Source organism: Pongo pygmaeus, chromosome 6 (genome assembly GCF_028885625.2).
Source record: "Pongo pygmaeus isolate AG05252 chromosome 6, NHGRI_mPonPyg2-v2.0_pri, whole genome shotgun sequence".
NCBI lineage: Eukaryota > Metazoa > Chordata > Mammalia > Primates > Hominidae > Pongo > Pongo pygmaeus.
Window position 1 is genome coordinate 142,783,455 of NC_072379.2, and position 72,089 is coordinate 142,855,543.

General features: G+C 39.8%; 1 protein-coding gene, 1 non-coding gene and 2 pseudogenes across 2 annotated transcripts; 3 read left to right on the top strand and 1 right to left on the bottom strand.

Moving 5' to 3' along the window:
• The first annotated feature begins 24,540 nt into the window (after window positions 1–24,540).
• On the top strand, window positions 24,541–27,609 carry LOC129040521 (cTAGE family member 15-like). The gene has a single exon (XM_054495161.1). The coding sequence runs from the start codon at window positions 24,589–24,591 to the stop codon at window positions 26,914–26,916; it is 2,328 nt and encodes a 775-aa protein (XP_054351136.1). The 5' UTR covers window positions 24,541–24,588; the 3' UTR covers window positions 26,917–27,609.
• On the top strand, window positions 27,514–27,616 carry LOC129041782 (U6 spliceosomal RNA). Its single transcript, XR_008503932.1, has one exon. It is a non-coding gene; the product is annotated as a U6 spliceosomal RNA (small nuclear RNA).
• Window positions 27,617–36,066: 8,450 nt separating this feature from the next.
• Window positions 36,067–40,738, top strand: LOC129041645 (TRPM8 channel-associated factor 2-like; annotated as a pseudogene).
• Window positions 40,739–65,549: 24,811 nt separating this feature from the next.
• Window positions 65,550–70,221, bottom strand: LOC129041646 (TRPM8 channel-associated factor 2-like; annotated as a pseudogene).
• Between the last annotated feature and the right edge of the window lie 1,868 nt (window positions 70,222–72,089).

The window sequence follows — 72,089 nt, forward strand, 5'->3', positions numbered from 1 at the left end:
TTGCCCCTTCCCCAGAAAAGCGGGACTTGCCGCTAAGGATGAAGGACAAAGGCAGGCATCCCTGTGTGGTCTGACACTTTTGAAACATGGGTGAATAATCAGAGAGGCATCCCTGCAATGATTAAACACCAAGGGAAGCCTGCCTTCCCAGTCCGTGACCAGCGCCAGAGTTTTGGGTCCATGGATAAAATGTGTCTCCTTTGTCTCTACCAGAAAATGAAAGGAATTGAAATTAAGAGAAGGGACAGATTGAAGTGTGGCACCAAGATTGAAAGGAGAAAGAGGTTGAGGGATAGTGAGGGAAGCTGGAGAAGAGAGTAAAAAGAGGCCACTTACCAGATTTGAAATTGGTGAGATGATTCTTGGGCTGGTCGGTCTGAGGACCTGAGGTCGTAGGTGGATCTTTCTCATGGAGCAAAGAGCAGGAGGATGGGGGATTGATCTCCCAAGGGAGGTCCCCCGATCCGAGTCACGGCACCAAATTTCATGCACGTCTGTGTGAAGAGACCACCAAACAGGCTTTGTGTGAGCAATAAAGCTGTTTATTTCACCTGGATCCAGGTGGGCTGAGTCCAAAAAGAGTCAGCGAAGGGAGATAAGGTGGGGGGGCCGTTTTATAGGATTTGGGTAGGTAAAGGAAAATTACAGTCAAAGGGGGTTTGTTCTCTGGCGGGCAGGAGTGGGGGTTGCAAGGTGCTCAGTGGGGGTGCTTTTTGAGCCAGGATGAGCCAGGAAAAGGACTTTCACAAGATAATGTCATCACTTAAGGCAAGGACCAGCCATTTACACTTCTTTTGTGGTGGAATGTCATCAGTTAAGGTGGGGCAGGGCATATTCACTTCTTTTGTGATTCTTCAGTTACTTCAGACCATCTGGGCATATACGTGCAAATCACAGGGGATGTGATGGCTTGGCTTCGGCTCAGAGGCCTGACAGTGTGAGGCATGGGTCAAGATTGAAAAAATTTTGCAAATGGATGTTCAATTTTTTCAGACCATTTGTTGAAAAAATTCCCTTTTCTGCACTGAGTTTTCTTTGTACCTTTATCAAATATTAATTGATAATTTATATGTGAGTCTTTATCTGGACTTTGTTTTGTCACAGTGATTTATGTGTCTGTCCTTTCACCAATATGACATTGTTTTGATTAATGTAGCTTTATACTTTAATCTTGATCTATACATCTTGATTAACGTGGCTTGAAATGAAATAATTAAGTCCTTGGGCTTTGTTCTTTTAAAAATTATATCAGCTCTTGACTTTTTTCCATATAAATTTTAGAATTAGCTTGTCAATTTCTCCAAAAAGAATATTGCTGGGACTTTTTTGTAAGACTGCATGGAATCTATGGAAGGTTAATTTATGATTAACATTAATAAATTAATATAACAATATTGAGACTTGCAAATCTTGAATAATGAACATCTCATATTTGTTTAGGCCTTTGATTTCTTTCACTGGCATTTTGGAGTTTTTGATATGCAGATTGTACACTTGTATAAACATATTTTGTTAAATTTATATCAAAGTGTTTCTTATTTTTGTTATTATTATAATAGCACTGCTTGAAAACTTTCAGTTTCTATTGGTAGTATATAGAATGTAGACAGAAATGTGATTTTGTGTATTAAATTTACATTGGCCTTCTAACTATTGACCTTGCTAAATTTACTAATTAGTTCTAATACCTTTCTTGTAGATTCTTACAATTTTCTAAATATACAATAATGTCATCTGCAAATAAACATTTTTACTTCTTCCATTCTAATCTGTAGGTCTTTTTTTAAAAAATTTCTTCCCTTATTGCACTTAGAATTTTCAGTGTGTCTAAAAAAAGTGGTTAGAATGGACTTCTCAGACTTATTCCTGGTATTAGGGGCAAAGCATTTGGTCTTTTAGCATTAACTCTGATGTTAGCAGCCCATTTTGTGGATACTCTCCCTCAGTTTGAGGAAGCTCCTTTCTATTATTAATTGCTGAGAATTTTTGTTATGGTTGGATTTCAAATTTTGTCCAATGATTTTCTGCATCTCTTGAGATGAGCAATGTTTTTCTTCTTTTGTCTACTGATGTGGTGAACTAATTTAATTAACTTTTGAATGCTTAACTATCTTTTCAAGATGAAATATACCTCACTTGGCAAAGATATATTATCTTTTTTTACATATTGTTGGATTGTAAGTGCTAGCATTCGATTGAATATTTTCATATCTATGCTGTGAGGGATATTTCATCTGTAGTTTTCTTATAATGTCTTTGTTTTTAATATCAGGTAATGCTGAGTTTATAAAATGAACTGGATGTCATTCCCTCCCCTTTTATCTTATGGAAAAAATTGTGTATAATTATATTACATTTTTCTGAAATGTTAGGAAAAATGTGTTAGTACAGCCATCTGGACGAAGATTTTTCTTTGAGAATTTTAAACCACAAATTCAATTTCTTTAATATACAGTAGCTTATTCAAGATACGTATTTCTTCTTCAGTGAGTTTTGCTGCTGTGTCATGTATGACACATGTATGATTTATTTTTACATTTATAAATGACTAGGAAGGATCTGAAATAATTTTCTAACCTTCATTCCTAAAATTGATAATTTGTGTCTTCTCTCTTTTTATCTTGGCTGATGTGGCTAGTCACTATTAATTTATGGACTTTTTTCAGGGGAACACCTCTTTGGTCATTGGTTCTCTCTTTGCTTCTCTTTCATTGTTTTTCTAGTTCATTGTTTTCTTCTGGTATTTTTATTTCCTGGAAATTTTGGGTGGATTCCCAAGAATCAATATTGTAGGCCATTGTTTTTTTAAAAAACACTGTGACCTATAATAACAAATAATTTTTATATCATACTTCATTATGTGCCCAAAAAGCCCATTTACATATAGTTAAAACAAACTTTCACAAAACAACACTTAGCCATATTACATGTGATAAAGTATTTTTTTTTTTTTCAATTCAATTCTATTTTGTTCCAGCCTGGATGAATTCTCTTTTGTTAACAAGAAGCTGTTCACAACCTGCTAAACTACCTTCACAGACTACTAATTGTTAGTGACCTGCGGTTTGAAAAGCATTGCTGAACATAATTCTGATAACAAATCATGTATACAATGCTTGTGAGACCCTCTACTATTTCTTTTTTCTTTTTATTGATACATAGTGTTTTACACATTTATGGGGGTACATGCGAGCATTTTTAATGTGCATCAAACGTGTAAGATCAAGTCAGGGTATTTGGGGTATCCATCATATTGAGTATTTGTCATTTCTGCATGTTGGTAACATTTCAAGTTCTTTCTTCTAGCTACTTTGAAATATACAATATATTGTTGTTAACTATAGTCACCCTAGTCTGCTATTGAAAATTAGAACTTATTTCCTCTATCTAACTGTTAGTTTATGCTTCTTCATGAACCTCTTTTCCTTTCTCCCTCTGCCCACTCTCACACCCTCCCAAACTCTGGTATCATATCTACCCTTCTATTGTCTATCTCCAGGAGATCAAGGTTTTTCGTTCCTACATATGAGTAAGAATATGTGGTATTTGACTTTCTGTGCCTGGATTTTCTATTGTCTATCTCCAGGAGATCAAGGTTTTTAGTTCCTACATATAAGTAAGAATATGTGGTATTTGTCTTTCTGTGCCTGGATTATTTCACCTGACATAATGACCTTTATTTCCATCCATGTTGCTGCAGATGACATGATTTCATTCTTTCTTATGAACAAACAGTATTTCATTGTGTATATATACCACATTTTCTTTATCCATTCACCCACTGATGAACACTTAGATTGAGTCCATACCTTTGCTATTGTTAAGTATTCCCTTTTCTATACATCCTTGACAGCATCTGTTTTTATTTTTTTTGTGTCTTTTTAGGAATAACCATTCTAATTAGGATGAGATAATATCTCATCATGGTTTTGATTTGCATTTCTCTGATGATTAGAGATGTTGAGCATTTTTTAATATGCTTGTTGGCTTTTGTGTGTCTTCCTTTGAAAATTGTATATTCATGTCATTTGCCCACTTTTTAATTGAATTATTTGTTTTTTTTTAATTGTTGAGTTGTTTGTATTCCTTGCATATTCTGGATATTCGTCCCTGGTTGGATGAATAGTTTGCAACTACTTCCTCCCATTCAACAGTTTGTCTCTTCACTTTGTTAATTGTTTCTTTCACTGTGCAAAAACTTTTTTAGTTTACTATGGTCCCATTTGTCTATTTTTGTTTTAGTTTTCTCTGCTTTTGAGGTCTCAGCCATAAAATCTTTGCCTAAACAAATATCCTGGAGTGTTTTCCCTTTGTTTTCTTCTAGTGGTTTTATAGTTTCAGGTCTTACTTTTATCCATTTTGATCCATTTTGAATTGATTTTTATATAAGGTGGAAGATAGGGGTCCAGTTTCATTCTTCTGCATGTGACTATCCCATTTTTTTCAGCACTATTTATTGAAGAAGATATCCTTTCCTTAGTGTATGTTCTGGGCACCTTTGTTGAAAGTCTGTTGGCTGTAATTATGTAGATTTATTTTTGGGTTTTCTATTCTCTTCCATTGGTTTCTGTGTCTATTTCTATATCAATACCATGCTTTTTGGTTACTATAACCTTGTACTATATTTTGAAGTCAAGTAGTGTGATGCCTCCTGCTTTGTACTTTTTGCTCAGGATTGTTTTGGTTATACTGGCTCTTTTTTTATTCCATATGAATTTTAGAATTTTGTTTTCTATTTCTGTAAAAAATGACATTGGTATTTTGATAAGGATTTTATTGGATCTGGATATTTCTTTGGTCATTTTGACAATATTGATTCTTCTGATCCATGGGCATGGGATGTCATTCTATTTGTTTATGTCTTCTTTAATTCATTTTATCAGTGTTTTATAGTTTTTCTTGTAGAGATCTTTTACCTCCTTGGTTAAATTTATTCCTAGGTTTTTTTTTTTGGTAGCAATTGTCAATGGGATTGTCTTCTTGATTTCTCTTTTGGCTGTTTTATTATTGGTTATAGAAATGCTACTTATTTTTATATGTTAATTTTATATTTTTCAACTTTATTGAATTTGCTTATCATTTTTAGGTGGAATCTTTTTTTCTAAATATAAGATTATTTCATGTGCAAAGAGAGACAATTTGACTCCCTCTTTTCCAATTTGAATGCCTTTTATTTTTTACTCTTGTCTGATTGCTCTGTCCAGGGAGAATAGTATTTTTAGCATTATGTTGAATAGGAGTAGTGAAAGTGAGCATCCTTGTCTTGTTCTAGTTCTTAGAGAAAAGGTTTTCAACTTTTCCCCATTCAGTATGATATTGGCTGTGGATTTGTCATATATGGCCTTTATTATTTTGAGGTACGTTCCCTCTATGCCTAGTTTATTGAGAGTTTTTATGATGAAGTGATGTTGAATTTTATCAAATGCCTTTTCTGCATCTATTGAAATGATCATGTAGTTTTTGCCCTTCATTCTGTTCATGTGATGTGTCACATTTATTCATTTGCATATGTTTTTTTTTTTTTTTTTATTATTATTATTATTATTATACTTTAGGTTTTATGGTACATGTGTGCAATGTGCAGGTAAGTTACATATGTATACATGTGCCATGCTGGTGCGCTGCACCCACCAACTCGTCATCTAGCATTAGGTATATCTCCCAATGCTATCCCTCCCCCCTCCCCCCACCCCACAACAGTCCCCAGAGTGTGATGTTCCCCTTCCTGTGTCCATGTGTTCTCATTGTTCAATTCCCACCTATGAGTGAGAATATGCGGTGTTTGGTTTTTTGTTCTTGCGATAGTTTACTGAGAATGATGAATTGGAAATCATCATTTGCATATGTTAAACCATCCTTGTATCCCTGGGATGAAACCCTCTTGCTCATGGGGTACTATCTTTTTGACGTGCTGTTAAATTCATTTTACTAGTATTTTGTGGAGAATTTATGTGTCTGTGTTCATCAGGGGTATTGGTCTGTAGTTTTCTTTTTGTGTGTGTGTACTTGTCTGGTTTTGGTATCAGGGCAATGCTGACCTCCTAGAGTAAGTTAGGGAGAATTCCCTGTTGTTTGATTTTTTGGAATAGTTTGAGGAGGATTGATCTTAGTTCTTTATAGAATTTGAAAGTCAGTCTATCTGGTCCTGCGCTTTTCTTTTTTGGGAGTGTTTTTATTGCTGATTTAATGTCACTACTCATTATTGGTTTGTTCAAGTTTTCTATCTTTTCCTTATTCAATCTTGGTAGTTTGTATGTTTCCAGGAATGTATCCATTTTATCTAGGCTTTCCAGTTTATTAGTGTATAGTTATTCATAATAATCTCTGTCTCTGATGATCTTTTATGTTTCTTTGGCATCAGCTGTAATGTCTCCTTTTTTATTTTTAATTTTGTTATTTAGTCCTTCTCTCTTATTTTCTTGGTTAGTCTAGCTACAGGTTTGTCAGTTGTGTTTATGTTTCTGAAGAACTAACTTTTTGTTTTAATGATCCTTGTCTTTTAGTCTCTATTTTATTTAGTTCTCATCTTATCTTTATTGCTTCTTTTCTTCTGCTAATGTTGGGTTTGGTTTCTTCTTCCTTTTCTATAATAATTCTTTGAGGTGCATCATTACATTGTTTATTTGATAACTTTCTACTTCTTTTGATGCAGATGTTTATTGGTATAAATTTCCCTCTTAGTACTGCTTTAGTTGTATTCCAGATTTTGGCATCATGTGTTTCCATTTTTATTTGTTTCAATAAATGTTTTTATTTCCATTTTTATTTCTTCAGTCAGGACCATGTTGTTTTATTTTTATGTATTTGTATAGCTTCCAAAGTTGTTCTTTGTATTAATTTTTTGTTTTATTCCACTGTTGTATGGGAAAATACTTACTATAATGTCAAGTTTTAAGAATTTGTTGAGACTTCTTTCATGGCTGAAAATATGATCTATCCTGAAAAATGTTCCACATGCTGAGTAGAAAAAAAAGAGTATTCTGCAGTTGTTGAATAATATGTTCTGTAGGTGTCTGTTGGATCCATTTGGTCTATAGTCCAGTTAAATTCAATATTTTTTAGTTGATTTTACATCTAGATGATCTGTCTAATGCTTAGAGTGGGGTGTTGAAGTCTCTCACTGTTGTTGTATTGGAATTTATCTCTCTCTTTAGTATCGGGGGAACCAGCCCCCGATAATTCATGGTAGGTTCTTTTCTATTTTCACTAAGTGTCAGCCAGTCTGAGAAATAAAGGGAAAGAGTACAAAAGGGAGAAATTTTAAAACTGGGTGTCTGGGGGAGACATCACATGTCGGCACGTTCTGTGATGACCCCTGAGCCATAAAACCACCAAGTTTTCATTAGCAATTTTCAAAGGGGAAGGAGTGTACAAATAGAGTGTGGGTCACAGAGAGCACATGCTTTAAGGGCAACAAAAGATCACAAGGCAGATGAGCAGGGTAAGATCACAAGTTCAGGGCAAAACTAGAATCACTAATGAACTTCCGTGTCCCGCTGTGCACACATTGTCATTGATAAACATCTTAACAGGGTTCAAGAGCAGAGAACTGGTCTGAATATAATTCGCCAGACTGGAATTTCCTAATCCTAGCAAGCCTGGGGGCGTTGTAGGAAGCTAGGGCGTGTTTCATCCCTATCTACATCTGCATAAGGCAGACACCCCCAGAACGGCCATTTTAGAGGCCCCCCCAGAAATGCATTCTTTTCCCAGGGCTATTAATTATTAATATTCCTTACTAGGGAAAGAATTCAGTGATATTTCTCTTACCCATTTTTGGTAATAAAAAAAATACGGCTCTGTACTGCCCGGCCCACAGGCAGCCAGACTTTAAGGTTATCTCCCTTGTTCCCTGAAAATCGCTATTATCCTGTTCTTAAGGTGCCCAGATTGCATATTGTTCAAACACAAGTGCTCTACAAACAATTCTGCAGTTAATGCAATCATCACAGGGTCCTGAGGTGACATACATCCTCAGCTTAGGAAGATGACGGGATTAAGAGGTTAAAGTAAACACAGGTATAGGAAATCACAAGAGTATAGATTGGGGAAGTGATAAATGTCCATGAAATCTTCACAATTTATGTTAAGAGATGGCAGTAAAAACAGGCATAAGAAATTATAAAAGTATTAATTTGGGGAACTAATAAATGTCCACGAAATCTTCACAATTTATGTTCTTCTGCCATGGCTTCAGCCAGTCCCTCTCTTCAGAGTCCCTGACTTCTCACAATACTTTAGATCTAGTAATATTTTCTTTATGAATCTGGGTACTGCAGTACTAGGTGCATGTATATTTACAATTATTATATCTTCTTGCTGAATTGATTCATTTATCATTATCATCGCATAATGACCTTCTTTGCCTTTTCTTACTATTTTTGACTTAAAGTCTCTTTTACCTAATGTAAGTAAATCAACTTCTGCTCATATTTGGTTTATGTGTGCATGGTATATCTTTTTTAATCCTTTTTCTTTCAGTCTATGTGTGTCTTTACAAGTAAAATGTGTTTCTTGTAGGCAGCACATAGTTGGATCATATATACTTCTTTTAATCAATTAAGCCAGTCTATATCTTTTAAGTGGAGAATTTAATCAATTTACATTTAAGGTTATTATTATGTGAAGTTTTTTTGTTTTGTTTTGTTTTTTGTTTGTTTGTTTTTTTGTTTTTTTGACAAGAGTCTCACTCTGTTGCCCAGCCTGGAGTGAAGTAGCATGATATCAGCTCACTGCAACGTTCGCCTCCCAGGTTCAAGTGATTCTCCTGCCTCAGCCACCCAAGTAGCTGGGATTACAGGCATGTGCTACCACACCTGGCTAATTTTTGTATTTTTCTTTACTAGAGGTAGGGTTTCACCATGTTGGCCAGACTGGTCTCAGACTCCTGACCTCAGGTGATCTGCCCACCTCGGCCTCCCAAAGTGCTGGGATTACAGGCGTGAGCCACCACGCCTGGCCATATGTGAAGTTTTGTTTCTGTCACATTGTTCATTGTTTTCTTGTTGTTTTGTATATTCTTCATTCCTTTCTTTTTCTTTTATTGTTTGTCATTGTGGTTTGGTAGTTTTCTATAGTGGTACTGTTTGAGTTCTTTCTCTTCCTCATTTGTGTGTTTGTTTTACCAGTCAGTTTTATACTTTGTTGTGTTGTTGTGATGGTAAATGCTGTCTTTTTCTTTCAGGTTTAGGACTGGCTTGAGCATTTCTTGGAGGACCAGTTGAGTGGTGATGAATTTTCTCAGCTTTTGCTTCTTTTGGAAAGACTTTTTTATTTTTCCTTCATTTATGAAGAATAATTTGCTGGAAATAGATCTTTTGCTGGCAATATTTTTTTTTTTCTTAGCCCTTCGAATATATCATCTTATTCTTTCCTGGCAGAAAAGCTTCTACTGAGAAATTCACTGTTAGTCTGATGGGGGTTCCTTTAAAGGTGACTATATGTTTTCTCTCGCTCTTTTTGGAATTCTTTCTGTGTATTTTACTGTAGACATTTTGACTGTAATGTTTCATGAAAACTTTTTTGCATTGTATCTGTTTGGGGATCTTAGAGCCTGTCGTATCTAGATGCCTTAATCTTTTGCTAGATTTGGGAAGTTGTTATGTATTGTTATGTTGAATACGTTTTCTAATCCTTTTGTCCTCTCTCTGCCATCTGAGACCCCAGTAATTCAAATATTTGGCCACTTTATGGTGTTTCATATACTATGAAGAATTTGCTTATTCTTTTTTCTTTATTTTTGTTGGGCTGTGTTATTTCAACAGACTTGTTTTCAAGTTCTGGGATTCTTTCTTCTGCTTGATCTAGTCTATTTTTGTTGAAGCTTTTGAATATATTTTGTATTTCATTAAATGAATTCTTCAGTTTATGAACTTCTGGTTGGCTATTTTTTTAATTATCTCTATCTTTGGCAAATTACTCATTCATATCCTGAATTGTTTTTCTAATTTCTTTGTAATTTTTCAGAAATTTCTTGTATTCCACTGAGCTTCTTTGATATTCAAATTTTGAATTCTTTTCCCATGATTTCATTCATTTGTTTTTTATTGTAGTTTGTCACTCGAGAGTTATTGTGTTCCTTTGGAGGTGTATATTTCCTTGATTTTTCATGTTTCTTGTGTTCTTACATTGATATTGACATATCTGAAATAATATTAGTTTCTTCCAACTTGTTGAATTTGCTTTTATAAAGGAAAACTTTCTTGAAGATGTATCTATGGTTTTTGTTGGGTAGAATGTTTTGGCTTTGATTCTGGGTGCATGCAGTAGTGTAGCTTTCAACAGCATCAGTGGTATCTGTGATCTCCTAGGTGGCTTAGGGTACAGCTGGAAACTAGTGAAGTTCTGCTGGGGACTGGGAAGCCAAGTAGGCTAGTTTTCCAGCACCATTAGTACCAGTGTTGGGCTGAGCATGCCTGTTCTTGGGCACCGGGGAGGCAGTGTAAACTGGCACTAGTATTAGTGGGTCCAGGCAGGCTAACCCTTGGGCCTTCTGGAAGCTTATTCATATGCTGGTAGTGGCAACTTTGGGCAAGGTGGGTGGCAGGTTCTTGGACCTCTAGGCAACCAGCATGGGCAACGGTAGAGTCAGTGGCAGAACAATCCTCTGGGTCTTGAGAAGTATGTGCTGGTGTTGGTGGTGGCTGCAATGGGCTGTGTGGGCCAGTCTTTAGGCTTGCAGGCAGCACATGCAGATAAGTGCCTGTTGTGGTATTCTCATTTTGGTGAGTAGGCCCCTGGGAGGAGTGTTTAGGTTCCGATGGTGGTGAACCGAGTTGGGAAATCCCCTGGCCCCTAGACTATGTGCTCTCGTATGGAAAGTGGGTAAATCTGGGTCAGGTGAGCTTGTCCTCAGGCCTCCAATGGTGTATGGAGGAGCCACCCATGGTACAAAGGGGTTGGGTGATCCGCAGGCCACTGGTGGAATGCTTGCATGGGGGAAGCAACAACTGTGCTGTTATCCTGCCACTGGGGAGGGTAGTGCTGCCTTCATTGGCAACAGCATAGGCCAATGGATGGGGAATGTGTGCACCACTTGCACCTCAGTCCCAGTAGCACTGCACCTTATCCCCAGGTGTGATAGCCCAGGGTCACTCAAGCCTAGATCTTGGGGACGCAGCCTGCACTTCTCTTGAGCCCCAGCTCCAGCACTGCTGGACTCCAAGACAGCATATAGTTTGTTGGGCCTCTACTATTTCTTGATCCATGACATTGATAAAAATTAAAAACAAGTTGAATAGGACACATGGTCTAGACTCACAGCATATTCCAAGAAATCTCTCACCAGGTTCAAACAAAGTCATTAATTTCTTCATTAATTCAACAAATATTGAGCCATTACCTATGTGCCAGGTATCAATTTAGATACTGGGGATATAGCAGTGAACAACACAGATAAAGTATTTGATCTATGAAATTTCTATTCTAGTGGGTAAAAACAGTCAATAAACAAAATATACAAATAAATATGTCAAGTGACGATAAGTGCCATGAAGAGAAAGAAAGTAGGATAAAGAGAGACATGGGAATGCCATACTATTTTATTTGGGATGGTTAGTGACTATTTCTATGAAAAGGTAATATTTGAGCAAAGAACTGAAGGAGTGAGATATATATGGGGAAACTATATTCCAAACAGAGGGTACAGCAAGTGCAAAGTCACTGAGGAAGGGTCATGCTTGAAATTTGAAAGGATTGCAGCCAGGGAGGGGAGTGGTAGAGATGGGTTTAGAGAAGTAGCAGTGTCCAGGCTGCAGATTCTTCTACGAGCCATGGAAATGACAGATTTTACACTGAGAGAGAAGGGAGCTATTGGAAGTGTTCTGCAGCTGAGTTATATGACTTGACTTACACTTTAAAAGAATTATTCTGACTGCTGTGGGGAGAACAGACTATAGGGAAGTAATATGATAGCAGGAAGATCAATTAGGAAACTCTTGCAAAAGTCCAGGCAAAGGATGATGGTGACCTGGATTAGGGAGATAACAATACAGATGTAGAGAAGATATTAAGTTATCTACGTACTTAGAAGGAAAAGCTGACCCATTTTCCTGATAAATTGTATGGACTACAAAAGGACAGAAGACAACCCCTATTCTCTATCATTCCATTTTATATGTTTTTATAGCTTTCGTTACCATTTATAATTATATTATATATTTTTTGCCCACTTATTGATTGTCTTCCTTAACCAGTAGAGTAGGTATTCCACGATATCAGAAACCTCACCTATCTCGTTCACAACCAAAGTTCAGCACCTAGAAGAGTACCTGGTACACAGCAGGTGCTCAATAAATATTTGTTTGTATGGAGGAGTGAAAAGAAAGGGATTTGGCTTCTATGATGAGCCTTTAATATATTTCTACCCTTCCCACTCCAATCCTACTTCTGGGAATCTATTTTGAAGAAATTTCACAAAGGCAAAAACTTATCCCGATAGATACTCATCAAAGCAACCTATTCTTACAGTGGAAAATTAAGCACATTCTAACAGTTTGTTAGGAGGAGAATTTGGGACACTTCCCAAAAGGTTCAAAGAAGACATTGCCCACTTTTGGGACAGGATGGTCAATGGTTAGAAACAGTCTGCTCTGCCAGGGCTTAAGCACCCAGAGATCAGCAGACCCATGAGCACTGGGTTATGCCAGCTAGATGGCAGGGTTATGTTAGTTCATTTCAAACCACGCATTCTAATTACAAACTCTTAAAATCTCAAGGGTTTAATTTAAAAAGTTTTACAGCAGGCTTTGAACCAGTTCCTGGGGCCTCATTATTGTCAACTCTCCTCACCACAGGCCTATGTGGCGGGAGTTTAGGGAAAAGAGAGAGAAGACTATGGGGAAAAGAGGGGAAAGAGAAGTGTATATGATTGAAAAGCCCAAACGAAAGAAAGTGGGAGTAGAAGTTTAATTAAAACCCAGCTGGGCAATTTGCATCAGTGAGTTTAACCCTGAGAAGGAAAACAGGCTTAGGAAATGCCATATGAATGTGGGTATGCTTGCCCCCCAAAGAGCTAACATTTACAATAGACATTGCAGTACAGCCATGGCAGGTACTCAGCACCTTTCTGTGTGCAAACATGAACATATTGAAATGTACAATTTTACTAATTAAAGACCCCCTTTAGTCTACTGACAGAGTATAAAAAGTAAATAAAACATAACCCCATTTTTTTCTCCCCAAAGATAGAATTATTTTTTAAATTGCACAGCAAAATTCTGAATTCTAGTACTCAATCTTAAGTATATTTACTCTCAAAGCTAAGAATTTCTGAACTGAAAGGTACTTAAGGCATTTTGACTCTTCATTTTTCAAATAAGGAAAATAATGCTCAGAGAGTATCTCAACATAGTAAAGAAAGGAAGAAGATGCTGTATCTTTCCTGATCTATATTTAAGCTCTCTCTTCACTGTTCTGCACTATTTTCTAGTTATTTCTGGGATTATTTATTCAACAAACACTGAGCCTTCTAGTGCAATGCACTGGTTAACCACGGGGAAAAGTGCACACAAAGATGAAACAGGAATAAATTCTATCTTCTGGAGTTGTATACTCTGGATGTAAATGTTCTTATATTCATTCTTTCTCTCTTTTCCTCAGCCTGCTTCTAAAAAGAACTTGAGGTGGTCAAGGTTTAGACCATTATATATTTAAGATGTTGAAAAGATTTCATTCAACAATGCTTTTTGCATCAATAATAATTTTATTCACTATTAGTCAGACATATTTTTTCTTCACTTTAAGCCCTCTCCTTGACTTTCTGTAAGTACCTTAGAAATTTCCAAGTAAGTGTCATTTGCTTTGCCTATTGAAGTCAAATTATTTTATGTGTTTGAATTACAACTTGAAGGGGGCTATGCTTTTAGTAACTCATTTTTTGTGTTCAAATGCAAAAATTATTGAAATTATTCTATGCTTGTAGTCTATGATTGCTTATTCTGAGTTCCATTTGCCTCTTCTTAAGAAATCATTGTTGTCTAGAGAATGAAAAAAGACAGGTCATATTAATAAATCAATATTTATATTCAAAAAAAGATTTAAAATATTTTTTGAAAGAACTATTCTCATATAAAAACAAATCATCTCTGATAATATGTTTTCTAAAAGAGTTTGGCTTTTATGTTTATGCAAGACTGACTTCCTGCCAAGCCTTCACTCCAAGATATTTCACAGTGGAGGGTCCCAGTGTTTCCCCTTGTCACTTTATAGGATTAATTCGGTCCACTGTCATTCAGCTAAAATGCCTTGTATCTCTGGTTAGTGTGAAGTCCATAACTAAGCCCAAGTATTTGTTCTTTAAACTTTATAAAGTGGCTCTTCCATTCACTCTCAGGATGTGCCATTCATCATACCTTCAATGGCTGGGGAAAACGTACTGTCTCTTTATGGTCTTTTTAACGCTCTGCAAAATGATTTGTTAAAGGAAGGGTTTTGAAAGAAGTATTGTCCTTTTGGCTTAAAGTTTATAGTTTTTCAGCACTTACTATAAAAGGAACACATCCACAACCACATTTTTTTTTCTACAGGTAAAGGAATGGAATGTTTAGTCTGAAAGCTTAGAAGGAAGATGAGGTGCAGCATAAAGACAAAAGCAAAATTGGAAAGTTAAAACAGTAAGAAAGGAGAGAAAAATCCGAGATGAATTGTAGCAAAGTGATATATTTATCATTATCCCAGAATATATAAATCTCTTTTTTTGCCAGAATATTAAGTCTTTTGAAATGTTCCAAAAACACGAGAATCTAAAACTGATTCTCACTCTTGATTTCAACAATTAGTATTTCATGAGTTTCTGCCTCCTCTTGGTGAATTTTTTCATACTAACATTAGTTCCACATGGCACTTTTTCATCGCATGCAGGGATCACAACACAGGCACCTTTATCTTCACAATAAATGGATACTGAACTTTGAAAAATAATTTAGACCATTGTGAGCCAAGTAGGACCCAATACAAAGGGGAAAATGTAGGTACTATTTGGGCTTCCAGAAATTTCAAGAATTGAGTGGCATTCTTGGAGAAAAAGGCTCTCAGGTTGTCCTGAGGATAACGCAGGTGTATTTTATCTGGTGTATCACTCAGGGATCTTGTTGGCAATCAACAAAAAAGAAAGCCTCGGTTAACTCTGCAAGGTAGGAATTTATTAGATGTGATTTGGATTGCTCTCATAATTGGTAGAGTATGTGGAGAAACAATCCTGACTCCACCAGGAACTAGGATCTGGATGTTCAGAAATACAGTCAAAATTATGCCACCAGAATTGGTTATAATGCTATTGCTGTGGCCACTGGCCACTGAATGCCACTAACACAGTTAATTCCATACACTCACACCTTCCTAGTGTCATCTGCGGAAGATTCAATGACCTCATGGACTTGAACTGACTACAGTCTAGCTACACAGGTTGAGGGGAAGGAATATATGTATTTGGCATTTTTAGCTAGTGCACTGGCTAAAAATAGGAAGGGCCTATCTTCCATTAAGAATCTGACTGTTTTAGGAGGCCCCCAAGCAGAATTAGGATCCAAATGCTGAGCAGCCAAAAAAGAAAAAGAAAACTAAAAATGCCCCCTTTTCTGGTTAAAATTAAACTGAATCAAGTGAGTCGAGAGCAGATTGGCAGTCTGTATTATTTTAGTCAAATCTGCACTTTTTCGTCCTTAGAAAGTTTTGAACTATGAATTATTAATAATAAGCCTTTTGTTAATATAGGTGCATCCCAGATACCAAAGATATATTCCGAAGTAAGGTGCCATTACTGGGGGAAAATCCCAGATATTTTGCTACTTAAAAACAACCTCGGGCTGGGTGTGGTGTTTCATGCCTGTAAACCCAGCATTTTGGGAGGCCAAGGCAGGTTCATTGCTTGAGTTCAGGAGTTTGAGACCAGCTTGGGCAACATGGTGAAACCCTGTCTCTACCAAAAACAGGAAAATTAGCCGGGCATGGTGGCACGTGCCTGTGGTCCTAGCTACTCAGGAGGCTGAGGTAGGAGGGGCACTGAAGCCTGGGAAGTCAAGGCTGCTGTGATCTGTGGTCACACCACTGCACTCCAGCCTTGGTGACAGAGTAAGACCCTGTCTCAAACAAAACAAAAACACCAAAATACTCCGAGCTAATCAAATTTCTTTGAAAGAAAAATATGCATTTTTTTACACATAAGTTTGTTAAAAGTCAAGCGTAGAACAAACTTCAAATCCAAATGAGTTGATAGAAAATTAGTTTGTCAGGCTGACTTATGGATCATGTTCTATCCAACTGGTTTCCCTTGTAAACTACTTTATAATTTTATATAATATTAAATTTAGTTTACTTCCCCCCCTTTCCAACACATAAGTCATAATCTGTCTCCCCATACTACATTATTTACATCGATGTAAAAATACTCTCTACTATCTCATCACCTTTAAAAATAAGCTCTTCTCTGGGTCCTTTATCCTTCCAGTTATCCCTTGATTTCTCTGCTTCCTTATCAAGAACAATGTATCAAAAGCATTTTGAATATGAGATTTCTCAAGTTCCTCATTTCCCTGATCTCCTCAGCCCACCCTAGCTGGCTTTCCAACTCATCTGCCACGTTACCTTGTCAAGGTTACCAGTAGTTCCCATGTGGATAGATCTCAAGGTTACTTTTTCATCTTTATTTATATGATTTTCCTATCAGCATTAAATAACATATGAATGTTGACATCTCGCGCCTTCCTGCCCCCTCCAAAAAAAAACTTCTCTCCCACAGCTATGTGATGCTGTAATAAGCTTGAGCTTTCCTCTTATTTCATGGGGCTAGTCTTTCCAAATCTCTCTCTCTCTTTTTTTTTTTTTTTTTTTTTTGCCTCAAAATGTTGGTTTGCAGCATTCTCAATGTTCTTTTCCTGAGATTTCAATTTGGTCTAAAGCTTTGAATACCATCTATTTTCTGATGACTTCTAAATTTATATTTGCAGACCTGACTCTGCTCTGAAGTCTAGACTCATCTATTAAACTGCCTATCTAATATCTTCTCTTCATTCTGTACCCCAAACCTCTAAAGTCTAGACTCATGTCTCAAACTGTCTAGCTATTTTCTCTTCATCCCATACCCTCATTTTCCATTATCTCAGTTAAAGTTCTGAAAAACACTGATGGCTCAAGCCAAAAGCCTAGGTATCATCCTTGATCTTTGTTTACCTGTCTCTATCACATCCAATTCATTAGATCCACCCTCAAATTATAAAGGATCTATTAGATCCACCCTCAAATTATAAAGGATCACATTTTCCAAATATTATGACTTTTATTTATTTCTGTCCAGTTTATTTTTCTTGTCTTAATGCACTGATAAGGACCTCTATGAGTATGTTGAAGGTAGCACTAGAGTGAACATTCTTCTTTTGTTTGTGAATTTAATGTGAATGCATCTGACTTTTTACAACTGAGTATAATGCTTGCCGAAGGTTTCTGGTAGATATACTACTTCTTATAGGAAGTTTCTTTCTATTTTACTGTGCTGCTAATGTTTAATCATCATCGGGACTTGGATTTTTTCAATTTATTTTTTGGCATGAGCATAATTTTTTTTTCTTGTAATCTGTGAATTCAGAGAACGAATAGATGTATTAGGAATACATTATCCTTGCATTCCTGAGACTTATCTGTTTCCTCCATCTGCTCCCTCTGGACTTGCAAGACCTCTTGTGGCCATTCTTGTTTTTTGCAGCACTTTGTTCTGGGCGAGTTCTTGGTTTTCTTTTACCATGTGATACCATCTCTCTGGATCTTTTAGGGGGAGGCTGCCTTCTGTTTTTTTAATGCTGTGTTAGAGTTTTAGAAAAGATCTATCTTTCTAGTAATGGACGGCGAAGTTGAAGAGGCTGGAGCCTGTGCTTAGGGTGCCATCTTGAGGACAGTCAGGAAAAGACTCGAGTTATATAAAGACACTTGGGGATCTTCCAATTTAGAGGAATGCCCTTGATCCAGAGTGTAGTGACACAAAGCAGGACAAGGTGAGATGATAATTCAGAGAAGAGTGTCTCCAAAATTAATATTGGCTGAGTTCAAGTGAGGAGAGAGAAGAAACAGGCATGGTAAGAGGTGAAGACAAGGACCGTACAATGTCAAGGGCCAAGAAATTTAATTGAAAGCTAATTATTTCCTTTGAAAGTTTTCATCATCATCCCCCACAAAAATATTGCTAAAAATATTCCCATAAGTTCTGATTCTTGCATGTATAAAAGGGGAAAAGGGGTCCATTGCAGAGTTTCCTCTTATTCAATCTGATGACCAGTATTACCCAAAGTTTTATAGCCGGTTACAAGACAGAAAAAAAATTGGGGAGATATTAAAGTCATATTGCAACTTCTTTCTAGAATAATAAAAGGATTTCTTTGATTTCAGTAAATATCATAGGCCTCTGTAGGATATTAAACAGGGACAGGAGCTAGAAATCCTTGATCAGTCTTGCAAAATTTTATTCAGTCCATGAATACCTATGGAAAGCTTTTGATGTGTCGGGTACTGTGACAGGTATTGGGGATACATCTCTGAGAAATATAGACATCAGCCAACATGAAACATATTGCCTGGTGGGGTAAGAGAATACCAAATAAACGTTAACCGTAAATGTGATGAGAAGTATTAAATGAAGCATGGGTGGTCTGACTGCAGGTAAACAGTGTGCATAGTCACGATACAGTGGGTTATAGAGTTTTCTTGAAGAAATTATCTTTCACGATACAGTGGGTTATAGAGTTTTCTTGAAGAAATTATCTTTAAATTGAGGAGGCAAAGAACCATTAGTCAGTCTTTCCAACCAAGCTCCTGTCTTCTGAAAGCTGGAAATAAAACCTGGATTTTTTTGGTCTAACTTACGTTTCCAAAGACACCTTTAAAATGAAGAGAGTGCGTGGTTTCTCAATCATTGAATTCTAGGGCCCCGGGCTTTTGTAACCATTGGCCATCTTTACCATCAGCAGTAAACTGGCAACTGGGTTGCATCATCACTGTCCTGACTCCTGTTGAGCTGTGGACACCCATCATGAGTAGATGAAAGAGATATAAAACCAGGAGGGTCTGTTCCAGGGCAAATCCTCTGTGAGAAAAGACAGGTGTCACACTGCTCCAACAGCAAGCTGGAAAGGACTTGAGGAAGGGAAAATGTTTTAGTTGGAATTTCCTGATGACAGGTAATAGAAACTAAACTGAAACAAGTAGAAGCCAAAAAAAAAAAAAAAAAAGCAGTTTATTGATTAAGGAAACAAAAATGTCTAGGTGTTGACCTGGAGCTTTAATCAGTACCATATCTAGATTCTTTAACAATATCCCTAGGGGTATCGCTCTTTGCCTTTGATTTGTCGTTTATGTGCGTGTGTATGGTGGGGGTGGGGGTGGGTGGCGATGGTGCTTATTGTCCATCAAGCTGTCTTTGTGTGAAGATAATATTACAAGGCAATTCCAGGCTTAAATTGTTTGTAGAAATCATTATCTCAGAAATAAAAAAATTATTTCTCCATTAATGCCTTTATCACTCATCTGGACACTGACTGGCTATACTTAGGTCGTTTGAACATTCATAGTCAAGTCACGAGGTCCAGGGCATGGAATGCTAAGACTGGCTATCTGTAGTCACACCTACTCTGATGATGAGAATGCTGGGGTCCCTTGGTTGTCAGCCCCATTTCAATCAGAGAGAAAGTAAAGGCAGCTCTCAGAATAAAGATTCATAGAACAGATGAAAAAGCAAAAAAGGCCACTAAAGAAAAGTGAATTTATATATATATATTTTCACTTTAAGCATATCTTGGGCTCTTGCAATTAGGAAAAGAATAGCTATGATGCTATGTTCTCTCAGTTAAGGACACTGGTTCTGGAATTCAGTGATCTGTTTCACATTCTTGCTCTACCACTTATTCGTTTTTCATTTTGAAATTTAGTTTTCTTCACGTGTCGCTGAGGATTAATTATGAGTATGTGGTTTAGTAATGCGCATTCATCATGGATTTGCAGTGGCATTGATCCTTCAGCACAGAATATCCTAGCACAAGTTCCTGACCAAAAAGCAGCCATTTGTGGGGCACAAGCTAATATTCATTGTATTTTCTTGCCTTGGTCTATCTTTCTGATATTAACACCAAATTTTCTAGGATAGAAGACTTCTTACTCTCAGGAAGTAGTTTGTTTCTCAAAGAGAAAACATGGGATGTTCAGTTGGCTGTGTGGCTGCTCCCATCTGTAGAGGTGAGGTGGATGTACGTAGTCTTCTATGCTGACAGAATAATTCAAAAGAATGCTTTGAAGGTAAATATATAAATCAGTACACTCCCCCAACTCAATACCTTCATGAAATGTATCTCCATGAAGTCTGCCTATTACATTAAAGCTTTTTTTTCTTTGACAGAGTTTCACTCTTGTTGCCCAGGCTGGAGTGCAATGGTGCGATCCTGGCTCACTGCAGCCTCTGCCTCCTGGGTTCAAGCGATTCTCCTGTCTCAGCCTTCCGAGTAGCTGGGATTACAGGTACCTGCCACCACATCTGGCTAATTTTGAATTTTTAGTAGAGACACGGTTTCTCCAAGTTGGTAAGGCTGATCTCGAACTCCCGACCTCAGGTGATCTGCCCGCTTCGCCCTCCAAAGTGCTGGGATTACAGGTGTGAGCCACCACGCCCGGCCTACATTAAAGCTTTAATTTCCAGGAAGACACTCCGACTTGAAGCAGAGTAATATAGTTTGGATATGTCCCCACCAAATCTAATGTTAAATTATAATCTCCAATGTTGGAAGTAGGGCCTGATGGTAGGTGTTTGGGTCATGGAGGTGGATTGCTCATGGCTTGGTGCTATCCTCACCATAGTGAGTGAGTTCTCAGAGATCTGGTCATTTATAAATACATGTAGCACTTCCCCCTAACTCTCTCTTTCTTGCTTTTTCTCTGCCTTGTGAGATGTCTGTCTGCTCCCACTTTGACTTCTGCCATGAGTAAAACCTTCCTGAGGCCTCATCAGAGGCTGAGGAGATGCTCCCTGTACAGTCTGCAGAACCATAAGCCAATCAAACTTCTTTTCATTGTAAATTACCAGTATCAGGTATTTCCTTCTTCCTTTCTTTTCTTTTTTTTTTTTGTGGGCCGAGTGGGGAGGTGGGACAAGGTGCTGATTTTAAAAGATAAACAGGAGTTTTCCTGTTATAGAAAGAAGGCAAAACCATTTCAGGAAACCCTGTTATAGAAAGAAGGCAAAACCATTTCAGGAGGAAAGAGTAGTATTTGTAAATGCACAGAAATATGAACTGTGGTGAAATGTTCTGAAAACAATCATCAGTTTGGACTTGTGGGAGAAGGGGTACAAAGATGGGAACCTGGAACTTGAGGCAGGAGGTGAAGGCAGACCCAGATGATGAGAAGGTTGGCAACAGGAATTTACTGAAGGATTCTACCTGAAGGCAACAGGAATTTACTGAAAGGTTTTAAGCTGAAATTTATGGTTAATTTGGCAGCGTTCTGGGAGACTGCTCAGTTGGGATTGTGGCTAGAGGTAGGGAAACTACTGAGGAGGCTTCTGGAACAGTCCAGGTGAGAGGTGCTGAGGACTTGAACTTTGACCATGGGGATAAGAATGGAGGCTGAGGAGTTAGGGAGGTGTTTGCCTGGTGTGGACTCAAGTCTCAGACTGCAGAGCAATGGACGTCCACACAGAAGGCAGTGAAGATAATCTATTTCCCGGGGCTTTGAAATGAGCTTGAATGTCAGACTTCTGGCTGACACTATGACTGTCTCATGCAGACCTTCAGACAGATTACTTACTAATAAGGAAAATGGTTTAGTCTGAAAGTAATCTCAGGCTCTTTGGAATTATGAAGACAGGGCAAAAGTCAAGAGACGGTATGTTTTTGTGCCAAAGACACGGAGGTTTAATGCTGAACCTGAGTTTCAGGTCTGTCCCTTTCTAATTAATTATAAGGTGAACTTCAAACTGTTTGTGTTTTTAACCTCAAGGTTCTGAATCTGCCAAATGGGGGACCAGATAATACTTCCTGCAATCTATTTCACAGCTAGCAAGAAAATACTTGTAAGCCATACTTTATATTCCTGACTGAGTCTCTTTCCTCATGAAAGAAAATCATTAAGAAATTTTTAGAAACATTTTAATTATCATATTTTAATTAAAAATTTAAGTATAGAAAGAAGATTGTATAGCTCTACATTAAAAATAAATTAGTACATGACTTGGCTACTTGACACCAAAGTAGGTGGTGTCAGATTCACCCTCCCACGATAAAAAAACTATACAATCTGGACAAAACATAGAAAAAAAATTCTTGGCAGTTGTATTAGTTTGTTCTTATGCTGCTAATAAAGACATACCCAAGACTAGGTAATTTATAAAAGAAAGAGGTTTAGTGGACTCACAGTTCCACATGGCTGGGGAGAACTCACAATCATGATAGAAGGCAAAGGAAAAGCAAAGGCACATCTTACATGGCAGACAAGAGAGAGGGCATGTGCTGGGGAGCTCCCCTTTGTAAAACCATAAGATCTTGTGAGACTTATTCACTATCACAAGAACAGCACGGGAAAGACCCACCCCCATGATTCAATTACCTCTCACCAGGTCCTGAGCATGGTTCAGGTGGGCAAGGCTACATGTGGGAATTATGGGAGCTACAATTCAAGATGGGATCTGGGTAAGGACACAGCCAAACCATGTCAGCAGGTGTTGGAGAACATTGTTGTACCAAGTCAGGTATGAGATCTTTAAGGAAGGTGAGGCACATGGGGTTAGTACCACATTTGCCAGGGTTTTCCAGAAAGGCATCTTCCTGACCTTGGTACAGGAAAATGGGACCAAAGCAAGGGTTAGTGGTCTTGGGAACCAAAAGAAGCAATAAATAGAATTCAAAGCTGCTAAGTTGGTGGGGAATTGGGGGTTAATGTACCATATGGGAGAGAGAAAGAACCCTAGAAATCGGTGTGTAAATGCCATTTTGGTCCTTCTGTGACTCTTTAACTATGTGACAGTTGGCTAAGAAGAAGAGAGACCTAGTAGAAAGCAACTGCTGGGAAAGCAGAAGAGATCATCAGGGACTGAAAATTTCCTGGAAAGCTACTGGGGTTCAGATCCAGCCAGATGGGGAAATGTTAATAAACAATGAGAAACCCAGCTGGGACCCTAAAGATTCTGTCTAAGGAGAGGCACAGTATCCTGGGAGTAAGGCATATGTCCTAAGAGGAAAATAAAATATCATTACCATAGCACAGCTTAAAACTAGGTCTTGAGAGCAGCAAGGTGATCTACAAGTAATATAACATCTGTCCAGAAAAAAAATTCAAAATTTTTGGGTATTTCTATATCATATTATCCAGAAACTCAGCATACTTTAAAAAATTACCACATATACAAAAAAGCAAGAAATACAGACTGATAAAAAATAAATCAATTATTAAAAACAAATTCACAGATAATCCAGATATTGGAGTTAATAGATAGTGCATCACAATATCTATGATCAATATAAAGGAAAGAAAGAAAAAATGAAAGACAAAACAGGTTGTGTCCGATTTCTTCTGACAGCTCTAAAATGCTCACTTTATTTATTTGCATAGATTTCGATTTCCTAAATTATGTTTGATGTTTCAAGCAAAAATCGTAGCATTGTCTAGTGTTATTCTAAATGGATATAAGACAATTATACTATAAATTTGAGAGAGTAAAGAGACATAAAATGACATAGGGTTGCTATACTTCACTCAAACTGGAATACAGATGACATCAATTGACTGTGATAATGTATGTATAAAGGAATATCTAGAACAACCACTAAGCGATAAAAAGCAACCAGAAAACTATAAAAAAGAAGATACACCATAAACATTATGAATAACAAAATGGAATTCTAAAATAAATGTTCAAATAACCCACAGGAAGTCATGAAAAACAAGCAGAGAAATAAGAGTTGATAGAGAAAACAAAAAATGTCAGGCTTATGCACTAAAGTATCAATAATTCATTTAATTATGAATGGTCTACCAATTAAGAGACAGATAATAGAAGAGTGTATTTAAAAGTATGACCCTTTCTTATATGTTTCTTGCACGCTGTGTACAGGAGACTCACTTGAAATGTACCAATACAGGGCAGGCCAAATTAACAGGATGAAAAAAGATATATTACACAAACATTAATGAAAGGAAAGCAAGAGTGCCTGTATGTATATCAGATACAGCAAAGAAAATTACCAGAAACAGAGAGATTATATAATGATCAAAGATTTAATCGATGAAGAAGACAGCAATTTTAAAAGTGTATTCACCAAACAACAGAGCTTCAAAATACGTGATGTGAAAACTGCCAGAACTGAGGCGGGTCGGGCTCAGACCAGCGCTGCCTCAGGATGTAAAGTGTAACAAGGGGGCCGGGGGAGGTGGTGGGGGGCAGCATGGGCCTGTGAGGCCTGTGGGTGCCCGCGTTCCCCAGCTCCCCCCCGCAGCCGGCTCCGCAGTGGTCTGCTCCGGTTGGTTGCCGCGTGCAGATTCGGGTTCCAGACCCAAGGCTGCGTGTTCTCCACCGCTTGTTGTGGCCAGTGTTACTGCGGTGACCGCCAGAGCAGCCTCGGCGCTATGGAGGAGCCCGGTGCTACCCCTCAGCCCTACCTGGGGCTGGTCCTAGAGGAGCTACGCAGAGTTGTGGCAGCACTACCTGAGAGTATGAGACCAGATTCGAATCCTTATGGTTTCCCGTCGGAACTGGTGGTATGTGCAGCTGTTATTGGATTTTTTGTTGTTCTCCTTTTTCTGTGGAGAAGTTTTAGATCGGTTAGGAGTCGGCTTTACGTGGGAAGAGAGCAAAAACTTGGTGCAACGCTTTCTGGACTAATTGAAGAAAAATGTAAACTACTTGAAAAGTTTAGCCTTATTCAAAAAGAGTATGAAGGCTATGAAGTAGAGTCATCTTTAGAGGATGCCAGCTTTGAGAAGGCGGCAGCAGAAGCACGAAGTTTGGAGGCAACCTGTGAAAAGCTGAACAGGTCCAATTCTGAACTTGAGGATGAAATCCTCTGTCTAGAAAAAGACTTAAAAGAAGAGAAATCGAAACATTCTCAACAAGATGAATTGATGGCGGATATTTCAAAAAGGATACAGTCTCTAGAAGATGAGTCAAAATCCCTCAAATCACAAATAGCTGAAGCCAAAATCATCTGCAAGATGTTTAAAATGAGCGAAGAACGACGGGCGATAGCAATAAAAGATGCTTTGAATGAAAATTCTCAACTTCAGGAAAGCCAGAAACAGCTTTTGCAAGAAGCTGAGGTATGGAAAGAACAAGTGAGTGAACTTAATAAACAGAAAATAACATTTGAAGACTCCAAAGTACACGCAGAACAAGTTCTAAATGATAAAGAGAATCACATCAAGACTCTGACTGGACACTTGCTAATGATGAAAGATCAGGCTGCTGTGCTTGAAGAAGACACAACGGATGATGATAACTTGGAATTAGAAGTGAACAGTCAATCGGAAAATGGTGCTTACTTAGATGATCCTACAAAAGGAGCTTTGAAGAAACTGATTCATGCTGCTAAGTTATATGTTTCTTTAAAAACCTTAGAAGGAGAAAGAAACCACATTATTATTCAGTTATCTGAAGTTGATAAAACAAACGAAGAGCTTACAGAGTATATGAAAAATCTTCAGACTCAACAAGCATCTTTGCAGTCAGAAAACATACATTTTGAAAGTGAGAATCAGAAGCTTCAAGAGAAACTTAAAATAATGACTGAATTATATCAAGAAAATGAAATGACACTCCACAGGAAATTGACAATAGAGGAAAATTACCGGATAGAGGAAAAAGAGAAACTTTCTAAAGTGGAAGAAAAGATCAGCCATGCCACTGAAGAGCTGGACACCTATAGAAAGCTAGCCAAAGATCTTGAAGAAGAATTGAAGAGAACTGTTCATTTTTATCAAAAGCAGGTTATTTCCTACGAGAAAAAAGGACATGATAATTGGTTGGCAGCTCGGACTGCTGAAAGAAACCTCAATGATTTAAGGAAAGAAAATGCTCACAACAAACAAAAATTAACTGAAACAGAGTTGAAATTTGAACTTTTAGAAAAAGATCCTAACGCACTTGATGTTTCAAACACAGCATTTGGCGGAGAACATTCCCCATATGGTCCCGCACCATTGGATCGGCCTTCATCTGAAACGAGAGCTTTTCTCTCTCCTCAAACTTTGTTGGAGGATCCACTCGGACTCTCACCTGTGCTTCCGGAGGGAGGAGGAAGAGGCTCAAGAGGCCCAGGGAATCTGCCGGACCATCAGATTACCAATGAAAGAGAAGAACCAAGCTGTGACAGGTTAATCGATCCTCACAGGGTTCCTTCTGACACTGGGTCCCTGTCATCTCCATCGGTACAGGACTGTAAGATGATGTTTCCTCCACCAGGACAATCATATCCTGATTCAGCTCTTCCTCCACAAACGGAAGACAGATTTTCTTCTAATTCTGATAGACGGTCTGGACCAGCAGAACCCAGAAGTTTTAAAATGCCTTCTTTGGATAAAATGGATGGGTCAATGCCTTCAGAAATGGAATCCAGTAGAAATGATGCCAAAGATGATCTTGGTAATTTAAATGTGCCTGATTCATCGCTCCCTGCTGAAAATGAAGCAACTGGCCCCGGCTTTATTCCTCCACCTCTTGCTCCAATCAGCGGTCCGTTGTTTCCAGTGGACAAAAGGGGCCCGTTCATGAGAAGAGGACCTCCTTTCCCCCCACCTCCTCCAGGAACCGTGTTTGGAGCTTCTCAAGGTTATTTTCCACCAAGGGATTTCCCATGTCCACCACATGCTCCATTTGCAATGAGAAACATCTATCCACCGAGGGGTTTACCTCCTTACCTTCATCCGAGACCTGGATTTTACCCCAACCCAACATTCTGAAGGTAGAAGGGAGTTCCCTTCAGGATTGATTCCGCCTTCAATGCTACTGTACATCCAGAACCACAGCAAGGAACCTGACAACAGTTTTGCTTTCTCCAAAAGTAATTTTGACTGATCTCATTTTCAGTTTAAGTAACTGCTATTACTTAAGTGATTGCACTTTTGCTCAAATTGAAGTTTAATATAATTATAATTCTCAGGATAGTATTTTGTAAATAAAGATGTTTTAAAAATGAATCTTAGGAGTAAATCATTCCATTTTATTATATTCTAGATAGGATAACTATTTGAATTTGGTGAACTAATCCACTCTTAGAGAAACAATAGTGGGAGTTTTATATATGTAATCTTGCAGGTGGGGAGGCTTTAAATTCTAAAGGTTGTGGTGTCTTCATGCCAAGAACTGTATTCACTGTGGTTGCAGATAAATGTGAAAGTAACTTCATGCTTAATTAAATATACTTTGGTTGATTTTTTTTAAAAAAAGAAAACTGCCAGAACTGAAAGGAGGTATAGATGAATCCACAATTATAGTAGGAAATTTTCCCATGCCTTTTTCAATAATTGATAGAACTAGACAGAAAATCAGCAAGGAGTGTTGGCTTTGGCAGCACTTTCTAAAATTAGAATGATGCAGACAAGATTAACACGGCTCCTGCATATAGATTACACAAAATTTTGTGAAGCATTTCACATTTTAAAAAGAGGAAAAAAAAAGAAAATCAACAAGAATAGAAAACAACTCAAAATGCCATTAACCAAAAGAATCTATTTGGCATTTACAGAACATTCCACACAACAACAGCAGAATACACACATTTTTTTGAGTGCTGATGAAACACATGGCAAGATAGAGCTGTCCTAGGCCCTAAAACTCACCAGAACAAATTTAAAAGAGATAGTAATCATCCAGAGCAGGTGAAAACCAGAAACCATTGTAGGGAATCCAATTAGAAATCAGCATAAGAAAGATATGAAAATTCCCAAACACTTGGAAATTTAAAAACACACTTCTAAATAATCTATCGGTCAAAGAAGAAGTCTCAAGGAAAAATTTTAAAAATACATTGAACTGGATAAACATGAAACTGTGACATATCAAAGTACTGAGAAGGAAACCTATAGCAATAAATGCATGCATTAGTAAAGAGGAAAAGTCTCGAGTGAGCAATAGATTTCCACCTCAGGAACCTAGAAAAAGAAGAGCAGAATAAACTCAAAGCAAGTAGAGGGTGGACATTAATGAAGATAAGAAAAGAAAACACTTAAATTTAAAAGAGAAAAAATAGTTAAAACAATAAAACAAAGAGATAGTTCTGTTAAAAGATTGATACAATTTAGCAAACTCAAGCAGAAATTAAAAGGAAAAGAAAAGACATAAATTTTAAATACCATAATGAAACAGGTGATATCACTACAGACACCACATATAACAAAGGACAATCAAGGAATATTACAAACCATTCCACACACATAAATCAGACAACTTAGACAAAATGGACAAAATGCAGTGTTCCTCCTGCAACACAAACAAACTCAACTCACCATGCATGAATAGATAATTTGAATAACTCTATAACCATTAAGAAAATTGAAATCATGATTTTAAAACTACCAAAAAAGGAATCTCTAGGTTTAGATGGTTTCACTGGAGAATTCTACCATGTTTTTTAAAAAATAACACCAATTCTACACAATCTTTTCCAGAAAACAGAAAAGGAGAGAACGTTCCCCAGCTTCAATTTTTGAAGCTACTATTACACTGATACCAAAACCAGGAGAGAGAGTGGGGGTGTGTGTGTGTATATGTAAAGATATGTATAACTTAATATTAACAAATAGAGTTCTACAGTATATTAAAAAATATGTACCCCATGTCCAAGGGGGGTTGTTTCCAGAAATACAAGCTTGACTAAATCTCAAAAAGTCAATCAAAATAATCCACTATGTTAACAAACAAAAGAAGAAAAGTTACATTGTATCGGTGGATGCATAATAAACACTTAACAAATTTAACACATTTCAATATCCATTCATGATAAAAGCTCTCTATAAAGCAGGAATAGAGGAAACTTTATCCACTTGATAAAAAGCATCTACAAAAAGCTAACATTATACAGTCATGTGTTGTTTAATGATGCGTTAAACGATACGTTCTGAGAAATGTGCTGTCAAGTGAATTTGTCATTGTGCAAATGTCGTAGAGTGTACTTACAGAAACCTAGGTGGTATATACAGTAGCCACTATACACCTAGGCTATATGGAAGAGCTCATAGCTCCTACGGGACAAACCTGTGCAGCATATTAGTGTGCTGAATACTATAGGCAATTGTAACACAGTAAGTGTCACATTTATGGTAACAATTTGTAATAGTCACCAACTATGGTATTTATGTACCTAAGTATATCTAACTACATGAAATGTACAGTAAAAAATATAAAAGATTTTTAAGATGGTACACCTGTATAGGGAACTTACAATAAATGGAGCTTGCAGGACCGGAAGTTGCCTGGGTGAGTTAGTGAGTGAGTGGTGAGTGAATATGAAGGCCTAGGACATTACTGGCTGTGGGTTTGTCATACATAGCTCTTATTATTTTAAGATGTGTTCCATCAATACCTCGTTCATTGAGAGTTTTTAGCATGAAAGGCTGTTGAATTTTGTCAAAGACCTTTTTTGCATCTATTGAGATAACTGTGTGGGTTTTGTCATTGGTTGTGCTTATGTTACGGATTACACTTATTGATTTGCATATGTTGAACCTGCCTTGCATCCCAGGGATAAAGCCAACTTGATGGTGGTGGATAAGCTTTTTGATGTGCTGCTGGATTCTGTTTGCCAGTATTTTATCGAGGATTTTTGCATCAATGTTCATCAGGGATATTGGCCTGAAATTTTCTTTTTTTGTTTTGTCTCTGCCAGGTTTTGGTATCAGGATGATGCTGGCCTCATAAAATGAGTTAGGGAGGAGTCCTGTTTTTCTATTGATTGGAACAGTTTCTGAAGGAATGGTATCAGCTCCTCTTTGTACCTCTCTGGTAGAATTCAGCTGTGAATCTGTCTGGTCCTGGGTTTTTTTTTTTGGTTGCTAGGCTATTAATTACTGCCTCAATTTCAGAACTTGTGATTGGTCTATCCAGGGATTCGAGTTCTTCCTGGCTTGGTCTTGGGAGGGTGTATGTGTCTGATAATGTATCCATTTCTTCTAGATTTTCTAGTTTATTTGCGTAGAGGTGTTTATACTATTCTCTGATGGTAGTTTGCATTTCTGTGGCATCAGTAGTGATATCCCCTTTATCATTTTTATTGTGTCTGTTTGATTCTTCTCTCTTTTCTTCTTTATTAGTCCAGCTAGCAGTCTATTTTGTTCATCTTTTCAACAAGCAAACAAACAAAAAACAGCTCCTGGATTCGTTTTTTTTTTTTTTAATGGTTTTTCTTGTCTCTATCTCCTTCAGTTCTGCTCTGATCTTAGTTATTTCTTGTCTTCTGCTAGCTTTTGAATTTGTTTGCTCCTGCTTCTCTAGTTCTTTGAATTGTGATGTTAGGGTGTCAGTTTTAGATCTTTCCCACTTTCTCCTGTGGGCTTTTATTGCTATAAATTTCCCTCGAAACGCTGCTTTAGCTGTGTCCCAGAGATTCTGGTACGTTGTATCTTTGTTCTCACTGGTTTCAAAGAACTTATTTGTTTCTGCTTTAATTTTGTTATTTACTCAGTGGTCATTCAGGAGGACATTGTTCAGTTTCCATACAGTTGTGCAGTTTTGAGTGAGTTTCTTAATCCTGAGTTCTAATTTGATTGCACTGTGGTCTGAGAGACTGTTCGTTATGATTTCCATTCTTTTGCATTTGCTGAGGAGTGTTTTACTTCCAATTATGTGGTCAATTTTAGAATAAGTGTGATGTGGTACTGAGAAGAATGTGTATTCTGCTGATTTGGGGTGCGGAGTTCTGTAGATGTCTATTAGGTCCACTTGGTCCAGAGCTGAGTTCAAGTCCTAAATATCCTTGTTAATTTTCTGTCTTGTTGATCTGTTTAGTATCAACAGTAGGGTGTTAAAGTCTCCCACTATTATTGTTTGGGAGTCTAAGTCTCTTTGTAGGTCTCTGAGAACTTGCTTTATGAATCTGGGTGCTCCTGTATTGGATGCATGTATATCTAGCATAGGTAGCTCTTCTTGTTGCATTGATCCTTCTACCATTTTGTAATGCCTTCTTTGTCTTTTTTGATCTTTGTTGGTTTACAGTCTGTTTTATCAGAGACTAGAATTGCAACCCCTGCTATTTTTTTTTTTTTTTTTTTTTTTTTTTGCTTTCCATTTTCTTGGTAAATCTTCTCCCATCCCTTCATTTTGAGCTTCTATATGTCTTTGCACATGAGATGGGTCTCCTGAATACAGCACACCGATGGGTCTGGACTCTTTATCCAATTTGCCAGTCTGTCTTTTAATTGGGACATTTAGCTCATTTACATTTAAGGTTAATATTGTTATGTGTGAATTTGATCGTGTCATTATGATGTTATTTGGTTATTTTGCCTATTAGTTGATGCAGTTTCTTCATAGTGTTGATGGTCTTTACAATTTGGTACATTTTTGCAGTGGCTGGTACCGGTTGTTCCTTTCCACATTTAGTACTTCCTTCAGGAGCTTTTGTAAGGCAGGCCTGGTGGTGACAAAGTCACTCAGCATTTGCTTGTCTGTGAAGGATTTTACTTCTCCTTCACTTATGAAGTTCAGTTTGGCTGGATATGAAATTTTGGGTTGAAAATTCTTTTCTTTAAGAATGTGAGGGCAGGGATGGAGCTGAAAGCCTGGCAGCCCAGACAGAGGTCTGTCTCAAGCAGCCTGAGCCCTCAGGCACCCCCCAGCTCCCTGGCAGCTCCCCTCTACCTGCCAACGTCAGTGCCACACTGGTGTCTGAAAGGAATAATGAGAACAGGACAGACTAACCTTTTAAATGATGTGAAAAAAATCAGAGGTGAAAATTGTACATTAGGAATGTATTTATGCAAATTTTATTGAAATTTAGTGTCAACAAAGATTTTCTCAGTGGTCTAGAAAATCAAAAAAAAAAAAAAAAAAAAAGAATGCAGAATATTGGCCCCCACTCTCTTCTTGCTTGTAGGGTCCTGCCAAGATCTGCTGTTAGTCTGATGGGCTTCCCTTTCTGAATAACCTGACCTTTCTCTCTGGCTGTCCTGAACAGTTTTTCCTTCATTTCAGCCTTGGTGAATCTGACAATTATGTGTCTTGGGGTTTTTCTTCTCAAGGAGTATCTTTGTGGTGTTCTCTGTATTTCCTGAATTTGAATGTTGGCCTGTCTTGCTAGGTTGGGGAAGTTCTCCTGGATAATATCCTGAAGTGTGTTTTCCAACTTGGTTCCATTCTCCTCGTCACTTTCAGGTACACCAATCAAACGTAGGTTTGGTCTTTTCATGTAGTCCCACATTTCTTGGAGGCTTTGTTCGTTCCTTTTCATTCCTTTTTCTCTAATCTTGTCTTCATGCTCTATTTCATTAAGTTGATCTTCAATCTCTGATATCCTTTCTTCCGTTTGATTGATTCAGCTATTGATACTTGTGTATGCTTCACAAAGTCATTGTGTTGTGTTTTTCAGCTCCATCAGGTCATTTATATTCTTCTTTAAACTGGTTATTCTAGTTGGCAATTCCTGTAATGTGTTTTCAAGGTTCTTAGCTTCCTTGCATTGGGTTACAACATGCACCTTTAGCTCGGAGGAGTTTGTTATTACCCACCTTCTGAAGCCTACTTCTGCCAGTTCATCACTCATTCTCCATGCAGTTTTGTTCCCTTGCTGGTGAGGAGTTGTGATCCTTTGGAGGAGAAGAGGCATTCTGGTTTTTGGCATTTTCAGCATTTTTGCACTGCTTTTCCCCTCATCTTTGTGGATTTATCTACCTTTGGTCTTTGATGTTGGTGACCTACAGATGGGGTTTCAGTGTGGATGGGCTTTATGTTGATGTTGATGCTATTCCTTTCTGTCTGTTAGTTTTTCTTCTAACAGTCAGGTCCCTCTGCTGCAGGTCTGCTGGAGTTTGCTGGAGGTCCACTCCAGACCTTGTTTGTCTGGGTATCACCAGCAAGGGCTGAAGAACAACAAAGATTGCTGCCTGTTCCTTCCTCTAGAAGGTTCGTCCCAGAGGGGCACCCATCAGATGTCAGCCTGAGCTCTCCTGTAGGAGGTGTCTGTCAACCCCTAATGGGAGGTGTCTCCTAGTCAGGATGCACTGGGGTCAGGGACCCACTTGAGGAAGCAGTCTGTCCCTTAGCAGAGCTTGAGCGCTGTGCTGGGAGATCCACTACTCTATTCAGAGCTGGCAGACAGGGACGTTTAAGTCTGCTGAAGCTGTGCACACAGATGCCCTTTCCCCCAGCTGCTCTGTCCCAGGGAGATGGGCGTTTTATCTGTAAGCCCCTGACTGGGCTGCTGCCTTTCTTTCAGAGATGCCCTGCCCAGAAAGGAGGAATCCAGAGAGGCAGTCTGGCTACAGTGGCTTTGCTGAGCTGCTAGCTGCAGTGGGCTCTACCCTGTTTGAACTTCCCAGCAGCTTTGTTTACACTGTGAGGGGAAAACCACCTATTCAAGCCTCAGTAATGGCAGATGCCCCTGCCCACACCAAGCTCCAGCGTCCCAGGTCAACTTTGGACTCTGTGCTGGCAGTAAGAATTTCAAGCCAGTGGATCTTAGCTTGCTGGGCTCTGTGGGGTGGGATCCACTGAGCTAGACTGCTTGGCTCCCTGGCTCCAGCCCCCTTTCCAGGGGAGTGAATGGTTCTGTCTCGCTAGCATTACAGGCACCACTGGGGTATGAAAAACACTCCTACAGCTAGCTTGGTGTCTGCCCAAACCGCCGCCCAGTTTTGTGCTTGAAACCCAGGGCCATGGTGGCATAGGCACCCGGGCAATCTCCTGGTCTGCGGGTTGCTAAGAATGTGGAAAAAGCACGGTATCTGGGCTGGAGTGCATCGTTCCTCATGGCACCGTCCCTGGAGGCTTCCCTTGGATAGGGGAGGGAGTTCTTTGACCCCTTGCGCTTACTGGGTGAGGCGACACCACACCCTGCTTCAGCTCACCCTCCATGGGCTGCACCCAGTGTCTAACCAGTCCCAGTGAGATAAGCCAGGTACCTCAGTTGGAAATGCAGAAATTGCCCACCTTCTCCATTGATCTTGCTAGGAGCTGCAGACCGGGGCTCTTCCTATTTGGCCATCTTGCGAGCCGCACCTTTATTTCTGATTTTCTAAAGGATTTTATTACATAAACTTTGAATATAGTAAAAAGTATTTTTTCAAATACTGAAATAATCTTTTTTCTCTTTTTCATCTGCTAACATGAGTGGATTCATTAATTAATTTTCTAATGTTAAACCAATATTGAGTCCTGTTATTATGTGCATTATGATAAGTGTAAGTTATTGTTTATAAGTTTAATATTGTTCCTGGCATTCTTCTATCTATATTTATGAGTTAGATTGGCCTGTAGTTTTCTCTTTTGGTGTACTTGTTATGTTTTGATATCAAAGTTACATCTTTCCTCATAAAATATATTATTGAATGCTCCCTCTTTTGCTGTCTTTGGAAGTTGTCATAAATATTTAAATGATTTGTTCCCTAAATATTTGAAAGAAGTCACCCAACATTATGTCTGGAAATTTCTTTATTAGAAGTTTTTAACCAGTTTGGAATGTTGAGACAGGTGGGTCATGAGGTCAGGAGTTCGAGACCTGACCAACATGGTGAAACCCTGTCTCTACTAAAAATACAGAAATTACCCAGGTGTGGTGGTGCTCGCCTGTAATCCCAGCTACTCAGGAGGCTGAGGCAGGAGAATCACTTGAACCCAGGAGGTGGAGGTTGCAGTGAGCCGAGACTGTACCACTGCACTCCAGCCTGGGCGACAGAGTGAGACTCCATCTCAAAAAAAAAAAAAAGTTATTACCTACTGAGAGCATTCCCTCAGTAGTTATAGAATTATTGGTAAACTTCTTAGTTCAGTTTTAAAAATCATACTTTTCAATAATTTGTGTATTTTACCTAAATTTTCAAATGCATTGAGTTAAAGTTGTTTATTCATTTTTGTATTTTTATTTAATAATCACATCATGTGTCATTTTCTTTCCCTTTCATTCCTGATGTTAGTTATTGGTACTTTGTGTCACTCCTCTTTTCTCCTTACTCGGTCTCGCTAGAGATTTGTCTCTTCAAAGAACCAATTTTGAGTTTAGTTCTTGCCACTTTCTATTTAAATCATATCTGTTCTTAGTTTTATTATTTCCTTTCTCCTGCTTGTTGAGGTAGGTGTTATTTTACTATTATTACCTAACTTCCTAATATGATGTTTAGCTCAATTTACTTTCAGTGTTTATTTCTTCTCTAATATGAACTTTTAAAAATATACATTATTTGAAGCACTTTGTACCAAACGAACACTATACATATAGGTCATACAAATCGCTGAAAGGAACAAGTAAATTCTGCAAATTAATCACTATACACACAAGTAAATGGACTAGTGAATGGGTTCCAGTGAATGAGTGTGTGAAATACTAACTCCTGATGAATCGAATTCCAGAGCTTTGGCTCTTCCCGAATCATCACAGAGACCCAGGAGCCTCTTCCAAGGAGCTGCTCTAATGGAACAGGCCCAGAGTAGTCACAGACCTTACTGTTTCTGCTCATTCTTAAAAAGGTCTTACCTCTGACAACCACCATTTCCTGTAATGTTTATCAACGTTTCTCACTACACATGGTAGAGGCTTTGCAGAGACTCCCTTGCTCACCACAGAGGAATGCTATCATGCAGAGCATAAGGCCAACAACTGGAAGAAACTTGAACAAGGAAAATCTCAGAGTCTAAGTTGCTTCAGTCTGGGCTGCAGACCTGAAAATCTCAGAGTCTAAATTGTTTCAGTCTGGGCTGCAGACCTCTGCGAGAAATAGCCCAGGAACTTAGGAGAAGCACCACCTGAGTGTCCTTTAGGTGTTCAGAGAAGCCTCCCAGCCAACATCACCCTTTCAAAAGGAAGCAGGAAGAAAGATATACCCAAAGGTAGTCACTCCTCCCTGTAGGTAGCATCTCCAGATCATCCACTTGTTATTTCTACATAAACATCTCTCCTCCTTCCCATGGGATCTGAGCCATCCACAGGACGTCCAGACATCCAGGTGAGCTCCTCTGCCTGTTTCTGGAATACAAATTTACCTGCTATGCAGGCATGGAGGGAGGTGTCACTGATGTTCTTTGTATGTTGAAGCTGGCAGTGGTCAGCCTGGGGCTTGTGGTGACCCTGAGGAGATTGAGCTGTTAAGCTTTTGGATTAGTGAAAGACAACACGTGTGTTTGAATTGAAGCCTCAATGTGCCCAAAGTGCATTCCTTGCAGTTCATTTATTTTCTGTTTCTGATTTTCTTTCTACTGTGATTCTCTTTCTTTAGTTCTTGCCTCATTCATCCTTCTTTGGTCTTATGATACACGAGTCTGATTTTGTCTGTTTTGCTGCCATCAGCAGTCAGAGCATCAGGGCTGAGGGAGATTTACTATCCGTGCCGTGTTATGCTGCAGGTGAGAAAACTGTGACCTGAGAAATAAAAGGCCTTGCTCTATGTCACCAGAGCTCCAGTGGGTGAGACACAGCAGCGGCAGAGAAGAGGCCTCAACAGCAAAAATAAATAATTTCCAAAAGAATTTCTATATTTGATACTGCAAAAAGGAAACTGAAGTAGTCACCAAAAGAAAAATCAGGATTTTGTTTTTCTTTTATAGCTGAGTATGTGGTTTGGTTTTTAATTACACATGGCATGTGTGAAGGGGACACCACCATCCATCCGGTCAGTGCTTTAGGCTCTCAGGTGATTGAATTGGTTCAAAGTGTCATGCAAGTGGTGACAAGGCACCATCTGTTTCTGTTCTCATGATTCCTACTCCACAACCTCAGGAGGGAAAGAAATGTCACCTACCATATCTTCTTTCAATTACATTAAATTCTACTACTTGCAGCCTACTTCCTCTTGAACTAGTAGGCAAATTGCTGTCCAGCAATTAAACACTGGAATTGAATCTCTCAAATCAAGCTCAGAATCTTGTAGAAGTGCTTAAGTGAAGCAGAGACATTTAGGAAGGTTTCTCTAGTCTTTGGTCAACATTGTCCACAGCTAAGAGGCCCACTGTTTAAGACTCCGTGGTCCCTTGAAATCAAATGATTCTGCTGCTCCCTTAAGCTAGGACATCTTCACAGACATCTCCAGTGACTGGGTCCAGTTTCTCTAAACATAGCACATAAATCCTTTCTCAGAATTCCCTGAAAACTCAGTCCTCAGAGGCTTCCATCTCTCCTGGGACACTTCACAGAGGCTGGCTACATCCTGTCCCCACAGAACCCACAGAACCATTTTGCCTTCTCAGCGTCAGAGAATCTCACACCTCATTCTCACTGATTCCACTCATGTCTCTCCCTCCTTCCACTGCTGGGGAGCTCAAACTTTGATAAAGTAACCAGGATGGGTGCTGTCTGTAGATAGTTTCACTTTTTCATTTTATAGCTAAACCTCCTCCTTAGCTTTAAGGCAGCTACACTATAGCTGACTTTTGAACAGAGTGTGTACTAGTCCCCAACCTGAATCTTCACCCTTGCCTCTTCATCCTGAGAGTTCTTTCCCTGACCCCCACCACCCTCCCCACAGTCATAGATGCTCAGGCTGGTATATTGAGTGGAAAGATACCTGTCCTGTGTATGGCCAGCCCTATGCCCACCTGGTATCTGTCACCAGCTTGGTGACCCATCATGTTCTCTCCCCTTATGGATCTTGGTAGTGGGAAAGGAAACTGGATGCCAACTACTCCTGAAACCTCTGATGAAACTACAATGACCATATTGCCCTGTACCTCTCTGTTCTCCCAAGTCCTTCTCCAGCCAGGCATACCTCTGCTTCTCCTCAAGCAAACCTAGGAGATGAATTTTTATCCTTCTCTAAAGACTTAACTGTTGTCTCTAAAGTAGTTTCTTCTGAGACTGAACAGTACACTTCCAGGATTTGTTCAGCAAAGCAATCCATTCCTTTGTCCAAGTAAGAGCGGCTTTGCATATGCCTCTGACCACCTCATTGATAAGTCGAAGGACATACTGACTGGGCAGAGTATTAGCTAGTCTGGGCTGCAGGCACTGAAGGAACCCACAGAAGGAAATACTCACTCCTAGCTTTCCTTAAACTCACAATGGGGTAATGGGGTCTTTTCACCATTTGAAAACCAATTACCTGCCAGAGCTCATAGAGTGTGGGCTAGTGCTGAAACTGAAACTCCTTGCCTAGCTTCTTTGATTCTCATAATAAACAAAATTCTCCTCCTTCCCTCTCTTCACCAACTTCAATAGTTAGAAAGGTGTATTCAGTCCCACTGAGCAGTCAACAGAGTGTACGTCTCAGCTGTGTGCCTGCTCACATCCGGGTTTCAGAATGGACCGAGACCATGTTCCATGGGTCTAAAGATCCCCTGGCCAGGCCTTTCTATAAAAAAGACTGTCCTGAGAACAAATACAGCAACATTTTCACCTGCCTCTTACTAATAATTTAAAATCTGAGTAATGAGAATTGGCAAAAGGGAATGGAAGAAGGGGAGAGAATGAAATTCTACAGGAACTGACCTGACAGAGACTAGAAACCACAGGTCATGTTCCCATTTTCCAAGCAGAACAGAGTCTGTACAAACTGAGCATCGCCAATTAGAAAATCTGAAATCCAAAATGCCCCCAAATACAAAACCTTTTGAGTACTGATGTGACTCCACAAGTGGAAAATTCCACACATTAGTTTTTAACACAGACCTTGCTCTGGGCACAAAGCTAGTTAAAATATTGTATAAAATTACCTTCAGGTATGTGTACAATTTTTATGAAAGGTAAGTGAATTTTATATTTAGATCTGGGTCCCATTCCCAAGATATCTCAACATATATATAAGGTGTATATATATATCCAGAACCAGGAGATCCCCTGGGGGTTTACTGCATAGATAGGTAGGTAGATAGATAGATAGATAGGTAGACAGACAGACAGATAGATAGATAGAGATATAGATAGATATAAATATAGATATAGATAGACACATAATGCATTAATACATGCAAATATTCCAAAATCTGAAAAATATCTGAAATTTGAAATACTTCTGCTCCCAAGCATTTCAGAGAAGGGATACTCAATCTGTGTTGAGAGAAGTAATAAAGGCAAAGCTCAAAAAACCATCCCAAGGCAGATCCAGGACACCTCTGCTACCAGGAGGAAAGAAGTCCCAAGCACTCATGTTTTATTTGTGGTGAAGCTCTGAAGGCTTCTTATCAAGGGAGTTTATGAGAGAGCCACTGTTTCCAGATCAAAATCCTGACCCAGGTTCGTGGCAATAGGCATGGAAACTGAAATGAACAAGCCCTCGACTAAGCTCAATGACTAAATGAGTGTGCAAAGTGGAGAGAGGAAGAGGGCAATTGTGATTCTGAGGCTGTGGTGTTCCCTATCATTTTGAGAAGCCAGGAAGAATAATAAAAGTACAGGAATTTTCTTTTGCTATTATAACATCCCAGGCTCTGAGAAAACCAGTGGCATGTATTAGTTCCTACAACCTTCACATGAAAACCCTTCAAGGTTATACTATCTTCCCGACAAAGATGGGAAAAGTAAGCTGAAGTATTTTCTCTAAGAGGAAATGTTGAGCAGGTAGACATAAGTTCGATTTCTTCCATATAGAATTGGAGCTGATAACTGTGATGCTCTTTATGCAGATCGATTTAAATTCCAGGCCAGGGGTAAACCATGGAGATCATTTAAAACTGTCATAAATGAAGGACAACTGGCAATGTAATCTCTGACGGGCAGAAGGGGCTACAAGAAAGGAGAGCTGAGTGGTGGAGGACAGAGCTGTGGAAAACATCTAAGTTGGTGGAGCTAAGGAAAGAATAAGAGGTGATGTCTGAATAATAAAAATAAATCAAGAGAGTGAAAATTCTTAGAAATCATGCTTATGAAGAGTTCTAGAGTCTGGGAAATCAAGAAAGGTAACTACATATCACCCACGTGAGTCTGGCTCTAGGCTCTATCAGGCATGACACTATAAGAAAGAGAGTAACTTGCTTTTATCCATTTGGTTTTCATTCATTCACCATACTTTCCGTTGCAGCAGCTGATAGAACCGTGGCGACAACTCCCACTGCTGCTTTCAAGGCCCTCATGGACGGAGTAACAAGATCTACCCAGAGACCCCTTCCCCTGTGAACTCCTAATTAGAGAGTCTACCTTCCCCATGATGGTAAATGACAACGGCCAGGTGCTCGTTGCTGCCTCCTCCTACAGCCAAGGCTGCCTCGTGGCTGTGTCCCATGAGGGCTACCTGTTGCATGCTGGCTTGGCTCCGTGTCTCCTCAATACAGTGAGCTGGCTCTGTCCTTGTCCTGGGGATCCCGTAGGACTGCACCCATCCTTGGCACCACTAGTAAATATCCTGCAGGACTGTGGTGTTAAGGCACAGATTGAGCCAGAACCAGGAGAGCCCTGGGGGTTTACTGCATCTGTGCCTTCAGTGACACCATGACTGCAATGCTGATCCAGTTTGTGACATGGAGGGGGCTTGCTTATCGGGGGCCAGGCCTGGTACTGGGTCAGCAAGCTTGGCCATGACGAGGTGCTGTGCAGGTTCCCTGGGAACAAGGTGACAAGTGTGGCTGGAATGTACTTCCCCGATGCCTGCTGGGACAGAGAGCGCTTCAAGGTCTCCTAAGAAGGTTCCCAAGATCCCACTCCATGTCAGGTGAGTGTCTGTTCCCCCATTAGGGAGTCTGACTCAGGGTAAACAATAGAGTTGGTTCCCCTCATCAACGAGCTTCCATTTTAACACAGATTATTTTCGACTCAGTTTTGTAACCACCACAAATCATAAGTAGGATGATTAAAAGGCACCAAGACACAAAAGAGGCTGGGTCCTCACTGCCACTCCCTCCTGTGGCCAAAGCTGAATAGAAAAGCTTGTCTTACTCACCACTCTATCTCCCTGCCTAGTGCCTGGAACGTGGAGTGTTTATCAATATTTCTTAAATAAATGAAGGAAGTCGCAATATGGCTTTAATCTTTCCCCAATTGTTTTCTACAAAATTGTGGGTCATATTGGTGGTCATATTGGATAAGAGAAAACTTTCCAATCGTCTCCTCTTTCCCACCCTTGCATGTATGCAGGAGTCAGTACTTCTGAGAATATTTTTAGCAATATTTTGTGGTGGATGATGATGAAAACTTCCAAGGGAAATAATCAGCTTTTAATTAAATTTCCTGGCCCTTGACATTGCATGGTCCCCCTTGTGAAGTTTCCCCAGAGAGGTGGAAGAATCTGGAGGCAGAGTATTCAGGGAATGACAGAAGAAGGATTTATGTGCTATGTCTGGTGAAGTGTGGCTGGAGTGTACTTCACTGACACCTCTGGGGAGAGAAGCCAGTTTGAGGTCTCTAAGAAGTGGCTCAATATCCCACTCCATGTAATGTGAGTGACACTTCCCTAAAAGGAGTCTGAACCATGTTAAATATCAGTCCTATACCCCCATTTTCAAGGAGCTTTCAGTCTAGCAGAGGAGAAATTAGTCACTGTGTAACGGAAGAGTTAACAAATTGCCGATGTAATTCGGAATCTTACCTGTTGCGGCAGAGGAACATCTTCTGCTTTTTCTCTACTATGCACTGAGTATGAAATGCCTTCAGAGCAGGTTATATTTCTGTTTTATTTACTCTTGTGCCTCCCAGTTTTAAATAGTTAGAAAGAGATGGTGGATAAGTGGAGAAAACAACTATAAAATTCATGGAAAACAAGAATCGTGTCTATTCTGCTTACCACGGTATCACTAGCATATAGTGTAATATCTGGCTTCCAGTAAGTGCTAAATAAACATGGAATAAATGAATGAAATCTAAGGCCAATGTAGTCCAGGGACAGCAGGGAGACTGTGACACGTTACAGTCTATATCTGCAATTCAGGGATTTTCTTCCCCAGGCATGGAGTGGGACCCCTGAGTGAGGGTATGTCTGAATGGAAAGTGGGGCAGCAGGGTGGTGATGAAGCCGGAGGAAATCTTGTAGCAACTTCTTCCATAGAGGAGCAGGATCATTCTGTCTAAAGATAGAGAAAAATTGGACAAATGGTGGGGTTTCTCATAACCATAAGATTGGATCAAATGAACTATGACTGTCCTATGATGTGAATCCCAAGAAATCGATAAGTGAAGCTCTTCCTCATTTAACTAATTCTTTTGTCTACACAAATATACTTCAGTCTTTGGCATAGACGAATAGTATTCCATGGAGGGCCATAGTATACTTATTCAACCATGGAAATTTGGATTAGATCTAATGCTTATTGCTACTCAAAATTTGAAAATTAATAACTTTATATGTCATTGCATGCAAAGGCAAGCATTTGTTTGGCATATGGTCCAAGAAGGTCAACAGCTAGTTAAAAAATATTTATATTTGAAATGATCGATGCTGACAAATTGTCATTTTAAAAGACTATACACCAATTTGCACTTATAACAAAAATATAGCCCTAGACGGTTGCTAGTACTGGATAGAATGAATTTTTCTTTGATATTATTGTCCATATAGAATGTGAAAAAATGTTATTTTAATTTGTGTTTTTCTGGTTGCAAATGCAGAGGATGTTTTTGTATATTTATAATCATTCATATTTCTTCTATAAATTATCTATTTTATTCTATTTAGCTTTTCTTTTCCTTGTTGATTACTAAGTGCTATTACAGATAACACTTCTTTGTCTATTTTACATGTCGCAAATATTTCCTTCCATTTGTTTTTTATCCTTGCTTTTGGTGTAATATATATGTTTTATATCTGTATGTGGCCAAATCTGTCAGCCTTTTTCTTTTATAACATCTTTTATTGTTTAGAAAATCTCCCATTACAAATTTATTAAAATATTTTTCTATATTTTCTTCTAATACTTTAGTGGTTGTACATTTTACATTTAGATATTTAACTTATATGAATTTTTTATATTAATCATGTATATTATTTCTGAATATATGGCCAATTATGATAGCATCTTTGACTTTTGAAAAGTCAATATTTTATTGATTGACTTTAGTGGTTACTTTTTCATATAATAAGCTTCCATATGTGTATTAATTTGCTTTTCCAATGCTGTCCTCTGGACTATTGACCTATTCATCTAATTCTGCACCCACCATACTGCTTTTGTTACTGAAGCTTTGAAGCAAGTTTCACTATCTGAGAAAACAAATTCTTCTCTATCTCCCCGATTATTTTACTCAACATTTCCAAAAATCTCTTATGTGTTCTCTTGGATACTTATATTTGCAGATTAAACTTTAGAATCAGCTTATCAATTTCGTTTAAAATATGTCAGGATTTTTAGCAGGATTATATTCAATTTAGAGATTATTTAGGGATCACTAACATCTTACTTTTTTTTTCCAACTTTTATTTTAAGTTCAAGGGTGCATGTTCAGGATGTGTGGGTTTGTTACACAGGTAAACATGTGCCATGGTGGTTTGCTGCACAGATCATCCCATCAACCAGGTATTAAGCCTAGCACCCACTGGCTATTCTTCCTGATCCTCTCCCTTCTCCCACCCCACACCCTTCGACAGGCCCCAGTGTGTGTTGTTCTCCCCATGTGTCCATGTGTTGTCCTCACTTAGCTTCCACTTAGAAGTGAGAACGTGCAGTATTTGGTTTCCTGTTACTGAATTACTTTGCTGAGGATAATGGCCTCCAGCTCCATCTATGTCTCTGCAACTGACTTGATCCCCTTCCTTTTCATGGGTGCATGGTATCCCATAGTGTGTATGTATCACATTTTCTTTATTCAGTCTATCAGTAATTAGCATCTTAAAATGTTGAATCTACTCATCTACGAACAAAATTGTGTCTTCATTTATTCAAGTATTGCTTTCTATTCTTTTTCACGTCTTATGGACTTTACCAGAAAGGCTTTGCACAATTCTTAGTAGAATTATTCCTGGTCATTAAAATTTTTTGACATTTTGTAAATTGTAAAATTATAATTGTTCTATTAATAATGGAACATTTTATAATTATTCCTGGTTAATAGAACAATTATTAAAGTTTGTGTTTATCTTGAATTTAAACAACTTGCTAAACTCATTAGTTATAATAGTCTGCCAGTTGATTCTCTTACGTTTTCCATTACTTGCCAGCAAATAATGGAAACTTTTGCTTCTTGCATTGTAGTGTTTATTTATTTTGTTAGCTAAGATGTCCATTATCCATTAAAATTATGACTGATATCAGTGATAGAGAGCAGCCTTGCTTTTTTTCCTGATTTAATAGGAATGCTTCTAATGTTGTGATATTACATATTCTTTTGTTTTGTTTTGTTTTTGTTTTTTGAGACAGGTCTTGCTGTGTCACCCAGGCTGGAGTACAGTGGCGTGATCTTGGCTCGTGGCAACATCCATCTCCCTGGTTCAAGCAATTCTTCTGCCTCAGCCTCCCGAGTAACTGGGACTACAGGCGTGCACCACCATGCCTGGCTAATTTTTGTATTTTTAGTAGAGACCTTGTTTCACCATACTGGCCAGGCTGGTCTGGAACTCCTGACCTCGTGATCCACCCACCTTTGCCTCCCAAAGTGATGGGATTACAGGCTTGAGCCACTGTGCCCGGCCCAATATTACATATTCTAATGGATACTCAGTCTACTCAGATAGGCAGGTTTCCTTCCTAAGATTTAATTTTTTTGTTTTTTTAAATGAAAAATACATTTTGTCAGCTGCTTTCTTGTTATCTATAGGAATAGTGAGAAAACTGATTGCTTTATTTATTTATTTATTGTTTTACTCTGCATCACATTAATTCCAGAGTCAGAGCGTTTAACCACTAAGCTACACTGATATAATTTAGAAGTCTCTTTCTCCCTCCAAATAATCAAGAGTTGAAACAAAAAGGATGTTTCTGCTTATGCACCACTAGGCTTAATATTTTGTTAACTACAACATCCCTTTCTCTAGATATTGTTGTTTCATAGTAGCAGCAGCAATGTGTGTTCACTCCTAGAAAATCTCAACCATGAAGAGTTTTTCTTTCGTTTTGTCTTTTGAAGACATTAACTTGAAAAATTAGTCGTGAAACTTCTAGGCAGAATTGATGCTCAAATTAAAATGCTATTCATTGATTTGAAAATGAAAAGAGAAACTGTCAGTTTACATTCTCAACTTTGTGCTGAAAATGAATTAAGAAGCAACTTGCAGTAGTTATTGCCACAGTATTTAGTGAAATCAATAAATAACATTTTAAATATGTAATGGTAATTTTTCTGATTGTGAAAATAAAATCAGAAAAAATGTAGAAAAACATTTTTAAAAACCCATCTGGGTAGTGATTCTACCCAGAGCTCATTGAAAACAGCATTTCAATATATACTCTTCTAGTCACTTCTCTATACTTTCAATAACACTTTCAATACTAGTTTGGATTTTTCTGTGTACACTGTTTTTATAAGCTGAGAGTTTCACTCATTTTTAATTGCTGCATTTTAACATAATTATGTCTGTACCAAGAGATGTAATTAAAACACAATGTAATACAGTATTAAAATACTTTAACAGTTTTTAAAAGTGGTTATGCTTAAATGACTTAACTGATACTAAGGAAAGGACTAAACACTTTTCTTCATATAATAATTCCAGTGGCTCTACTTAAAAACAGCAAAAAGTAAGTATAACAAAAGATAGTTCAGAGCGCTGACAAGGATAATCTGAGAGTTTCACAGCCTTTTTAATTTTTTTGTGCGTGAATGTGTGCACATGTGTGTGAAATATAAACCTTACAGATTTATAAGCAGGACTACTCTCTAAGGGAATGTGAGACTGTTTTCCAAGCTTTATTTATTTTATAATTTTAACTATTTAAATAAACAACTTATAAATCAGGATAGTCAACAGAATGTTTACTGAGACAGTAGTTCATCCTGGAAAACATATCTGGGAGAATGTATGCACCTGTTTCAAGATATATTGTGTCTATAAATAAAAATAACATCATTTTGTGATATTAATTACTGCTAGTTAAAACTGAAGGTGTATAATGCAAGATTAAAATAGCATTTCTTCTCTTGCCTCTTAAGGTTTTGTACCAAACAAGCTCAGGTCTTGGGATTCTCTTCTGCTCTATTTTACACTCACCTGTCCTACAGACACAAATGTGAGTAATTATCTCTTTTCCAGGTTTGGGGAGGATCTCAGGCAGGACCAAGAGCAGCTCCTGGAAGGGATCTCAAAGCTGGACCTCAGGACAGGAGGATCCCCCTGTCAGCTGCTGGTGCATGGGGCCCAGGCCCTGTCCCTAGGAATACATAGCTTCTTCGGCTGCTTTCCTGCAGCTGCCCACTATGGCCACGGGCATGTGGTGCCGGCCGGCCATGAGGGTTTGATATTGGATCACAGGCTTAGCCTATTTGTGGTCAATGCCCTGGGCTGGCCGGCAGGGGACCAGAATGGAAAAATTGGGTTGAACTCAGAAATACACAACTTGGGCCCTATGTTACCAAAAAATAACTTACAGTGGACCAAGATAGACCTTCCGGTCAGTGACCTGAAGGTCTTTTGCTGTCACTCACTCACTGATGTGAATGTCAAGAAGATAATAGAATTTGTTGCAGAAGGTGGATGCCGATTGGCAAGCAGGCCTGGTTTTTGGCCTCCAGAAACCCAAATTCTAACTGTTTATCTCAGTTTCCAGAAAACAAGTGTCTTAAATGCTTTGGCCGAGGCATCTTACGTAAGAGATGCCATAAAGGCCTCTTCTCAGTCCCCATGCCTGGGGTGAAAAACTACCACATTCGCAGAGCTCTGTCCCAATTGGAGTCCATGCTGCACAACAAGGGAAGAAATGTAGAAAAGAACTGGCTGGAGAAACTCATAAAAGACTTTCCTACATGTTTCAAGTCCCCCAGGAAGGGATTCCCATCTATGCATCTATGCACAAAACCATCCTAAAAATGATCAAAGAAAAGGGCTTACCACTTGTGAATAAGAAAAACCCAATCACCAGGCGCTGCTCTCAGGCCTACCTGCTATTCTTGGCATAAGAAATGGTCAAATCGGGAACTGACAGCTCTTTGCGGCTTCATGATTCGACTCTCTTCTGTCTGTTTCACGGAGTCTCCCGTCACCTTTGACATCAGTGCAGGTACAGAACGGTGAGAGAGGACAGGGAGGTGTAGGACTGGGGAGATGGTGGACTGACTAACTTCAGCGGCATTCTAGGGACCCTCTTCCTCAGGAAGGCCATTGGTATTAGTCCATTTTCACACTGCTATGAAGAAAAGCCTGAGACTGGGTAATTTGTAAAGAAAAGAGGTTTAGTTGACTCACAGTTCTGCATGGCTGGCGAGGCCTCAGGAAACTCACAATCATGGCAGAAGGCAAACGGGAAGCCGGCACCTTCTTCCCAAGGTGGCAAGAGGGAGAAGTGAAGTGCAAGCAGAGGAAGAACTGACACTTTTTAAACCATCAGATCTCAGGAGACTCACTCGCTATCACAAGAACAGCACAGGGAAACTGCCCCCATGATCCCATCACCTCACACCAGGTTCCTCCCTTGACACATGGGGATTACAATTTAAGATGAGCTTTGGGTGGAGACACAGAACCAAACCATATAATCATTCTTCCTCAGAAACTTCTAAGGAGATGGAGATGAGGAATTGTCAGTGAGGTATGGGAGGCCTGAGTCAGGGCAGTCTGGCTGGGTTAAGGTGTGCATGGGAGATCCGCTAGCTCTGGAAGGGACTACGGGAATTCTCCACCAAGGTGGAGCCATGCGGATGGGAAGATCTCAACCTTTCCCATGGTTCTTATCAGATAACAGACACTCCTGGGTGAGTACTGGACTCTACTTACCTGAAGGACAGAAGCTGTATTTCCTGAGGATGCTGTCGCTGCAAAATTGAAGGTAAAGTATTCTTTCCTCACCCCCTATTTAAGTCAACTTTTGACATTTTTCATAGCACCCTTACTTCTGCTTTCAACAATTTTTTGCATTCTCTCATAAACCTCTCCAGGCATACAGAGCAGGTATCACCTTCATTTTACAGGCAAGGAAAGTAGTCACAGAAAAGCCTTCAGTTGTTGTAAGCAGTAAATGGGATACAGAATACGAAGCCCCTAGCAGAGCTTGGCACACAAGTGCTCAAAAAACATGTTTCCTTGATCCCCTCCTCCTCTTTGACTCAATATCAAAGTCTTTCTAACTATTACTCTTTACTGTAGCACCTGAAACGTTATCTCATTGTTGTCCAAGTTCCAGCCGCACCCTAGATACAGGAATCACTTCCACAGACACAAATCTGGGATGCAGTCCCTGACCTCTCCTATCTGAGACCTGTAGGAAATAACAGGGGCATAGTCAATGTTTTCGAGCCAATATTTACCTTGGGGCTGGTTGTGATTAAATCAAAGGAGAAAGCCCAAATCTCTATAGAAAACCAGGAATAATTACGAACAGCAAGGGGTGGCCTGGAGAAAGTGAATATATGGGAGGAATCCTCCACTCCTTCAAATGAGACGGGTCACTCTCAGACGCTCCTCCTCCTAGCTCTGCTTGGGACATGGTCGACCCTATCCCTTCTGGCCATGAACACACACATATCCATGTACACACGCAAACATGCACACACACACAGAGAGTGAGAGAGAGAGAGAGATTCAATCATCCCCAGCACAACTCCCTTCACCCACTCTTGGTGGTTGCTCCCTGTGGCGGGTGCTCATCTGCTGCCATGTGGATAACCTAAGTCCATTGGGAACTTACTTCTGCCCGCCTGTGGTGACTGACCTGCCAGTACATCTTGGACAGGACAAAGAAGTCCACCTCCTGGCTCTGGGAGAGGGGGGCCTCCTCTACATTGTTGTGCCTCCCAGCTATACACTGGGCCCCGTGTCTGTCATCATCCGTGGGGCTGTGTCGGCTCCATACTTCAAGCTGGATGAGTGGGGGATTCAGCTTCAGGCTGGACTCAGAGGAGAGGCAAGTTTGGAGGTGGGAGTGGGTTGGTTGTGTGAGGGGTAGGGGCTGAGTGATGGAAAGAAGGAGAGGGAGCCTTGAGGGCTGAGAGTGGGCTGGGTGATATGGACACACTATCCTTAGAGCCCTGAGAGAAAGATGGAAAAGGAACAGGGATTTGCATTTCCTTCCACAGAAAAAAAAAACAAAAAACTTTATTAGTCACCAGATTATCTCTCTTTTTTTTTTTTTTTTTAATCCAAAATATCTTGGTCTTATTTCCATTGCAGGAATTTTTTTTATAGTAAACACTAATTCCCCAGACTTTCCGCCCATTTTTATTTATTTATTTATTTATTTTATTATTATTATTATTATTATACTTTAGGCTCTATGGTACATGTGCGCAACGTGCAGGTAAGTTACATATGTATACATGTGCCATGCTGGTGCGCTGCACCCACCAACTCGTCATCTAGCATTAGGTATATCTCCCAATGCTATCCCTCCCCCCTCCCCCCCACCCCACAACAGTCCCCGAAGTGTGATGTTCCCCTTCCTGTGTCCATGTGTTCTCATTGTTCAATTCCCACCTATGAGTGAGAATATGCGGTGTTTGGTTTTTTGTTCTTGCGATAGTTTACTGAGAATGATGATTTCCAATTTCATCCATGTCCCTACAAAGGACGTGAACTCATCATTTTTTATGGCTGCATAGTATTCCATGGTGTATATGTGCCACATTTTCTTAATCCAGTCTATCATTGTTGGACATTTGGGTTGGTTCCAAGTCTTTGCTATTGTGAATAATGCCGCAATAAACATACGTGTGCATGTGTCTTTATAGCAGCATGATTTATAGTCCTTTGGGTATATACCCAGTAATGGGATGGCTGGGTCGAATGGAATTTCTATTTCTAGATCCCTGAGGAATCGCCACACTGACTTCCACAATGGTTGAACTAGTTTACAGTCCCACCAACAGTGTAAAAGTGTTCCTATTTCTCCACATCCTCTCCAGCACCTGTTGTTTCCTGACTTTTTAATGATTGCCATTCTAACTGGTGTGAGATGGTATCTCATTGTGGTTTTGATTTGCATTTCTCTGATGGCCAGTGATGGTGAGCATTTTTTCATGTGTTTTTTGGCTGCATAAATGTCTTCTTTTGAGAAGTGTCTGTTCATGTCCTTCGCCCACTTTTTGATGGGGTTGTTTGTTTTTTTCTTGTAAATTTGTTGGAGTTCATTGTAGATTCTGGATATTAGCCCTTTGTCAGATGAGTAGGTTGCAAAAATTTTCTCCCATTTTGTAGGTTGCCTGTTCACTCTGATGGTAGTTTCCTTTGCTGTGCAGAAGCTCTTTGGTTTAATTAGATCCCATTTGTCAATTTTGGCTTTTGTTACCATTGCTTTTGGTGTTTTAGACATGAAGTCCTTGCCCATGCCTATGTCCTGAATGGTATTGCCTAGGTTTTCTTGTAGGGTTTTTATGGTTTTAGGTCTAACATTTAAGTCTTTAATCCATCTTGAATTGATTTTTGTATAAGGTGTAAGGAAGGGATCCAGTTTCAGCTTTCTACATATGGCTAGCCAGTTTTCCCAGCACCATTTATTAAATAGGGAATCCTTTCCCCATTTCTTGTTTTTGTCAGGTTTGTCAAAGATCAGATAGTTGTAGATATGTGGCATTATTTCTGAGGGCTCTGTTCTGTTCCATTGATCTATATCTCTGTTTTGGTACAAGTACCATGCTGTTTTGGTTACTGTAGCCTTGTAGTATAGTTTGAAGTCAGGTAGCGTGATGCCTCCAGCTTTGTCCTTTTGGCTTAGGATTGACTTGGTGATGCGGGCTCTTTTTTGGTTCCATATGAACTTTAAAGTAGTTTTTTCCAATTCTGTGAAGAAAGTCATTGGTAACTTGATGGGGATGGCATTGAATCTGTAAATTACCTTGGGAAGGATGGCCATTTTCATGATATTGATTCTTCCTACCCATGAGCATGGAATGTTCTTGCATTTGTTTGTATCCTCTTTTATTTCCTTGAGCAGTGGTTTGTAGTTCTCCTTGAAGAGGTCCTTCACATCCCTTGTAAGTTGGATTCCTAGGTATTTTATTCTCTTTGAAGCAATTGTGAATGGGAGTTCACTCATGATTTGGCTCTCTGTTTCTCTGTTATTGATGTATAAGAATGCTTGTGATTTTTGTACATTGATTTTGTATCCTGAGACTTTGCTGAAGTTGCTTATCAGCTTAAGGAGATTTTGGGCTGAGACAATGGGGTTTTCTAGATATACTATCATGTCATCTGCAAACAAGGACAATTTGACTTCCTCTTTTCCTAATTGAATACCCTTGATTTCCTTCTCTTGCCTAATTGCCCTGGCCAGAACTTCCAACACTATGTTGAATAGAAGTGGTGAGAGAGGGCATCCCTGTCTTGTGCCAGTTTTCAAAGGGAATGCTTCCAGTTTTTGCCCATTCAGTATGATATTGGCTGTGGGTTTGTCATAAATAGCTCTTATTATTTTGAGATACATCCCATCAATACCTAATTTATTGAGAGTTTTTAGCATGAAGGGTTGTTGAATTTTGTCAAAGGCCTTTTCTGCATCTATTGAGATAATCATGTGGTTTTTGACTTTGGTTCTGTTTATATGCTGGATTACATTTATTGATTTGCGTATATTGAACCAGCCTTGCATCCCAGGGATGAAGCCCACTTGATCATGGTGGATAAGCTTTTTGATGTGCTGCTGGATTCTGTTTGCCAGTATTTTATTGAGGATTTTTGCATCAATGTTCATCAAGGATATTGGTCTAAAATTCTCTTTTTTGGTTGTGTCTCTGCCAGGCTTTGGTATCAGGATGATGCTGGCCTCATAAAATGAGTTAGGGAGGATTCCCTCTTTTTCTATTGATTGGAATAGTTTCAGAAGGAATGGTACCAGCTCCTCCTTGTACTTCTGGTAGAATTCGGCTGTGAACCCATCTGGTCCTGGACTTTTTTTGGTTGGTAAGCTATTGATAATTGCCACAATTTCAGCTCCTGTTATTGGTTTATTCAGAGATTCAACTTCTTCCTGGTTTAGTCTTGGGAGGGTGTATGTGTTGAGGAATTTATCCATTTCTTCTAGATTTTCTAGTTTATTTGCGTAGAGGTGTTTGTAATATTCTCTGATGGTAGTTTGTATTTCTGTGGGATCGGTGGTGATATCCCCTTTATCATTTTTTATTGCATCTATTTGATTCTTCTCTCTTTTTTTCTTTATTAATCTTGCTCGTGGTCTATCAATTTTGTTGATCCTTTCAAAAAACCAGCTCCTGGATTCAGTAATTTTTTGAAGGGTTTTTTGTGTCTCTATTTCCTTCAGTTCTGCTCTGATTTTAGTTATTTCTTGCCTTCTGCTAGCTTTTGAATGTGTTTGCTCTTGCTTTTCTAGTTCTTTTAATTGTGATGTTAGGGTGTCAATTTTGGATCTTTCCTGCTTTCTCTTGTGGGCATTTAGTGCTATAAATTTCCCTCTACACACTGCTTTGAACGCATCCCAGAGATTCTGGTATGTTGTGTCTTGGTTCTCGTTGGTTTCAAAGAACATCTTTATTTCTGCCTTCATTTCGTTATGTACCCAGTAGTCATTCAGGAGCAGGTTGTTCAGTTTCCACGTAGTTGAGCGGTTTTGAGTGAGATTCTTAATCCTGAGTTCTAGCTTGATTGCACTGTGATCTGAGAGATAGTTTGTTATAATTTCTGTTCTTTTACATTTATTGAGGAGAGCTTTACTTCCAAGTATATGGTCAATTTTGGAATAGGTGTGGTGTGGTGCTGAAAAAAATGTATATTCTGTTGATTTGGGGTGGAGAGTTCTGTAGATGTCTATTAGGTCCACTTGGTGCAGAGCTGAGTTCAATTCCTGGGTATCCTTGTTGACTTTCTGTTTCCTTGATCTGTCTAATGTTGACAGTGGGGTGTTAAAGTCTCCCATTATTAATGTGTTGGAGTCTAAGTCTCTTTGTAGGTCACTCAGGACTTGCTTTATGAATCTGGGTGCTCCTGTATTGGGTGCATATATATTTAGGATAGTTAGCTCTTCTTGTTGAATTAATCCCTTTACCATTATGTAATGGCCTTCTTTGTCTCTTTTGATCTTTGTTGGTTAAAAGTCTGTTTTATCAGAGACTAGGATTGCAACCCCTGCCTTTTTTTGTTTTCCATTTGCTTGGTAGATCTTCCTCCATCCTTTTATTTTGAGCCTATATGTGTCTCTGCACATGAGATGGGTTTCCTGAATACAGCACACTGATGGGTCTTGAGTCTTTATCCAATTTGCCAGTCTGTGTCTTTTAACTGGAGCATTTAGTCTATTTACATTTAAAGTTAATATTGTTATGTGTGAATCTGATCCTGTCATTATGATGTTAGCTGGTTATTTTGCTCATTAGTTGATGCAGTCTCTTCCTAGTCTCGATGGTCTTTACATTTCGGTATGATTTTGCAGTGGCTGGTACCGGTTGTACCTTTCCATGTTTAGCACTTCCTTCAGGAGCTCTTTTAGGGCAGGCCTGGTGGTGACAAAATCTCTCAGCATTTGCTTGTCTGTAAAGTATTTTATTTCTCCTTCACTGATGAAGCTTAGTTTGGCAGGATATGAAATTCTGGGTTGAAAATTCTTTTCTTTAAGAATGTTGAATATTGGCCCCCACTCTCTTCTGGCTTGTAGAGTTTCTGCCGAGAGATCCGCTGTCAGTCTGATGGGCTTCCCTTTGATGGTAACCCGACCTTTCTCTCTGGCTGCCCTTAACATTTTTTCCTTCATTTCAACTTTGGTGAATCTGACAATTATGTGTCTTGGAGTTGCTCTTCTCGAGGAGTATCTTTGTGGCGTTCTCTGTATTTCCTGAATTTGAATGTTGGCCTGCCTTGCTAGATTGGGGAAGTTCTCCTGGATAATATCCTGCAGAGTGTTTTCCAACTTGGTTCCATTCTCCCCGTCACTTTCAGGTACACCAATCAGACGTAGATTTGGTCTTTTCACATAGTCCCACATTTCTTGGAGGCTTTGCTCATTTCTTTTTATTCTTTTTTCTCTAAACTTCCCTTCTCGCTTCATTTCATTCATTTCATCTTCCAGGGCTGATACCCTTTCTTCCATTTGATCGCAACGGCTCCTGAGGCTTCTGCATTCTTCACGTAGTTCTTGAGCCTTGGTTTTCAGCTCCATCAGCTCCTTTAAGCACTTCTCTGTATTGGTTATTCTAGTTATACATTCTTCTAAATTTTTTTCAAAGTTTTCAACTTCTTTGCCTTTGGTTTGAATATCCTCCCATAGCTCGGAGTAATTTGATCGTCTGAAGCCTTCTTCTCTCAGCTCGTCAAAGTCATTCTCCGCCCAGCTTTGTTCCGTTGCTGGTGAGGAACTGCATTCCTTTGGAGGAGGAGAGGTACTCTGCTTTTTAGAGTTTCCAGTTTTTCTGCTCTGTTTTTTCCCCATCTTTGTGGTTTTATCTACTTTTGGTCTTTGATGATGGTGATGTACAGATGGGTTTTTGGTGTGGATGTCCTTTCTGTTAGTTTTCCTTCTAACAGACAGGACCCTCAGCTGCAAGTCTGTTGGAGTACCTGGCCGGCCGTGTGAGGTGTCAGTCTGCCCCTGCTGGGAGGTGCCTCCCAGTTAGGCTGCTCTGGGGTCACGGGTCAGGGACCCACTTGAGGAGGCAGTCAGCCCGTTCTCAGATCTCCAGTTGCGTGCTGGGAGAACCACTGCTCTCCTCAAAGCTGTCAGACAGGGACATTTAAGTCTGCAGAGGTTACTGCTGTCTTTTTGTTTGTCTGTGCCCTGCCCCCAGAGGTGGAGCCTACAGAGGCAGGCAGGCCTCCTTGAGCTGTGGTGGGCTCCACCCAGTTCAAGCTTCCAGGCTGCTTTGTTTACCTAAGCGAGCCTGGGCAATGGCGGGCGCCCCTCCCCTAGCCTTGCTGCCGACTTGCTGTTTGATCTCAGACTGCTGTGCTAGCAATCAGTGAGACTCCGTGGGCGTAGGCCCCTCTGAGCCAGGTGCGGGCTATACTCTCCTGGGGCACCGTTTCCTAAGCCTGTTGGAAAAGCACAGTATTCGGGTGGGAGTGGCCCGATTTTCCAGGTGCCGTCTGTCACCCCTGGAAAGGGAACTCCCTGACCCCTTGCGCTTCCCGAGTGAGGCTATGCCTCGCCCCTGCTTCGGCTGGCGCACGGTGCCCTCACCCACTGACCTGCGCCCACTGTCTGGCACTCCCTAGTGAGATGAACACAGTACCTCAGATGGAAATGCAGGAATCACCCGTCTTCTGCGTCGCTCGCGCTGGGAGCTGTAGACTGGAGCTGTTCCTATTCGGCCATCTTGGCTCCTCCCCCAGATTATCTCTCAATGTGGCCAAAGTGCTACCATTTAAACCCAGATACATGGTGTGGGGCAGGCTAAATTGAAGGTAAAGCATTCTTCCACCACCCCCCATTTAAGTTTTGACATTTTTCATGGCACTTTTACTTCTGCTTTGGATTCTATCAGAAACCCTTCCAGGCATACAGAGCAGGTGTCACCTTCATTTAACCTTTATTCCCAGGTCAGACATCCCTGGAGGAGTGAAAGAGGACTAAGAAGGAGAATCCAGCTCCCTGGGGAGAGGTGGCCATGGACAACATCATCCCGACCATGCCAACAGCAAACCTTCAGGCAGTGGAGGACCCCGAGCCTTTGCTCCGCCTCTGGGATAAGACAGTGCAGGCTGTGGCCAGGCTGGTAGCAGAACCAGATACCAGCAGACCTTATGTTTTTCTTGACAAGGAATCTTGGCCCTGCTGGCAGCTGGCACATGATGGGGTATCCAAAATGCAAGAGGCCTGGAGAAAGCAGTATGGAGGAAGAGATGAGGTGATAAATGATGTACTTTGTAGATTATATCTCCCCCACCATCCCGAGAGACCTAGAACATTTCGAGTAATCCCAGATTAATCAAAAGAGCATCTTACTTTACCCCTAAGCGAATTCTCCTTTCTAGTTTGTTAGACATTGTTTGATTGCCTCATCCGCACATGACCTTGAAGAATACATGTACATAGATTGTGACTGTGAGTGTCATCAGTCATTTTATACCCATTTTTAGGTGAGTAGTGTGCCAGGATGTCCTGAGTCTGAATTTGGGACTCTGAGGGGAGACAGTAATATTCTCACCTCTCCAGCTTAGTCTTCATTCATTTTATAGAATCTTTTTGAGAGCCTGAGAATGGTAAGTGGGCTTCCTCATTTTTTTCTAGATATCTACATTTTTCTCCCATTTTCTCAAGAACCAACAAAATCTCATTCATCTACTCAAAGCTACTGATAATCCCTCTACCCCAATGTCTGGCCACTTTGTATTGCCAACTCTGACCCCAATTCATTCTTCCATGAAGCCTCATGGGAAGATTCTGGACTTATTTTTCCCCCATTCTTACTATCCTGTGACTCTTCCCTTCTTGAAAATTTAAATGATAATGTACCTGTTTGCCCGTCAACATGATTGACAAGATCCTAAGTGTTGTTATGCACCATTTCGCCCACTGATCCCAGCAACATTATGCATTGTAATTCAATTGTGTTTGTTCAATTGGAAAATAAATTTTCAGAGCATTCCCCAGGAGGACCCATGAATTGAGACCTGCACATCAGCTACAATGCTTTCTGGATGGTGGAAGGGAATGGTTCTGCTACCAGCCTGGCCACAGCCTGCATTATCTTGTCCCAGAGGCGGAGCACAGGCTCGGGGTCCACCACTGCCTGAAGGTTTGCTGTTGGCATGGTCGGGATGATGTTGTCCATGGCCACCTCTCCCCAGGGAGCTGGATTCTCCTTCTTAGTCCTCTTCCACTCCTCCAGGGATGTCTGACCTGGGAATAAAGGTTAAATGAAGGTGACACCTGCTCTGTATGCCTGGAAGGGTTTCTGATAGAATCCAAAGCAGAAGTAAAAGTGCCATGAAAAATGTCAAAACTTAAATGGGGGGTGGTGGAAGAATGCTTTACCTTCAATTTAGCCTGCCCCACACCATGTATCTGGGTTTAAATGGTAGCACTTTGGTCACATTGAGAGATAAGCTGGTGACTAATAAGGTGTTTTTTTTTTTTTTTCTGTGGAAGGAAATGCAAATCCCTGTTCCTTTTCCATCTTTCTCTCAGGGCTCTAAGGATAGTGTGTCCATATCACCCAGCCCACTCTCAGCCCTCAAGGCTCCCTCTCCTTCTTTCCATCACTCAGCCCCTACCCCTCACACAACCAACCCACTCCCACCTCCAAACTTGCCTCTCCTCTGAGTCCAGCCTGAAGCTGAATCCCCCACTCATCCAGCTTGAAGTATGGAGCCGACACAGCCCCACGGATGATGACAGACACGGGGCCCAGTGTATAGCTGGGAGGCACAACAATGTAGAGGAGGCCCCCCTCTCCCAGAGCCAGGAGGTGGACTTCTTTGTCCTGTCCAAGATGTACTGGCAGGTCAGTCACCACAGGCGGGCAGAAGTAAGTTCCCAATGGACTTAGGTTATCCACATGGCAGCAGATGAGCACCCGCCACAGGGAGCAACCACCAAGAGTGGGTGAAGGGAGTTGTGCTGGGGATGATTGAATCTCTCTCTCTCTCTCACTCTCTGTGTGTGTGTGCATGTTTGCGTGTGTACATGGATATGTGTGTGTTCATGGCCAGAAGGGATAGGGTCGACCATGTCCCAAGCAGAGCTAGGAGGAGGAGCGTCTGAGAGTGACCCGTCTCATTTGAAGGAGTGGAGGATTCCTCCCATATATTCACTTTCTCCAGGCCACCCCTTGCTGTTCGTAATTATTCCTGGTTTTCTATAGAGATTTGGGCTTTCTCCTTTGATTTAATCACAACCAGCCCCAAGGTAAATATTGGCTCGAAAACATTGACTATGCCCCTGTTATTTCCTACAGGTCTCAGATAGGAGAGGTCAGGGACTGCATCCCAGATTTGTGTCTGTGGAAGTGATTCCTGTATCTAGGGTGCGGCTGGAACTTGGACAACAATGAGATAACGTTTCAGGTGCTACAGTAAAGAGTAATAGTTAGAAAGACTTTGATATTGAGTCAAAGAGGAGGAGGGGATCAAGGAAACATGTTTTTTGAGCACTTGTGTGCCAAGCTCTGCTAGGGGCTTCGTATTCTGTATCCCATTTACTGCTTACAACAACTGAAGGCTTTTCTGTGACTACTTTCCTTGCCTGTAAAATGAAGGTGATACCTGCTCTGTATGCCTGGAGAGGTTTATGAGAGAATGCAAAAAATTGTTGAAAGCAGAAGTAAGGGTGCTATGAAAAATGTCAAAAGTTGACTTAAATAGGGGGTGAGGAAAGAATACTTTACCTTCAATTTTGCAGCGACAGCATCCTCAGGAAATACAGCTTCTGTCCTTCAGGTAAGTAGAGTCCAGTACTCACCCAGGAGTGTCTGTTATCTGATAAGAACCATGGGAAAGGTTGAGATCTTCCCATCCGCATGGCTCCACCTTGGTGGAGAATTCCCGTAGTCCCTTCCAGAGCTAGCGGATCTCCCATGCACACCTTAACCCAGCCAGACTGCCCTGACTCAGGCCTCCCATACCTCACTGACAATTCCTCATCTCCATCTCCTTAGAAGTTTCTGAGGAAGAATGATTATATGGTTTGGTTCTGTGTCTCCACCCAAAGCTCATCTTAAATTGTAATCCCCATGTGTCAAGGGAGGAACCTGGTGTGAGGTGATGGGATCATGGGGGCAGTTTCCCTGTGCTGTTCTTGTGATAGCGAGTGAGTCTCCTGAGATCTGATGGTTTAAAAAGTGTCAGTTCTTCCTCTGCTTGCACTTCACTTCTCCCTCTTGCCACCTTGGGAAGAAGGTGCCGGCTTCCCGTTTGCCTTCTGCCATGATTGTGAGTTTCCTGAGGCCTCGCCAGCCATGCAGAACTGTGAGTCAACTAAACCTCTTTTCTTTACAAATTACCCAGTCTCAGGCTTTTCTTCATAGCAGTGTGAAAATGGACTAATACCAATGGCCTTCCTGAGGAAGAGGGTCTCTAGAATGCCGCTGAAGTTAGTCAGTCCACCATCTCCCCAGTCCTACACCTCCCTGTCCTCTCTCACCGTTCTGTACCTGCACTGATGTCAAAGGTGACGGGAGACTCCGTGAAACAGACAGAAGAGAGTCGAATCATGAAGCCGCAAAGAGCTGTCAGTTCCCGATTTGACCATTTCTTATGCCAAGAATAGCAGGTAGGCCTGAGAGCAGCGCCTGGTGATTGGGTTTTTCTTATTCACAAGTGGTAAGCCCTTTTCTTTGATCATTTTTAGGATGGTTTTGTGCATAGATGCATAGATGGGAATCCCTTCCTGGGGGACTTGAAACATGTAGGAAAGTCTTTTATGAGTTTCTCCAGCCAGTTCTTTTCTACATTTCTTCCCTTGTTGTGCAGCATGGACTCCAATTGGGACAGAGCTCTGCGAATGTGGTAGTTTTTCACCCCAGGCATGGGGACTGAGAAGAGGCCTTTATGGCATCTCTTACGTAAGATGCCTCGGCCAAAGCATTTAAGACACTTGTTTTCTGGAAACTGAGATAAACAGTTAGAATTTGGGTTTCTGGAGGCCAAAAACCAGGCCTGCTTGCCAATCGGCATCCACCTTCTGCAACAAATTCTATTATCTTCTTGACATTCACATCAGTGAGTGAGTGACAGCAAAAGACCTTCAGGTCACTGACCGGAAGGTCTATCTTGGTCCACTGTAAGTTATTTTTTGGTAACATAGGGCCCAAGTTGTGTATTTCTGAGTTCAACCCAATTTTTCCATTCTGGTCCCCTGCCGGCCAGCCCAGGGCATTGACCACAAATAGGCTAAGCCTGTGATCCAATATCAAACCCTCATGGCCGGCCGGCACCACATGCCCGTGGCCATAGTGGGCAGCTGCAGGAAAGCAGCCGAAGAAGCTATGTATTCCTAGGGACAGGGCCTGGGCCCCATGCACCAGCAGCTGACAGGGGGATCCTCCTGTCCTGAGGTCCAGCTTTGAGATCCCTTCCAGGAGCTGCTCTTGGTCCTGCCTGAGATCCTCCCCAAACCTGGAAAAGAGATAATTACTCACATTTGTGTCTGTAGGACAGGTGAGTGTAAAATAGAGCAGAAGAGAATCCCAAGACCTGAGCTTGTTTGGTACAAAACCTTAAGAGGCAAGAGAAGAAATGCTATTTTAATCTTGCATTATACACCTTCAGTTTTAACTAGCAGTAATTAATATCACAAAATGATGTTATTTTTATTTATAGACACAATATATCTTGAAACAGGTGCATACATTCTCCCAGATATGTTTTCCAGGATGAACTACTGTCTCAGTAAACATTCTGTTGACTATCCTGATTTATAAGTTGTTTATTTAAATAGTTAAAATTATAAAATAAATAAAGCTTGGAAAACAGTCTCACATTCCCTTAGAGAGTAGTCCTGCTTATAAATCTGTAAGGTTTATATTTCACACACATGTGCACACATTCACGCACAAAAAAATTAAAAAGGCTGTGAAACTCTCAGATTATCCTTGTCAGCGCTCTGAACTATCTTTTGTTATACTTACTTTTTGCTGTTTTTAAGTAGAGCCACTGGAATTATTATATGAAGAAAAGTGTTTAGTCCTTTCCTTAGTATCAGTTAAGTCATTTAAGCATAACCACTTTTAAAAACTGTTAAAGTATTTTAATACTGTATTACATTGTGTTTTAATTACATCTCTTGGTACAGACATAATTATGTTAAAATGCAGCAATTAAAAATGAGTGAAACTCTCAGCTTATAAAAACAGTGTACACAGAAAAATCCAAACTAGTATTGAAAGTGTTATTGAAAGTATAGAGAAGTGACTAGAAGAGTATATATTGAAATGCTGTTTTCAATGAGCTCTGGGTAGAATCACTACCCAGATGGGTTTTTAAAAATGTTTTTCTACATTTTTTCTGATTTTATTTTCACAATCAGAAAAATTACCATTACATATTTAAAATGTTATTTATTGATTTCACTAAATACTGTGGCAATAACTACTGCAAGTTGCTTCTTAATTCATTTTCAGCACAAAGTTGAGAATGTAAACTGACAGTTTCTCTTTTCATTTTCAAATCAATGAATAGCATTTTAATTTGAGCATCAATTCTGCCTAGAAGTTTCACGACTAATTTTTCAAGTTAATGTCTTCAAAAGACAAAACGAAAGAAAAACTCTTCATGGTTGAGATTTTCTAGGAGTGAACACACATTGCTGCTGCTACTATGAAACAACAATATCTAGAGAAAGGGATGTTGTAGTTAACAAAATATTAAGCCTAGTGGTGCATAAGCAGAAACATCCTTTTTGTTTCAACTCTTGATTATTTGGAGGGAGAAAGAGACTTCTAAATTATATCAGTGTAGCTTAGTGGTTAAACGCTCTGACTCTGGAATTAATGTGATGCAGAGTAAAACAATAAATAAATAAATAAAGCAATCAGTTTTCTCACTATTCCTATAGATAACAAGAAAGCAGCTGACAAAATGTATTTTTCATTTAAAAAAACAAAAAAATTAAATCTTAGGAAGGAAACCTGCCTATCTGAGTAGACTGAGTATCCATTAGAATATGTAATATTGGGCCGGGCACAGTGGCTCAAGCCTGTAATCCCATCACTTTGGGAGGCAAAGGTGGGTGGATCACGAGGTCAGGAGTTCCAGACCAGCCTGGCCAGTATGGTGAAACAAGGTCTCTACTAAAAATACAAAAATTAGCCAGGCATGGTGGTGCACGCCTGTAGTCCCAGTTACTCGGGAGGCTGAGGCAGAAGAATTGCTTGAACCAGGGAGATGGATGTTGCCACGAGCCAAGATCACGCCACTGTACTCCAGCCTGGGTGACACAGCAAGACCTGTCTCAAAAAACAAAAACAAAACAAAACAAAAGAATATGTAATATCACAACATTAGAAGCATTCCTATTAAATCAGGAAAAAAAGCAAGGCTGCTCTCTATCACTGATATCAGTCATAATTTTAATGGATAATGGACATCTTAGCTAACAAAATAAATAAACACTACAATGCAAGAAGCAAAAGTTTCCATTATTTGCTGGCAAGTAATGGAAAACGTAAGAGAATCAACTGGCAGACTATTATAACTAATGAGTTTAGCAAGTTGTTTAAATTCAAGATAAACACAAACTTTAATAATTGTTCTATTAACCAGGAATAATTATAAAATGTTCCATTATTAATAGAACAATTATAATTTTACAATTTACAAAATGTCAAAAAATTTTAATGACCAGGAATAATTCTACTAAGAATTGTGCAAAGCCTTTCTGGTAAAGTCCATAAGACGTGAAAAAGAATAGAAAGCAATACTTGAATAAATGAAGACACAATTTTGTTCGTAGATGAGTAGATTCAACATTTTAAGATGCTAATTACTGATAGACTGAATAAAGAAAATGTGATACATACACACTATGGGATACCATGCACCCATGAAAAGGAAGGGGATCAAGTCAGTTGCAGAGACATAGATGGAGCTGGAGGCCATTATCCTCAGCAAAGTAATTCAGTAACAGGAAACCAAATACTGCACGTTCTCACTTCTAAGTGGAAGCTAAGTGAGGACAACACATGGACACATGGGGAGAACAACACACACTGGGGCCTGTCGAAGGGTGTGGGGTGGGAGAAGGGAGAGGATCAGGAAGAATAGCCAGTGGGTGCTAGGCTTAATACCTGGTTGATGGGATGATCTGTGCAGCAAACCACCATGGCACATGTTTACCTGTGTAACAAACCCACACATCCTGAACATGCACCCTTGAACTTAAAATAAAAGTTGGAAAAAAAAAGTAAGATGTTAGTGATCCCTAAATAATCTCTAAATTGAATATAATCCTGCTAAAAATCCTGACATATTTTAAACGAAATTGATAAGCTGATTCTAAAGTTTAATCTGCAAATATAAGTATCCAAGAGAACACATAAGAGATTTTTGGAAATGTTGAGTAAAATAATCGGGGAGATAGAGAAGAATTTGTTTTCTCAGATAGTGAAACTTGCTTCAAAGCTTCAGTAACAAAAGCAGTATGGTGGGTGCAGAATTAGATGAATAGGTCAATAGTCCAGAGGACAGCATTGGAAAAGCAAATTAATACACATATGGAAGCTTATTATATGAAAAAGTAACCACTAAAGTCAATCAATAAAATATTGACTTTTCAAAAGTCAAAGATGCTATCATAATTGGCCATATATTCAGAAATAATATACATGATTAATATAAAAAATTCATATAAGTTAAATATCTAAATGTAAAATGTACAACCACTAAAGTATTAGAAGAAAATATAGAAAAATATTTTAATAAATTTGTAATGGGAGATTTTCTAAACAATAAAAGATGTTATAAAAGAAAAAGGCTGACAGATTTGGCCACATACAGATATAAAACATATATATTACACCAAAAGCAAGGATAAAAAACAAATGGAAGGAAATATTTGCGACATGTAAAATAGACAAAGAAGTGTTATCTGTAATAGCACTTAGTAATCAACAAGGAAAAGAAAAGCTAAATAGAATAAAATAGATAATTTATAGAAGAAATATGAATGATTATAAATATACAAAAACATCCTCTGCATTTGCAACCAGAAAAACACAAATTAAAATAACATTTTTTCACATTCTATATGGACAATAATATCAAAGAAAAATTCATTCTATCCAGTACTAGCAACCGTCTAGGGCTATATTTTTGTTATAAGTGCAAATTGGTGTATAGTCTTTTAAAATGACAATTTGTCAGCATCGATCATTTCAAATATAAATATTTTTTAACTAGCTGTTGACCTTCTTGGACCATATGCCAAACAAATGCTTGCCTTTGCATGCAATGACATATAAAGTTATTAATTTTCAAATTTTGAGTAGCAATAAGCATTAGATCTAATCCAAATTTCCATGGTTGAATAAGTATACTATGGCCCTCCATGGAATACTATTCGTCTATGCCAAAGACTGAAGTATATTTGTGTAGACAAAAGAATTAGTTAAATGAGGAAGAGCTTCACTTATCGATTTCTTGGGATTCACATCATAGGACAGTCATAGTTCATTTGATCCAATCTTATGGTTATGAGAAACCCCACCATTTGTCCAATTTTTCTCTATCTTTAGACAGAATGATCCTGCTCCTCTATGGAAGAAGTTGCTACAAGATTTCCTCCGGCTTCATCACCACCTTGCTGCCCCACTTTCCATTCAGACATACCCTCACTCAGGGGTCCCACTCCATGCCTGGGGAAGAAAATCCCTGAATTGCAGATATAGACTGTAACGTGTCACAGTCTCCCTGCTGTCCCTGGACTACATTGGCCTTAGATTTCATTCATTTATTCCATGTTTATTTAGCACTTACTGGAAGCCAGATATTACACTATATGCTAGTGATACCGTGGTAAGCAGAATAGACACGATTCTTGTTTTCCATGAATTTTATAGTTGTTTTCTCCACTTATCCACCATCTCTTTCTAACTATTTAAAACTGGGAGGCACAAGAGTAAATAAAACAGAAATATAACCTGCTCTGAAGGCATTTCATACTCAGTGCATAGTAGAGAAAAAGCAGAAGATGTTCCTCTGCCGCAACAGGTAAGATTCCGAATTACATCGGCAATTTGTTAACTCTTCCGTTACACAGTGACTAATTTCTCCTCTGCTAGACTGAAAGCTCCTTGAAAATGGGGGTATAGGACTGATATTTAACATGGTTCAGACTCCTTTTAGGGAAGTGTCACTCACATTACATGGAGTGGGATATTGAGCCACTTCTTAGAGACCTCAAACTGGCTTCTCTCCCCAGAGGTGTCAGTGAAGTACACTCCAGCCACACTTCACCAGACATAGCACATAAATCCTTCTTCTGTCATTCCCTGAATACTCTGCCTCCAGATTCTTCCACCTCTCTGGGGAAACTTCACAAGGGGGACCATGCAATGTCAAGGGCCAGGAAATTTAATTAAAAGCTGATTATTTCCCTTGGAAGTTTTCATCATCATCCACCACAAAATATTGCTAAAAATATTCTCAGAAGTACTGACTCCTGCATACATGCAAGGGTGGGAAAGAGGAGACGATTGGAAAGTTTTCTCTTATCCAATATGACCACCAATATGACCCACAATTTTGTAGAAAACAATTGGGGAAAGATTAAAGCCATATTGCGACTTCCTTCATTTATTTAAGAAATATTGATAAACACTCCACGTTCCAGGCACTAGGCAGGGAGATAGAGTGGTGAGTAAGACAAGCTTTTCTATTCAGCTTTGGCCACAGGAGGGAGTGGCAGTGAGGACCCAGCCTCTTTTGTGTCTTGGTGCCTTTTAATCATCCTACTTATGATTTGTGGTGGTTACAAAACTGAGTCGAAAATAATCTGTGTTAAAATGGAAGCTCGTTGATGAGGGGAACCAACTCTATTGTTTACCCTGAGTCAGACTCCCTAATGGGGGAACAGACACTCACCTGACATGGAGTGGGATCTTGGGAACCTTCTTAGGAGACCTTGAAGCGCTCTCTGTCCCAGCAGGCATCGGGGAAGTACATTCCAGCCACACTTGTCACCTTGTTCCCAGGGAACCTGCACAGCACCTCGTCATGGCCAAGCTTGCTGACCCAGTACCAGGCCTGGCCCCCGATAAGCAAGCCCCCTCCATGTCACAAACTGGATCAGCATTGCAGTCATGGTGTCACTGAAGGCACAGATGCAGTAAACCCCCAGGGCTCTCCTGGTTCTGGCTCAATCTGTGCCTTAACACCACAGTCCTGCAGGATATTTACTAGTGGTGCCAAGGATGGGTGCAGTCCTACGGGATCCCCAGGACAAGGACAGAGCCAGCTCACTGTATTGAGGAGACACGGAGCCAAGCCAGCATGCAACAGGTAGCCCTCATGGGACACAGCCACGAGGCAGCCTTGGCTGTAGGAGGAGGCAGCAACGAGCACCTGGCCGTTGTCATTTACCATCATGGGGAAGGTAGACTCTCTAATTAGGAGTTCACAGGGGAAGGGGTCTCTGGGTAGATCTTGTTACTCCGTCCATGAGGGCCTTGAAAGCAGCAGTGGGAGTTGTCGCCACGGTTCTATCAGCTGCTGCAACGGAAAGTATGGTGAATGAATGAAAACCAAATGGATAAAAGCAAGTTACTCTCTTTCTTATAGTGTCATGCCTGATAGAGCCTAGAGCCAGACTCACGTGGGTGATATGTAGTTACCTTTCTTGATTTCCCAGACTCTAGAACTCTTCATAAGCATGATTTCTAAGAATTTTCACTCTCTTGATTTATTTTTATTATTCAGACATCACCTCTTATTCTTTCCTTAGCTCCACCAACTTAGATGTTTTCCACAGCTCTGTCCTCCACCACTCAGCTCTCCTTTCTTGTAGCCCCTTCTGCCCGTCAGAGATTACATTGCCAGTTGTCCTTCATTTATGACAGTTTTAAATGATCTCCATGGTTTACCCCTGGCCTGGAATTTAAATCGATCTGCATAAAGAGCATCACAGTTATCAGCTCCAATTCTATATGGAAGAAATCGAACTTATGTCTACCTGCTCAACATTTCCTCTTAGAGAAAATACTTCAGCTTACTTTTCCCATCTTTGTCGGGAAGATAGTATAACCTTGAAGGGTTTTCATGTGAAGGTTGTAGGAACTAATACATGCCACTGGTTTTCTCAGAGCCTGGGATGTTATAATAGCAAAAGAAAATTCCTGTACTTTTATTATTCTTCCTGGCTTCTCAAAATGATAGGGAACACCACAGCCTCAGAATCACAATTGCCCTCTTCCTCTCTCCACTTTGCACACTCATTTAGTCATTGAGCTTAGTCGAGGGCTTGTTCATTTCAGTTTCCATGCCTATTGCCACGAACCTGGGTCAGGATTTTGATCTGGAAACAGTGGCTCTCTCATAAACTCCCTTGATAAGAAGCCTTCAGAGCTTCACCACAAATAAAACATGAGTGCTTGGGACTTCTTTCCTCCTGGTAGCAGAGGTGTCCTGGATCTGCCTTGGGATGGTTTTTTGAGCTTTGCCTTTATTACTTCTCTCAACACAGATTGAGTATCCCTTCTCTGAAATGCTTGGGAGCAGAAGTATTTCAAATTTCAGATATTTTTCAGATTTTGGAATATTTGCATGTATTAATGCATTATGTGTCTATCTATATCTATATTTATATCTATCTATATCTCTATCTATCTATCTGTCTGTCTGTCTACCTATCTATCTATCTATCTACCTACCTATCTATGCAGTAAACCCCCAGGGGATCTCCTGGTTCTGGATATATATATACACCTTATATATATGTTGAGATATCTTGGGAATGGGACCCAGATCTAAATATAAAATTCACTTACCTTTCATAAAAATTGTACACATACCTGAAGGTAATTTTATACAATATTTTAACTAGCTTTGTGCCCAGAGCAAGGTCTGTGTTAAAAACTAATGTGTGGAATTTTCCACTTGTGGAGTCACATCAGTACTCAAAAGGTTTTGTATTTGGGGGCATTTTGGATTTCAGATTTTCTAATTGGCGATGCTCAGTTTGTACAGACTCTGTTCTGCTTGGAAAATGGGAACATGACCTGTGGTTTCTAGTCTCTGTCAGGTCAGTTCCTGTAGAATTTCATTCTCTCCCCTTCTTCCATTCCCTTTTGCCAATTCTCATTACTCAGATTTTAAATTATTAGTAAGAGGCAGGTGAAAATGTTGCTGTATTTGTTCTCAGGACAGTCTTTTTTATAGAAAGGCCTGGCCAGGGGATCTTTAGACCCATGGAACATGGTCTCGGTCCATTCTGAAACCCGGATGTGAGCAGGCACACAGCTGAGACGTACACTCTGTTGACTGCTCAGTGGGACTGAATACACCTTTCTAACTATTGAAGTTGGTGAAGAGAGGGAAGGAGGAGAATTTTGTTTATTATGAGAATCAAAGAAGCTAGGCAAGGAGTTTCAGTTTCAGCACTAGCCCACACTCTATGAGCTCTGGCAGGTAATTGGTTTTCAAATGGTGAAAAGACCCCATTACCCCATTGTGAGTTTAAGGAAAGCTAGGAGTGAGTATTTCCTTCTGTGGGTTCCTTCAGTGCCTGCAGCCCAGACTAGCTAATACTCTGCCCAGTCAGTATGTCCTTCGACTTATCAATGAGGTGGTCAGAGGCATATGCAAAGCCGCTCTTACTTGGACAAAGGAATGGATTGCTTTGCTGAACAAATCCTGGAAGTGTACTGTTCAGTCTCAGAAGAAACTACTTTAGAGACAACAGTTAAGTCTTTAGAGAAGGATAAAAATTCATCTCCTAGGTTTGCTTGAGGAGAAGCAGAGGTATGCCTGGCTGGAGAAGGACTTGGGAGAACAGAGAGGTACAGGGCAATATGGTCATTGTAGTTTCATCAGAGGTTTCAGGAGTAGTTGGCATCCAGTTTCCTTTCCCACTACCAAGATCCATAAGGGGAGAGAACATGATGGGTCACCAAGCTGGTGACAGATACCAGGTGGGCATAGGGCTGGCCATACACAGGACAGGTATCTTTCCACTCAATATACCAGCCTGAGCATCTATGACTGTGGGGAGGGTGGTGGGGGTCAGGGAAAGAACTCTCAGGATGAAGAGGCAAGGGTGAAGATTCAGGTTGGGGACTAGTACACACTCTGTTCAAAAGTCAGCTATAGTGTAGCTGCCTTAAAGCTAAGGAGGAGGTTTAGCTATAAAATGAAAAAGTGAAACTATCTACAGACAGCACCCATCCTGGTTACTTTATCAAAGTTTGAGCTCCCCAGCAGTGGAAGGAGGGAGAGACATGAGTGGAATCAGTGAGAATGAGGTGTGAGATTCTCTGACGCTGAGAAGGCAAAATGGTTCTGTGGGTTCTGTGGGGACAGGATGTAGCCAGCCTCTGTGAAGTGTCCCAGGAGAGATGGAAGCCTCTGAGGACTGAGTTTTCAGGGAATTCTGAGAAAGGATTTATGTGCTATGTTTAGAGAAACTGGACCCAGTCACTGGAGATGTCTGTGAAGATGTCCTAGCTTAAGGGAGCAGCAGAATCATTTGATTTCAAGGGACCACGGAGTCTTAAACAGTGGGCCTCTTAGCTGTGGACAATGTTGACCAAAGACTAGAGAAACCTTCCTAAATGTCTCTGCTTCACTTAAGCACTTCTACAAGATTCTGAGCTTGATTTGAGAGATTCAATTCCAGTGTTTAATTGCTGGACAGCAATTTGCCTACTAGTTCAAGAGGAAGTAGGCTGCAAGTAGTAGAATTTAATGTAATTGAAAGAAGATATGGTAGGTGACATTTCTTTCCCTCCTGAGGTTGTGGAGTAGGAATCATGAGAACAGAAACAGATGGTGCCTTGTCACCACTTGCATGACACTTTGAACCAATTCAATCACCTGAGAGCCTAAAGCACTGACCGGATGGATGGTGGTGTCCCCTTCACACATGCCATGTGTAATTAAAAACCAAACCACATACTCAGCTATAAAAGAAAAACAAAATCCTGATTTTTCTTTTGGTGACTACTTCAGTTTCCTTTTTGCAGTATCAAATATAGAAATTCTTTTGGAAATTATTTATTTTTGCTGTTGAGGCCTCTTCTCTGCCGCTGCTGTGTCTCACCCACTGGAGCTCTGGTGACATAGAGCAAGGCCTTTTATTTCTCAGGTCACAGTTTTCTCACCTGCAGCATAACACGGCACGGATAGTAAATCTCCCTCAGCCCTGATGCTCTGACTGCTGATGGCAGCAAAACAGACAAAATCAGACTCGTGTATCATAAGACCAAAGAAGGATGAATGAGGCAAGAACTAAAGAAAGAGAATCACAGTAGAAAGAAAATCAGAAACAGAAAATAAATGAACTGCAAGGAATGCACTTTGGGCACATTGAGGCTTCAATTCAAACACACGTGTTGTCTTTCACTAATCCAAAAGCTTAACAGCTCAATCTCCTCAGGGTCACCACAAGCCCCAGGCTGACCACTGCCAGCTTCAACATACAAAGAACATCAGTGACACCTCCCTCCATGCCTGCATAGCAGGTAAATTTGTATTCCAGAAACAGGCAGAGGAGCTCACCTGGATGTCTGGACGTCCTGTGGATGGCTCAGATCCCATGGGAAGGAGGAGAGATGTTTATGTAGAAATAACAAGTGGATGATCTGGAGATGCTACCTACAGGGAGGAGTGACTACCTTTGGGTATATCTTTCTTCCTGCTTCCTTTTGAAAGGGTGATGTTGGCTGGGAGGCTTCTCTGAACACCTAAAGGACACTCAGGTGGTGCTTCTCCTAAGTTCCTGGGCTATTTCTCGCAGAGGTCTGCAGCCCAGACTGAAACAATTTAGACTCTGAGATTTTCAGGTCTGCAGCCCAGACTGAAGCAACTTAGACTCTGAGATTTTCCTTGTTCAAGTTTCTTCCAGTTGTTGGCCTTATGCTCTGCATGATAGCATTCCTCTGTGGTGAGCAAGGGAGTCTCTGCAAAGCCTCTACCATGTGTAGTGAGAAACGTTGATAAACATTACAGGAAATGGTGGTTGTCAGAGGTAAGACCTTTTTAAGAATGAGCAGAAACAGTAAGGTCTGTGACTACTCTGGGCCTGTTCCATTAGAGCAGCTCCTTGGAAGAGGCTCCTGGGTCTCTGTGATGATTCGGGAAGAGCCAAAGCTCTGGAATTCGATTCATCAGGAGTTAGTATTTCACACACTCATTCACTGGAACCCATTCACTAGTCCATTTACTTGTGTGTATAGTGATTAATTTGCAGAATTTACTTGTTCCTTTCAGCGATTTGTATGACCTATATGTATAGTGTTCGTTTGGTACAAAGTGCTTCAAATAATGTATATTTTTAAAAGTTCATATTAGAGAAGAAATAAACACTGAAAGTAAATTGAGCTAAACATCATATTAGGAAGTTAGGTAATAATAGTAAAATAACACCTACCTCAACAAGCAGGAGAAAGGAAATAATAAAACTAAGAACAGATATGATTTAAATAGAAAGTGGCAAGAACTAAACTCAAAATTGGTTCTTTGAAGAGACAAATCTCTAGCGAGACCGAGTAAGGAGAAAAGAGGAGTGACACAAAGTACCAATAACTAACATCAGGAATGAAAGGGAAAGAAAATGACACATGATGTGATTATTAAATAAAAATACAAAAATGAATAAACAACTTTAACTCAATGCATTTGAAAATTTAGGTAAAATACACAAATTATTGAAAAGTATGATTTTTAAAACTGAACTAAGAAGTTTACCAATAATTCTATAACTACTGAGGGAATGCTCTCAGTAGGTAATAACTTTTTTTTTTTTTTGAGATGGAGTCTCACTCTGTCGCCCAGGCTGGAGTGCAGTGGTACAGTCTCGGCTCACTGCAACCTCCACCTCCTGGGTTCAAGTGATTCTCCTGCCTCAGCCTCCTGAGTAGCTGGGATTACAGGCGAGCACCACCACACCTGGGTAATTTCTGTATTTTTAGTAGAGACAGGGTTTCACCATGTTGGTCAGGTCTCGAACTCCTGACCTCATGACCCACCTGTCTCAACATTCCAAACTGGTTAAAAACTTCTAATAAAGAAATTTCCAGACATAATGTTGGGTGACTTCTTTCAAATATTTAGGGAACAAATCATTTAAATATTTATGACAACTTCCAAAGACAGCAAAAGAGGGAGCATTCAATAATATATTTTATGAGGAAAGATGTAACTTTGATATCAAAACATAACAAGTACACCAAAAGAGAAAACTACAGGCCAATCTAACTCATAAATATAGATAGAAGAATGCCAGGAACAATATTAAACTTATAAACAATAACTTACACTTATCATAATGCACATAATAACAGGACTCAATATTGGTTTAACATTAGAAAATTAATTAATGAATCCACTCATGTTAGCAGATGAAAAAGAGAAAAAAGATTATTTCAGTATTTGAAAAAATACTTTTTACTATATTCAAAGTTTAT

What these genes read in the sequence shown, in the direction of transcription:
- LOC129040521 (XM_054495161.1), top strand. Translation starts at nt 24,589, where the DNA reads ATGGAGGAGCCCGGTGCTACCCCTCAGCCCTACCTGGGGCTGGTCCTA.